This window comes from Necator americanus, chromosome V (assembly GCF_031761385.1).
Source record: "Necator americanus strain Aroian chromosome V, whole genome shotgun sequence".
Classification (NCBI taxonomy): Eukaryota; Metazoa; Nematoda; class Chromadorea; order Rhabditida; family Ancylostomatidae; genus Necator; species Necator americanus.
In genome coordinates this window covers 33,730,381-33,800,207 of record NC_087375.1, presented here as the reverse complement: position 1 = coordinate 33,800,207, position 69,827 = coordinate 33,730,381, and the positions used below count along the sequence as shown (strand labels likewise).

The 69,827-nt window shown below is 37.5% G+C and overlaps 7 protein-coding genes across 12 annotated transcripts in view; 4 read left to right on the top strand and 3 right to left on the bottom strand.

Annotated features, from left to right (window-relative positions):
• Positions 1-7,022, top strand: part of RB195_016049 (uncharacterized protein) — a gene marked incomplete at both ends in the record, with an annotated part of 9,673 nt that extends 2,651 nt beyond the window's left edge. The window contains 7 exons of the mRNA XM_064207030.1: positions 2,020-2,248; positions 3,201-3,370; positions 3,432-3,554; positions 3,606-3,671; positions 5,761-5,841; positions 6,720-6,845; positions 6,912-7,022. Coding sequence (XP_064062911.1) covers positions 2,020-2,248; positions 3,201-3,370; positions 3,432-3,554; positions 3,606-3,671; positions 5,761-5,841; positions 6,720-6,845; positions 6,912-7,022 — 906 coding nt within the window. The remainder of the gene's footprint in view (positions 1-2,019; positions 2,249-3,200; positions 3,371-3,431; positions 3,555-3,605; positions 3,672-5,760; positions 5,842-6,719; positions 6,846-6,911) is intronic.
• A 25,590-nt stretch (positions 7,023-32,612) lies between these two features.
• On the top strand, positions 32,613-36,433 carry RB195_016048 (uncharacterized protein; the record flags this gene model as incomplete). Its single annotated transcript, XM_013442999.2, has 5 exons — positions 32,613-32,719; positions 32,861-32,938; positions 33,517-33,640; positions 35,427-35,525; positions 36,272-36,433. 5 exons carry the CDS (start codon positions 32,613-32,615, stop codon positions 36,431-36,433), a joined length of 570 nt encoding a protein of 189 aa, XP_013298453.1.
• Positions 36,434-41,671: 5,238 nt separating this feature from the next.
• RB195_016047 (uncharacterized protein) lies at positions 41,672-49,340 on the bottom strand (the record flags this gene model as incomplete). Of its 4 annotated transcripts, none has more annotated exons than XM_064207028.1 (10): positions 41,672-41,682; positions 42,287-42,340; positions 42,401-42,454; positions 42,516-42,584; positions 42,657-42,707; positions 42,771-42,803; positions 42,863-42,901; positions 43,761-43,855; positions 45,104-45,172; positions 49,111-49,340. In XM_064207028.1, 10 exons carry the CDS (start codon positions 49,338-49,340, stop codon positions 41,672-41,674), a joined length of 705 nt encoding a protein of 234 aa, XP_064062907.1. The 4 variants fall into 4 exon arrangements, with proteins under 4 accessions (XP_064062907.1, XP_064062908.1, XP_064062909.1 ...); XM_064207027.1 differs by having other exon boundaries at positions 42,516-42,569; XM_064207029.1 differs by lacking the exon at positions 42,771-42,803.
• A 1,766-nt stretch (positions 49,341-51,106) lies between these two features.
• On the top strand, positions 51,107-51,726 carry RB195_016046 (uncharacterized protein; the record flags this gene model as incomplete). The annotated part of the gene is made up of 2 exons (XM_064207025.1): positions 51,107-51,331; positions 51,646-51,726. The coding sequence occupies 2 exons, from the start codon at positions 51,107-51,109 to the stop codon at positions 51,724-51,726; spliced, it is 306 nt and encodes a 101-aa protein (XP_064062906.1).
• Positions 51,727-55,201: 3,475 nt separating this feature from the next.
• RB195_016045 (uncharacterized protein) lies at positions 55,202-56,927 on the bottom strand (the record flags this gene model as incomplete). Its single annotated transcript, XM_064207024.1, has 12 exons — positions 55,202-55,212; positions 55,321-55,386; positions 55,450-55,485; positions 55,551-55,598; positions 55,662-55,697; positions 55,767-55,814; positions 55,878-55,913; positions 55,984-56,058; positions 56,125-56,172; positions 56,242-56,268; positions 56,328-56,363; positions 56,852-56,927. 12 exons carry the CDS (start codon positions 56,925-56,927, stop codon positions 55,202-55,204), a joined length of 543 nt encoding a protein of 180 aa, XP_064062905.1.
• Positions 56,928-61,544: 4,617 nt separating this feature from the next.
• On the top strand, positions 61,545-61,883 carry RB195_016044 (uncharacterized protein; the record flags this gene model as incomplete). Its single annotated transcript, XM_064207023.1, has 1 exon — positions 61,545-61,883. The coding sequence occupies one exon, from the start codon at positions 61,545-61,547 to the stop codon at positions 61,881-61,883; it is 339 nt and encodes a 112-aa protein (XP_064062904.1).
• A 2,784-nt stretch (positions 61,884-64,667) lies between these two features.
• RB195_016043 (uncharacterized protein) lies at positions 64,668-69,376 on the bottom strand (the record flags this gene model as incomplete). 3 transcript variants are annotated; one of them, XM_064207020.1, is made up of 9 exons in its annotated part: positions 64,668-64,678; positions 64,745-64,798; positions 64,858-64,893; positions 64,957-65,004; positions 65,068-65,103; positions 65,169-65,216; positions 65,370-65,405; positions 69,172-69,269; positions 69,333-69,376. In XM_064207020.1, 9 exons carry the CDS (start codon positions 69,374-69,376, stop codon positions 64,668-64,670), a joined length of 411 nt encoding a protein of 136 aa, XP_064062901.1. The 3 variants fall into 3 exon arrangements, with proteins under 3 accessions (XP_064062901.1, XP_064062902.1, XP_064062903.1); XM_064207022.1 differs by lacking the exon at positions 69,333-69,376 and having other exon boundaries at positions 69,172-69,247; XM_064207021.1 differs by lacking the exons at positions 65,370-65,405; positions 69,333-69,376 and having other exon boundaries at positions 69,172-69,247.
• Between the last annotated feature and the right edge of the window lie 451 nt (positions 69,377-69,827).

Here is a 69,827-nt window from a genome sequence, read left to right as displayed (position 1 = left end):
CCGAGGGCCTTTTCCAATTAGGATCTAGAAGCATCAGCAGGAGAACTTGGACAAGACGATCAGACTGCCTCCTCATAACGTGACCAAAGGAGCGAAGACGGTTTTCCGTGATTAATTCGGAAGGCTGGGCGAGATGTTGACGTTTTCCACCTGTCATCCGCCGGTACGCCATGTCTACTTCCAAGTAAAGTTCTTTGTTATGACATACCAGCCAAAAATAGCCTAGCAGTCGTCTAAACAGCTTTCTCAGCGCAGTCAAGCTTTTCCATCACCGCCGCCGGCGCTGCCCAAGTCTCCGATCCGTGCATCATGATAAGCGAATTGCGGATAGGTAGACTTGCTGCTTGACTTCGTTGGCGATAGGGGTCGACCACATGCACACGGTCAATGGCTTGAACGCAGAATTGACTTAAGCACATCTCTACTAAATATCTCTCTCGTAGCTGCCATCGTTCTTCAGGATTCGATCCGAATAACAGAACTCATCTGCGAGCTCAATAGGTTGTACGTCCACCCTGATTCCCGTTGAGAGCTTCCTTGGACTTGTCAGTGCGGAGTCGCACTCCGTGAGTTGCAGCTAATTTCGACGCGAGGTTAACTAGATGTTGTAACCTCGCGCCGTTTGAACAGAATATTACTACATCATCGGCGTACTTGAGATCCACCAAGGGACATGCAGGCGGCGCTAAAACTACATCGGCGGGACACTGTTCAACTGTTTTTTGCATCTCGTCATCGACGGCAAAGTTGAACGAGAGGGTAGCTACCTCCTTTTGTCTCATTCCATCTTCCAGTTTGAATGGTGTAGTTCATACAGCTGGTGTTCGAACCCCAGCAGTTGTTTTTCTTGTTCTACCTATAAGGCGTACAAATTTTCCTAGAACTGCATCGGCGCGAAGCTCATTGTTAAGACGGTCTCAGTGAGGAGAATCGGAAGCGGCTTCGAAGTTCAGAAAAGCTAACCGTAGTGGCTTCGACCTCTATAGTCAGTTTTTCTGAACCCCTACCCCTACTACACTTCAGTCACTCTCATCCTCTTGAACCTGAGGCAGGGCGTGCACGAGTTCAAGAACTGACAGTGCTTACCGGTCCAGCAAAGGGTTAAAATGTTCCTTCTAGATGGGCAGGATTGCCTTCCCGACAGCGACTCCGTTGTTTAGGAAAGGCGAACACCTCTTTGCCTTGCCGCTATACTCCTTTAGCAGAGTATAGACTTTTCTCGGGTTCTTGTCCTCCCACGCCTTTTCAAACTCCTTCGCTCTCAATGTCCATTCGTTATCACGATCACGTTTCGGCCAACGACGCAACCTCCTTCTTAGACGGTTTTCCTGGCGCTTGAGAAGGATGTTGCGTCACCAGTAGTGCGGGGTACACATACAATGACTGTACGTGGATCTTTTCTCCACAGATGCAGAGGCAAACTTCTTTATCGGCGTTAAAACTGATAGAGTTTTCCCTACAGCTTCTGAAGGCATTTAGTAAACGAGACAGCATCATCCACCCTCTTCTTGGCCATTACTGATCGACACTCATTGGCGGAAGCAATATTGATCGACACTTGTTGGCGGAACTTCCTTCTGCATTCAGACCTGCTAAGCCGAGCTTTGGTTAATGTTGAAATCCACGACTTCTTTTCTGGAACTGTATCATCACGCCGAGAAAAATTCTATGGCGGACGCAATCGAATCTCAGACAGCTCCACATTTTCCGATATTTGACAAAGAGGTGTTCTTTGTCAGAACGCAAGAACGTCGAGCTGAAGCTCAAGAATCGACATCTTTGGCTCTAGTGACTCTTCTGACGTCAAAGGGGTTGTCCCCTTGTCCCCTCTGCCACGTAAGCCGATGCCGTTGCCGTCGATGATTACTCTTAAAAGTTGATGCAGCGCTTTGATGGTTTTCTTTGGTTTTTTATGGTTAATTCCAGATAGCTACTGTTCAGAAAGTTTAAAAAAAAGCTGTTTATACCGTTAACGTTTTATGTATCTCTGTACATTCCTCTTTGCATAGATTTTTTCAGTATATTTTCGAAGCCTACCAACAAAACGAATTTTCCCTTCAAAAGAACACCAGCACAGCGATGTCTCCGCAGGAGAGTTCAACAATCATAAAGGGGAAGGCGATGAAGCGATTTCCGCCATCAACTGCTCCACAATATGATTCAGTGCTTCACGCTTCTACACCTTCACAGACAAAGGATAGCGTGTTTAAGTTCTATGAGGATCAAAACAATATTATGATGTCCGAAAGTGAGTATTTTTTGGCCACCGTTGCCGAACTTAACGAATTTTATTAATGCTACCGTGAAATGGATCTATTTTAATTAGTGGTTGTTGAAAATGCTATTTGTATATGCTAACATCTTAAGATAGCGTATTTTCATATGCGGTGCCCTTCTATGTATTTCACAGTCCTCGGTATCCAAACACTACCATTTCGCTGCGAAAAATTCCTAGGAATCCGTGCTGCTAAATTGTGCTACTTATTTTCTACATATGATAGTATTAAATTAATAAATTAATTATTAAATTATTAAATTAATTAATTAATATAAATTATTAAATAAAAAAATTAAAAAATAAATTAAAATTTAAAATTAAAAAGATTAAATTAATAAATTTAAAAAATAATAAAAATTATTAAATTAATTAATTAATATAATTGCACCCTAGCGCAGTGGTAAGAAATTCCGCAGTTCCGTCACGTCTGCACAGTCGACGTTTCTCCGCACCCCCCTCAAAAAAAAATCAATCAATCAAAAAAAGAATTGATCAACGTGAAGTACGTTGCGTTTTATAGGATATCAAATCCTGGTAAACTAGCACTTACAATCTCTGTGGCATGAAATTCATATCGTTAACTAGTATTCCAGTAACACATTACTTCATTTGGCGGTTACTGACTTACCACTGAGGTTGCTCAACGCAGATGGTCAAGAAACTACAGACCAATGTTTGGTAAAAAAAAAAATTTCTTGTGGAAAGTCGTGAATTTAAAGTTTTTAAGCGTATCTAACATAAGAGAACAAAGTAAAAATTTTGAAGAAAGTAGAACAGAAACAAAACAATACCATACAAAATAAAACAGATCAAGTAAAAACTGCAGAACTCGTCTTCTTGAACTCCAACTAAAACCCAGGAATTTTGACTACATTCAAGTCTTGAACTGTGATCGCGTAATTGATTTTCTTTCTTTTTGCAGCAGATCACATCTCAACATCTCGTGAGAAAACATTAAGCACATCTTTACCTGGCTACGAGAATTCCTCCTTCCGTAAATATTCTTCATCTCCTTATACAACCAGTACAAGAAGTTCCAATCATCGAACAACAACAACAACAATGTTAGAAAGAACGGGTCTACTAAGTACAGTAAGGATTTTTAGCAAAAATTTGGAGTGTAAAAGTATAAGAACAAAATTCTATTCTTTAGGGAATTCCAGCCGTCAGTGAAAAAGTGGGGACCACTGGAAAACTTGATACTGGCAGGAAAACCATTACATCCGTAGATCACACTCAAAAAACCACGGATAAGCAGCGAACCACCGGAAAAGAGGTAAAAAATTCAGATGGATATTATCGAATCGTTAGAATATATAATTTTTAGACTAAAACTAATGAAGAAAATCCAGTAATTTCGTATGGAGATATTATTACAAACCCGATGGTTACGGTAGGTGCAGTTTCAATCACTCCAACTCAAAGGACTAGGCTGCATGACCCAATCGATGGTGGATAACCATCCGTGCCCTACTTGGCTCACCTCCTAAATGCTCCTATGAACCAATATTATTGTTATTTTTACTATTTGTAACTATTATTATTATTATTATTATTAAAAGGACAAAGGATAAAGTCACTGGCGTGTCAATCCGCTTGGGATGCGCCAACGCATTTTACTGGAATTCGTAATCGTTGAGGTTTTGGAACGCGTATTGGCTTATACAACGACTTGCGGGGGCCAACCTCTGATCAAGTCAGTGTTTTTATCTTCCCAGACAGGTCTCGTGCCAATTGATCGACTCCGGAAGGATGAAGGGCATGGTTTGCACCGAGGCGGTTTCGAACCCTCGACCGTGTGGCTACAACGGACCTCCAGCCGACTGCGCCACACCCGCCCCATTATTATTATTATTATTTTATTTTTATTTTTATTTATTTTTTATTATTAGCCCTATTTTGACGCGATTGGATATTTTACACTTCTATCAGACGAATAAAGCAGTTTCGGTGAGCAGTAGTCAAATTCATCAATGAGGTCTTCCGTCGAGCCATGGCCTAAGGGGATTTAACGAGGACCAAATGCAGCAAAAAAGAGTTTGTCCCCTAACTGCCGAAGATTGACGGAATAAACGCTTCAAAAATATCAGCGGGGTTTAAATATGCATAAAAATAAAATAAACGAATACAAAGAATATAAAAATATAAAATATGTTAAATCCATATAAATTCCAGAAATTTTAAGAGAAGTCTGTTACGTTAATGAACTACGAACAACGCGGACTTTACTAAAACAATCCACTAAGCGTTATCCTGCCACCTTAGCAATTGCGGTTTACATCCCTTTACATCCCTAAAATAGGTGAAACTTACAGACCTGGCGCTGCAAAAGGAAGAGAAATTCCACGGAAAAGATTTGCATTTGAATCAGAAATATTTTTGAAAGAAAGTTGTTTTAATGTTTTAATTCAAACAATAAAAATAGCCACAGAATGAGTAACAAATGAAGAATAACACCTACCAGTGGGTCATGCCTCGGACAAGAGCGAAAATCCAATGGTGATCCCACAGATCAAGCCAGGACCGCGATATTGATGGATTAAGGGGTCATGGACCAAATCAGAGGTTGGCGAAATCGGATTGACAGATCCGCAATGACGTCTGAAACCTTGAAAGCGTACTGGGCGACAGGATCTCCATGGCGGAATACGATGAAATGATACCGATCCACTAATTCACTAATCCAGAGAAGACCAATAAATGAGTATTAATTTGGCCTCCTCTTATACATCTGATAGGTATGGAACCAAAAGCGTAGCGCAAAAAAATACAGTAACCAAAATTTGTTAGGCTAACAAGAAGAGCGTAGAAGACACAGATCCGGAATTAAGATAAAATAGGGTTGGACTTCGGAAGGGTCACGATATTATCACCATGCCACAAAATAGCGGGAATAATTTGCCGCGTGCTTGCATGCGCACGCGTGTGTGTGTGCGCGTGACGCGAATTGCAGAAAGCTGTGGGACGGGTCCCACGGCGTCGATTTGGTGTACCGGCGTCAGAAGGCGCTAAAATGTGGTGAGACGTATCTAGGACGTACCTAGGACATCGGATTGATGCTCCGGAGTCAGAAAACGGAAAAAAAAAGTGATGAGATGGGTCCAACGGCGTCAAATTGATGAGTCGGTGGGCGCGAGACAGAGATAAAATTGAGGCAAGACGGGTCCCATGACGTGGATTTTGAGCGACAGAGAGCACTGGGAGGATTCTATGGAACGTGACTGGTCACTAGTAAGGTTGTTAAACATCCTTTGATATGGCTGATTCAAATATAATAAAATAAATAATTTATAAATTATATATATAATAAATATAAAGGCTCAAAGTTCTGGATAAAAAAATAAATTGGTGGGTTTGTAGCACCGCTACTCACTGTAAGCTACTCTAGCAATCCTTCATGGAAGCACTTGCTATTGTCTGACGATTAGTACTGTGAAAATAAAGCATTGAGTCAATAATAATGTGGATTTAAACATTTTCAGATGAAATTTTCGAAGAAAGAACTCACTCGAAAACTTACAGTAACAAATATTGCAAATCGTACAATAATGTGGGCTCTAAAGGTAACCGATTATTTTTGTATTTTTTGTCGTTTACTAACAAAAGTATTGTTATTTCTGCTTTAACAATTACAATACAAAACACATCCACAAAGATCCGAAATTACTTATTTTATATATTTTCTATTTATTTGTTTTATTTTATTAGTTATTATTTTTATTTGCCATTAATTAATTAATTTATTTTATTTTATATATTATTTATATTTTCGACATAATAACGAACAGATTCTAAGAAATCTGTACCTCTTTTTCGCGTTTGATTTTACAATTTTGATTGAACTCTCCGTGGAAAGCGGAAAATTATGCTCTTTCCAGAAACGCTTTTGAAACACGGGCACTTTTAAAAAATAGAGGGGAAATTAACAAATTCGGAACAACTAGAAGGTGATAAAGGTACAATTTTGGATGCTAGGACTTATTCATGTGCACAGCTTTCGGTCACTAGTTTAAGGATTGTCATAAAGGATTTCATATTATTTATAAGTGATTGTTAAGATAAGATACGGAAGTAGTTATTTAAAGAAACCGTAAAAAGTGGTCACCGATATTCCCTGAAGCGCTTCCTGCAAAGAAAACGCTTAGTCAACTGCCACAATCGGATCTGCCACTCTCATTTCTCGGTCAATTTTTTCTCTCACAACCCATCCGGGATTTTCGGGCGGAACACAACAAGGAGTTGCTTGAGTTCAGATGGGAGAAGGTAATCGATAGTGATGTGGATTACCTAATAAATCACTAATAATTATGAATAAAATTGTTAATAAAATAAAAAAGTGTTCGTGTTCTGGTGCACGATTTTCTGGCTCAACCTATGGGACCCGAACGGAATCGAAAGGTTAACTATGTATAAACTTGTCCACAACGCTTTTTCTTTTCAGGCAACCACTATGCATAACTTTAATGCTCTACCAGCACACGGTATTCTACATCCAGGAATACAACAAGGAATTATAGTTTGTTTAATAGACCGGACACCATCCAAAGAATCTGATCGTTCTTGCAAAGTACGGGACTTAAGAGCCCCATCAGTTTCACTGCACCTTACGTCCTATGGAAGTATCCAACTTCAGATCGCTATCGACTACGTGTTTGTGGAACCGACTACAGTATCCTTCAATAAGACGTTGTTTAACTCGTCCGCAAAAAAACGACATGTTCTTCAAGCGATTTTTTCAACGTAGTTAGAATTAATGTATAGAAGTCGTATTCTTAAAGATACGCATATTTTCAATGAATTAGTGTGTCTACTAAATTATATATGCTCAGATGTGCACTTATTCCACTTTTTTGTGCTTATTATGAAATTACAGTCAAATAAATTCTAATTTCCGTGCTAATTCTATTTGTTTCATGTATGAATAACCAAATCCTCGAAAAAAAAATCCATTTCAGTCTTGAATTAAGTGACTTTGATATGAATAGACCACTTTCTATCTAAGAAAGAGCAACACGACAGTAAATGGCAAGCGGGGGAACGGGAAGCGCTGCGGTCGACGCGTCGCGGTCACCCGGCTGAACGCATTTGGCGTCGACTACGTAATACTGCCGTTGGACTGAAACTGAAAGCTGTCAGTGATTTCAAACGTAGAGATAATCCCTTTTTTTAGTGGTTAGAGGGAATCAAACAGGAAAGTATGCCATCATTTGTTTTATTTACTTGGTAATAAATGCAGTGTTTACCTTAGAAGTTAGGGAATGTCATAATTGTTTGCTCCGATGAATCAGACGGATTACCCAGGCGTTCTGAAAAACACTTGAGAGAAGAATGCCATTTAATTTTTAGAAATATTGATCGAAAAAAAGAGGAGTAGTTTCTGTTTGCTTCCAGTTTTCCTGGTGATTGGAGGTGGATAATGTCAGCCCAGGATAATTGCTAATTTTACTGGAATCTCAGTGATGTTTACATGACACGCTTCCTTATGTTCGCATAGCGGACGACGAAGAAAAGGAGGCAGCACAATTTGAATAATAACTATGGATATTAGTTTAGCATTAGTGTCAGTAGGTTTGTTACGCAGTAGAAGTGAAAACCAGTGGATTTCTATTAGTGTTTCTATAATTTTTTTAGACGGGACCTTCATTTCCCTGACGCCTGACGCCTTTTTCACCAACTTCAGTGCCCCCAAATAGAGGCCGATTGGAACAATCCTGTGATTCTTTCGTCACCTGTCACATTTCCTTGGGGTATTTTTCGAAATGAATGGTATTTTTTTCTCGGGATTTTCAGGAATGACTCGAATTGCAGTATTGAATGAAATACAAAGAAATATGAACGCTGTGGAACCAAAATAATTGGTGATTTCCTTGGGAACTGGTTTTTCTCACCGTCTCCCTTCCGTCCACCACTGCGATGATTGAAGTCAATCAGAACTCAAAGAAGTGGTTGAATAGAGACAACTCCGGGAGTTCATGGTGCAACCTTAGGCTCACTAAAATTTTATCTAAAAAAAATTATTAAGCAAACAAACACTCCTCTTCGATCCTTCATTGCTGAGCCTAACCTTTAAGGGATGCAAATGAGTTTAAGAGAAAAAATTTCATCATTATTCACTGTCGTAGAATAACGCTTCATAATGATATTTGTATCGCTGCAAATATTTTTGTGGAGATATTCGGAGGAGAGAAATATGGAGAACATGACAGATTTTCTCGTATATCCTGAAATTTTTGTATAGAGCCATAAAGAAACCTTCGAAAAGAAATCGAATACGTTTATTTGAGACTTCACCGCTAAATACCCTTATCGTTCAGATTCTCACTATTTTTTTTTTCCAGAAGATGCTTCAAGAGACGAGTCTATAACTGTATGGACACTATGAATATAATATAAAACAAAATAAAAATTATAAAACAATTAATAATAATAATAATAATAAAGTCACCTTGATCACCTTGACTCCCGTTGATCTTCGAACTGGTCGAGCGGGCGCCTGTAATTCTTCCATTTGTCCGGATCGTGTGCCAGACTAGCCCAATGGTTCCTCCTTTCGAATAATAAAATAATAAAAATATTTTAGAAGATAATAAAAAAAATAAATAAAATGATAATATAAAATAAAATAAATAAAATTAAAACTAAAATATAATTGATAATATTTTGACTTGTAGAATTGTGATTTTTTGATAAGAAAATCTGAAAAATGTTTCTCACTCTTCTGTGATTTTATAATCGTAACGTTTTGTTTTGATTCCCGGCACTGACTTGTTTCTTCTCCCCACATCCCGCTCGTTTTTTTTGCCGCTTCGTTGATCTCGAATGAGACTAACAGCGAGAAAAGCTCTGTCCAGCTATGCGTGAGATAAAACCAGAAAGCCAATTATCCAGCCGTCAGAATCGATGGACCGTTGGTTAACCGGAAGAGCACCCTGAGTTGATCTATGGCAAGTATAATTCAGGAGAATAGTAGTGTCATTCTTTTCTCACATTCAACAATCAATGCTCGTGGAAGAAAAATCCGTCAAATCTCGTTGTTCCGAGCAGTAAAACTTCTTTTTCTTCTTCTTTTCTTTCTTTCTTTTATCTTTTTCTCTCTTTATCGGGAAAAAAAGCAAGAAAAGCTCTCAGTAAAAACAAACAGAGAAACAGAGAAAAAGAGCAGAGTGATTGCTTAGAAACACCAAACAAAACAACAGAAAAAACAACAACAAAAACAAGTGTTAAGTAGCGTAGATTTTTTTTCCCAAAATAAAGTCATCATCCTAACTCTCCTTCCACCTTTGAGAGCCCCTTTTCCATTCTTGTGATTTCCATTCACACCGATCGATAGAGCATTCCCTAAGCAACAGAAATTTAAAAAATGTCGATGAAATGACAGAGCACACCTAGAATCATATTTTTCTTTAAATTAAACGGAATTTTATCTACAGGGGATTAGAATTCTGCCAGCAAGATGCCAGAAGATCCTGGATAACTTCCTTTCTTCGCAACCAGAGTGACTTGAGTAAATATACACAAAATGTTAGACACTTCTTTTTCTCTTTAAAATTTCAAAATTACTTTAAGTCATGAGAGTACTTCTGGCAGCAAAAACGGTGTCTTAGTTATCACTGAAGAACATTTTCTCGGAAAGGAAAAAATGCAGCTTGAATAAATAAGAAAAAAAAACTCTAAAATGACTACTTATGAAATAATTAGTCAATTATAAAGTTAATTAGTTATGAGTATGTAATTATGCATCATTCCAATATTTGAGTAATTCATCTACCTATTTTGTGACTAATAATATCTTCTACTTTCGATTTTTGGCCATCTAGCCCACAAAAAAAATTGGAAATGAAATGAATGGATATTTACATATTTTTATCTGTGTCTTTTTGTTTTTTTTTCCATTCAGGATCACATTTACAACCTTTTTTCGTTCCACAAATTCAGTTATTTTCTTTTACAACAGAATGAGAAGCCAAGAGCTGCATTAGAAACAAATTGAATATACATCTATAAGATCTAATAATATGTACCTCACGAGGACTGCAGCAACAAATATTTATAAAAATTTTTTAACGTAGAAATTCCAAATTTATAATGGTATTTCCTAAGTTATTTACAAACTCTTTTTTTTAAATATGAACATGCGCTAAGTAAAGCAAAAATCCTTTTCTCTTTCCATTTTTTTTTTCTTTTTTTCCTCAAAAATGAGGGCATGCTGTAACAAATGCAAAGATACGGTTCTCTTATATTTCACAGGAGCTGTGACCAGGAATTTATTTGCAGAAAAAAAAATAGAAAATGAAATGAATGATTATTTACATATTTTTATTCGTATTTTTTGTTTTTTTTTAATTTTTACATTCTTTAAATTTAGTGAGCACAAAAATTTCGTACCTAAGCAACGTTAGCTTTTTTCCTCAATTTTCGTTTCATCGTAAACTCTAGCAGGCCAGAGATTTGCATTTCTATTTATTTTGGATTTTTTTCAAATGAATAATGGAGTTTTTTAAACAAGCCTCCTCGTTATGAAACTCTTCGAATGCTCAGTTAGGTAAAGTCTTTCTGAGAAAAAAATATGGGAATCCAGGAATATTATAGGAATTCTCTCTTAGATTCCAATTAAGTGCAATAATCTCTCCTTTATCTTCATAGGAAAAGAAACACCAACCGCCCGTTCCTTTAATCCATCGTTGATCGTCGTATAATCTTAACATATTGGAAACTTCTAATTTTTTTTCAAAGTAATGCAAAGAAATAGACTGCTCAATTTTAATAGTTTACCCTTAAATAGGTTTTAATAGCGTTTGGAGTTAGAGATTATTTTTACTCCTTTTTTTATTATTTTATTTTTTTTGTTTTATTTTTTTATTTATTTTTATTTTTTTAAGGAAGAAAGCCAACATCTTCTCACGGAAATAAAGGTGTGAAGCTCCATTGGCGCGAAAGAAGAGTGTTTGCTAATTATAAAACGCTGTATTAATTTAATAATAATAATAATAATAATAATAATAATAATAATAATAATAATAATAATAATAGTGATAATAATAATAATAATAATAATAATAATAATAATATAATGTACAATGAAATAATTTATTTTGAAAAATTTAATGTATGTATGCAATGATATACTGGTGTAGTAATATAATACATAATAATCTAATAATATATAATATAATATATATAATATTTATGTGTACGTAATAATAGTGCGTTTATTGTGCTACTGCTCATTAGCTCGTTATAATATCCCTGTGAATATTTCTATTTTCAATTTATTTCCCCATTCTGCAAAAAAAATGACCTTGTGAATAAATTGCCTCGGGCACGATCAATCATCATTACCTACGTCTTCCCCTTATTAGAACGACTCCAATTAAACACCACGGCTATTCCTACATGACGGGGCGCGCACGAAAAAAAAAACCTAATTTCATTTCAATTACTGAATTAGCAATTCCCTCATTATTTATGAAGGAGGTAGCACTAATATAGTGAATGACCCGCGGGGGGCGATCGACCTACCTACCACCTAACGACTTCCGGGGCGGGAATGGAGGCAACGGGCGGCGGCAGCGACTGCGGCGCCGGGTGTCCACGACGGCGACGGCTCAGACGGCATCACCACACACACACACACACAGCCAATTCGTTGTTTTCGTCGTCCTCCTCGTCGTCGTTTCTCACCGCGGTCCCCCCCCCGCTCCACCCACCCACATGCGCATTTATATGTCCATGTTTATTCGCTTCGAGCTCTTTGCATAATGTCGGCTGATTTGAGCATCGTCGTACGTTTCCGCTGCTTTTCCGACATCCCCCCCGCCACGTCTCCGTCCCCGTCGTCTCCGTTGCTTCTCAATCGATCCATTTCAATTATTATCTTACTTATATGAGAATAATAGTGATTTGACCAATAATTTAATTTTTTTTTCAAATTTTAAACCCTTCTGATGTCGTGTTTGCTGCATTTTTAATCCATGGGATTACACAGTAGGCATTCGTTTCTCCGCAGGGCACAAAAGAAAATTCCAGAAACTAAGCTTATAAATCCTTTCTCATATGTGTGGAATCGCAACCGGGACCTTCCTTTGTCACAAAACCTGGAAATTTACTTAAGTCTTCCAATTTTATATAATATAAATATAATAGTCTAGGCAGAGGCAAAAAGATCCACCTTCTTTTAAATCTAAGCTTTAAAATCCTTTCTTATATGTGTGGAATCGAACGCAGGATCTTCCCTTGACAAACCTTTGAAATTTACTTAAGTTTAATCTACTTATTTTCGTTTACGTCTAGGTAAAGATAGAACGATCCACTTTTTTCAGCTTTTCCTTTAACCTTTAGTATTTTAGTGAACATCAAACTTTTAAAAATAAAATTATAAGGATATTGAATGAGATTTTAGCTCAGAAACATTCGAGCGGCGAGAAATAACATAAAATATTTAATCGATACTAATGCTGTAGCTAATTCACATCCGCTGAGCTCACTGGGAATCCATGAAAACAGCCGGTTGAAGTTTAAATTTCCATTTTATGTATTCAAACCTTGAAAGGAAACGAATTTAAAATAAAAAATTATTACTATTTAATTATGATAAAGATACAAATGATATAATAAATATATAATATAAATATAATATAATGGTATAAATAATATATATAATAATACAATGAATAAACAATAATAATTTAAAATTATTCTATCTTTTTAGTAAGTTTTATTATTATAAGGAAGGCGTAACACGTTTTGTATAAATACATATTATTTGTTATTTAGGAACTTTAGAACTTTTCGGAAATCACGAAAATATTAAATAAATAGTATATAAACAATAAATGACAAGTAATAAATAATCAATGAAAGTCAAGCGAGTCAAAAATGAGTGCTCAAAACATCCTCTCAAAAACTTAAATTAAAATTTTTGAAAGGTCAAAACCACAACGAAAATATGCGCGACATAGTTTATATGTTTTATGGAAGTGTTCGTTTAGAGTAAAGAAAATAAATTTTGAATTAAATATAAAATATAAATTAATAATAGTAAACAAATGTTAGTAAATATTCTATTTTAAAAAAAGACTTCATTTTAATACCTGTAAACAAAACAGCTGTAACACTGAAACACTGTAACAAGTAAAAGAACAAAGTCCCGTATCAATCCGCTTGGGACCTTCGAACGTGTTTGGCGGCGATTCAGAATCGTTTGAAGATTACGAATGTGTTTCTAGCCTATACAATGACTTTCAGGGCTAACCGATGTATCAAGTCATTATTTTTAACATTTTTTATCCTCCCAGGGGACTCTGGTACTAATTTATATCAGGACCTCGGAAGGATTAAAGGTTTGGTTGGATCTAGAGCAATTTCGAACCATCAATCACCATCAGCTCAGCCTCCTACCAACTGCTCTACATCCACCCGGGAAAGGAAAATAATCCGAAAAAAATAACTAAAATTAGATAATATAAACGTAGTACAATTAAATAATTAAACAAAATTAATTTAACAACATTAACATTGTTAAAATGCAGAAAAAAAAACTCCTCCATTTCTTTATTCACTTTTCGAGAACTACCGTGAATCTGGTTGAATTGTTTTCAGATTTACATCCGTTCGAGTTCTTTTACTTCGCGAAGGCTACATATTTCCGCTCCAGCCTCATTTTTAAAGTATTTACCTCACATTTATTTACAGAAATATTTCAATTAAAGAGCAGGAAAGTAAATCCGGGAACAAAATAAGTGAAAATATCAAAAAAGAGGGTTTTTATTCCTATAAACATAAGATTACGGCGTGTTCCATAAATATTCCCCAGTCTTCGAGCAAAACTTCCATTTCATAAAGAAAAACAACGAAAAAAACTTATTCCCTTCATCCATTATTTTTATGACGGTGGCGGATGTAGGAACAAACACATTAAAAAAGAGCAGAAATCGGAGTTTTTGGGCAGATTTTTGAGATTTGGAATCGTTTCGTTTTTTTTTCTTGAAATTTATGCGCACAACCAATTAAAATCTAACCGGTTTGTTTTCCAATGCAAATTTTTTTTTGCAACACGGAAGCATCCACTTCAGTTTTCTGCTCCGTTGTCGTAGCACACTTAAGAACGAAACAAAAACTCTCATAACAATTCATAAGTAATCGCATCAAAGGGTGCTCATGGATTAAGAGATCCCGAGAAAAAAATTCTCACTACGTAAAAAGTTCACTTGGTTCGAAAGAGACGAAATTTTTTATTTATTTCCTCGTATTTATCATTTCTTATTTATTTGTTCTTTCTTTATTTACATATTTCTTCGGGAAAAAATCCTTAGTTATCCTTTAAAATTCTTAAAACACATTTTTAATGCGTCTATCCTGCACGAATCAACTACCATTTTTAGAAAAATTCGCTCTCTTTGAAATTGATTGGATCTTTTTAATGAAAATTCATCATTACTTTCGTCATATCTGCGTAGTTAGGGCCTTATATTGGATTATTTTTAGGGATTGTGGCAGTTGTCCATTTCTTTTGAGTCCACACTTTTCACTTTTTTTTATTTTAATGGGATTGAGATAAAGTAGATTTGAAAAATGCACAAATTTTAAAAATTTTCTTGTGAACGACGAATTCTTTTTCTTTGCGAAATTGATGGAAGCAGAGGGCAATGAGGTTATTTTATTTCTGGAAATTTCACATGATTGTGAAACAAGTCGTCCAAAAACGTCAAATCTCCATATTTTTCCTTGAAGTTTCCGGGATGCGAAACTTTCCACAATAGAAAGAAAGATTCCATAAAAACAGTGTTCCAGGATTAAATGGTGAGGAAGAGAAGTATTTCGATTGTTTCGCGACAACGAGATCCAAAACACGGCAGATTTTTGATGCACGAGATCGGGACTACCGCAGTGAAAACCATCATTTTTCAATGATAAATTCTTTTTCTTTGTGAAATTGATGGAAGCAGAGGGCAATGAGGTTTTTTATTTCTGGAAATTTCACATGATTGTGAAAAGAGTCGTCCAAAAACGTCAAATCTCCATATTTTTCCTTGAAGTTTCCGGGATGCGAAACTTTCCACAATAGAAAGAAAGATTCCATGAAAACAGTGTCTATGAATTAAATGGTGAGGAAGAGAAGTATTTCGATTGTTTCGCGACAACAACAGCCAAAACACGGAAATGCGGCAGATTTTTGATGCACGAAATCGGGACTACCGCAGTAAAAACGCAGTCATTTTTCAAAACTTTCAATTAATTAGGATTACAATTATCTGAAGAGCGAACACAAAGTGCAATTTCTATCCCAAAAATCCCCCAAATCAAAAAATATGGAAACATACGGGTCTATCTCGGGTTTGATCTGAAGTAGAATTTTTTAGAGCTTTTTCTTTTTGAGATCATATTCTTTTTTTTTGTGATTTTATGCACTCGCAATAATTACAACTAAATGAAATGTTTATGCTTCTCTGTGAAAATTATTGTATTATTGAAGAACAATGTAAATTACTGAAAAATTACCGAAAAAACAGAAGTTAGAATAAATATAGTAGAGTAATAGTTAAAAATGTTCTAAAAAAACAATTCCACAAAATTTTCAGTATTGTTATTCCCTCATTGAAAGTGTTTAAAGTAAATTACATCAGTTTCGTATTTCGTATATTTTTGTATTTTTTCGGATGGACGAAACTTGTTTTTTTCGATCGTAAAATTTTTTCATAGAATTTTCTACCATCCCTTAAATTCTTTGGATATATTCCTTACCCTTCGAAAGTTTCGAAAGAAAGAGGAAATCGACAATGACTTTTTGATGTTTGCTTTCGCATCCAGAAAGTGTTGTTTTCTTCAGAAAAATGTGTTGCGTAGAACTTGATCTCTTAAGATGAAAAACGCTTAAGAAGTGGTTCGCAAAGAAATTAGTGGGTAATTTTGGTCCTGATCCGGAAATTTTATGTCAAAACGAATTAAGGAATAGTTTTTATTTTTCGCAGAGCAGAACAGAATATTCAAGGATCGGACATCAATGAACATTCGTACGTAACGATGATCAAATATCTTAATCTTAAAAAAAATCTTTTAAAGAAATCTTAATTTAAGCCGCTGTGCCTTTCTATACGTTTAACCTGGTTTCTATACGTTCAGTACCGTAATTTTGATCCTTAGAACATCACTGAAAAAAATTCAAGAATTCGAAGAAAACTAAATTATTTAAAGTTTTTAACTAAGTTAGAACAAAACCTAGAACCAGTAGATGTTTTATTTGCTAGTGTAGACCCCTTCATACAATTATTTCCCCAGGAAAATCACATTAATTTAGCGGGATGCGTTAACAAACGTCACGGACGGTTGGGGAATTTCTGTGCATGATGGAAAATTTGAAGCCATGCCGAATCACTAGAAAATTGCTTTCAATCGTGTTGATTGGAAAATTCCATCTGTGTTCTTTTTTTTCGTCGTCGTCGGACACCCTACATATACAAATTTTTCCTGGTGGTGGAGGCTGGCAGGCGGGAAGCGATCAAAACGAGCGGATATATATTTACGGATTCGAAAACAACATAAAACATTCGTGAAGCCAATATATACGTATATGGTAGATGTATGCAGGTATTAATGAATTTTATTCATTTCTATGAATCCATTATGAGTATATTTATGAATATATTTGTATAGAATTCTCGGATAAACACAAACAACAAATCCAAACTCGATCATCCATTCATTTCATATTTACTCATACTTCGGCTATTCATCAAACATCTAAACGGATTTGTTTTCAACTTGTTTTCCAATGCGTATTATGTACGTAAATAGTCGAGAACGATGCGTAGGGAATAATATATAAAATAGTAATAATATAATATAATACATGGTAATAATAATAATATATAATATAGTATATAGTGAAAAATTCTGCAGGAAACGATTGTTCTGATATTATATTATATTATTATTATTCTCATTTCTCAAATTTTTTTAATTCTTATTTTTCTGTGTTATTTATTATTATTATTATTATTATTATTATTATTATTATTATTATTATTATTATTATTATTTACACTCTATATTTTACTTCTTCTGGAATGCTTATATCAGATTCTGGAAAGACTATATACACATATGTATGTACAGTACTATTATATATTTATTACTTATTATGTATAGTATTATTATATATAATAATTAATTTTCTGTGCTATTTATTATTATTATTATTATTATTATTATCATTATTTACACTCTATATTTTATTTTTTATTTTCTTCTAGAATGTTTATATCGGGTTCTAGAAAGACGAAAAAATATGTATACTATTATGTATGTATGTATGTATGTATTATTATGTATTGCTTATTATTATGTCATTATTTACGCATTTTGTTTTATTTATTTTTTTAGAATGCTTATACCCGATTCTAAAAAGGCTAGAGTTATATGTACGTATATACATATATAAAATGCTATTGCTTAAAGTACTTACTTAAGGTAAAGTATTATTATTGCTTATTATATACGGTATTATTATATATATTTGACTTAATTTACGTCATTAACTACACGTTATATTTTATTTATTTTCTAAAAATACTTGTGTTTGTATCTGTGTTTGGTTTTAGAAAGACTATATTAACATATCTGTAGTAGTATTATATATAATTTATATATATATATATATATATATAGTATTATTACATATATTACTTAATTTTATGTTATTATTTGCAAATTATATTTTATTTAATTTTTTTCTAGAATGCTTATGTCTCTGAAAAGACTCTGAAAAGACTACATTACAGCGAACAAAATGCTGCTTTTTATTTCTTTTTCCTTACATCATAAATTGCCCCAAAAATACAGTTGTTATTTTCGATTTTTCATTCAATTTCACGCATTTCTTTCTCTCTCGGCACCGATTATGTCTCGTGATGTTTTCTGAGAATTGATGCACGAGCATTAACTATTTCGGGGGCAGTCCCGTGCGGAATTGACCTAATTGTCCTCAAAAATTAGCCGCCATAACCCACCTACACACCTGATCTATGTATGTGTTCCCAAGAACTCGTTACGTTTCGGTCACATAACGACTGAGTTTCCTGAAGTTCATTCTCATCGGAATATGACTTATGTATGCTTAAAGACACGTTTTCCAGACTTTTCCAGACTTTTCCAGACGTTATTTGTGTGTTTGAGTTGTATAGTATCTTCAGAGGAGGATCTTTGTACACGAACACAAATAATCTGAAGCTCATTAGTGTGCTATAGACATTCTTCTCGTCGTTAGTGTTGAAAACAACACCGTGAGTTCTTCCACAATGGATAAGAAAATTACTAACAAAGATTTTTTTATGGGAATTAACAACAACCTCAGCTCGTTTTCGCTCCACTAATCTCTTCTCTTTTTTTGAAGGAAAAAAAGAGAAGAATAAGAATAAGTAATTAATATTTTATGTATTATTTGCAAATATTTTGATTTATTTGCACATCCATCAAAGAATGTTTATGGATGATTTGCTTTCTACGCTTTTCTCGTTTTGAAAAGACAACAAATTCCGGGAAAAAATAGGAAATTCGCAAGAAAATTAAACATTTACGGGACTATAAAAAGCGTCGAGGAAAAAATAACGACTAGACAAGTTGAAATTTAATTTTCAAGGTTTTTTCGAGGATATTCTGCATGCGATCTGCTTAATTCATGTAGAAATCATGGAATTAGAAATTCTTCCGCAATGAAAAGCAAGGTTGAGGGGAAAGTGAGCGGGATTCGAGTTTCGAATTCGATTCGAGTTTTTTTTTAACGGATTTTTTATTCCTGTGTTCGAAATTAAATTTTAGGCTGCGTTTCGAAATTAAGGACACGTGTCATGTGTTTAATCGGGTGCCTGGATACGAATTGTAAACGTCCTAGAAAACGGATTTATAAAGGCATCACCAGGGTTTTTTTTGGTCCGGCATGCTGAAATGCTAAATTCTCCTTTTTGAGTAGTTACTGGAATGATTTTTAGGGGGAACCCAGCTGGCTAATTTGATTGTTAATTTTAATCAATTTATTAATTAAAAAAAGGATAAAGTCACTGGCGTATCAATCCACTCGGGATGCGCCAACGCGTTTTACTGGAATTCATAATCGTTGAGGTTTTGGAACGCGTATTGGCCTTTACAATGACTTGCGGGGGTCAGCCGATGATCAAGTCAGTGTTTTTATCCTTCCAGACAAGTCTGGTACCAATTTATCGACCCCGGAGGGATGAAAGGCTTGGCTTGCGCTAGGGCGGTTTCGAACCCTCGACCGTGTGGCTACAACGGACCTCTAACCGACTGCGCCACACCCGCCCCATTTATTAATTATTTAGTTATTAATTTTTGTTATTATTTATGTTATTATTATTTAGTTATTAATTTTTTTTTTATTTCAAAAGATTGATAGTTTTTTATTTCAATTCTTTAGTTAATAAAAATAACCATTTTGCACTTCCTAAAGACGATGTTTTCTAGCCTTATTTTTCCTGAAATTATCCATCTCCAACTCTTCATCTTTTTCTCACATTTTACTTGGCGCCAACAAATCGTTCATTTCCACTTCCACTTCCTTAGCAAATCTCTGCTGATCATAGCAGATGATTGTGTCCTGTCTGGAAAATTAGATTTCCGAAATTTTCAGCACGCGACCATATTCCTCTGCCTTCGGATTCTCAGCTGATATTCGTTTGAATATGTCTCTTGAGATTTTTCAGTGGGTATAAGTACAACCCGTTAGAAACATTTTTTTACCTGAAAAACTTTGAATAATAAAAAAAAATAGTTCCTTCCTGTCTTTGTTAAAGTTCAGAGAAAGCTTTAAGGTCAGCATTTTTTTTTCTCTTTCCAGTATTACTCAAAATCCTCCAAATCTCCCTGAATTGGGGGGATTCAGATTTGTAGAGACCAGTTCTCACGCATTTATTCTGAATAAGGACCAGTTCTCACTCTGCTTACTCTGCAGATTCGAAATAATATGGATGTCCTCATGTACATAACAGAGAAGTCGAGTCGTGAATAATCCAAAATTGTAAGAAGAAATGTAAGATTTGTAGCTTCCTTTAAGATTTCTAGATTGTGAAAAAAATTGCCTATCTCTTCTTGTCAGCCGAAAAAAATGATTTTTTAAATATAAAATTAAGATTTACCGGGGTTTTTTTTTGTTTTCTTGAAAACCACCTCTAAGAATTTCATGTTTCTCCACAACGGCGCCACGTTCTCCAAAAATTTCAAAATTTCATTTGGCATTCCCCTCCCCAGCATAAAAAGGGTCCTAAAACGAATTTGTAGAACTCATGTCCGCTTTTGTCACGTAGTTTTTTTTTGCGATTTCACTCAGTCGTCGTCTACTTCACGCCGCCAATTGCACTGCTCCACATTTTCCCCAGGGATGTTTGATGAAGCTACTATTACCGGGAACGCTGTTGCTGCTTTTTTTTCGGGTCCTAGAATTTCTGACGAAAATTCTCAGGTTTCCATATTTTTCTCATTTATGTTTCATCGAAGGTGTGAAACTTTCTTTCCGCTTTCTTTTCTCTTTCTTTTTTTTGACATGTAACTATTATCCATACGCTTTTCTAGAAGTAATTTCCCATGCTGCATCAAAGCGCATTGTTTTTATAGTGTTAATTAGTTGCGTCTTGGATTTATGGATGTTCCACTGCACCCAGCAACCTTCGCCTGGCACTATCCAGCCATACTCTCTCGTTTTCTCACCGAATACCACCATTTTGTTACTACTTTTACTGTTTGCTGTTAAAATTTACGATGTTTTCGGGGTTTTGAGCTCTCAAAATAATAAACAAAAATAGAATAATTAAATAAAAACAAACAAATCAAAGCTCACAACGAAAAATTCCAGTTTAGATAAATTTTACATTTTTAAGGTGTTTTCAATCGATACTTGATTTTTCCCTTTATATGCAAATAGTAAACCATTTTTCCTAAACCGAGAACTAATTTACTGCTGAATTAAACTTAAATTCATTTTATATTAAATTCATTTAGAATAATTAAATTCTTCGGAATGTCGTTAGTGATGTTTTTATCCTGTAATAGTAGCACAGCTGGATCTACAAAGAAAATGAGAAATCCATTTAAATTCACCAGAAAACCAGAAGCCTAAAATTTTCGAGGAAAATTTTACTGCACTTCGTTTTTTCAAGTTTTTAGTACTATGTTTATTATCAATTACCTATTATTACTAAATTTTTTTCATGCATTGATTCGGAATTTGAATTCACTAACCTGAACTTCCAGCGCTAGAAATAGCGGAGATTTCCGGGAATAAAAATTAATTTCTAAATAAATAAATAAATAAATCTAGACCACTATAAAAATGTTCTGCAAACGTGCACGCAAACGTTCGAAGTGGAGGAGCTGTAAATAAGCTTATAATTAATTGCGGAGATTCTGAGAGTTTTCATGCGGTTTTCTCGGAAAAGAAAAAAAAAACACTCCTTCCTTGGTTTCTTTTCGAATCATCAAGAGAAGGAAACAAAGGCGCTAACAAATCGCCTACAGTATTTTTCCGCCTAACCTTTTCGTGTCCATAAATTTAATCTGTTTTGAAACATTTTAAAACTTCAAAATTGCATAAAGTACTGAAAATCAACCCACACACGCGCAAAAAATTCGAATCCAGTCAACTGAAAGGAAAATTTCAAAATTGACCTGAATTCAAAGTGTATTGTTGACGGATTTCCCTTACCTAAAACTCTGCTTTTACCAATTTTTACTTATTTAATTCATAACTTCCTTGTGGGACCCATGAGGCACTGGATTTCTCATTACCGCTTACTCTTTGATGCCTAGGCGAATAAAGTTTTTTTCTCTCTCTGTCTCTCCAAAGGAAATCCCCGGATAAACACCAAAAATCCACTAATTTTCGTACACAACCGCTTAATGAAACGCGTTGAAGTCGATGAATGGTGTTTTCTTTTTTTTCTGGGCTGGCTGGAGGTTTGTCTGAGAGGACGGACGGAGACACGTCCATGTCGTCTCATTTCTTCGGGACAGCTTCAAGCGAAGCAGTCGTAGGTTGTCCGAGAGCTTCGGCGACGTTGTCATGTCAAAGTAGTTCCACCTAATTGCGGGTATATATGTACGTATATATGTATGTATGTGGTGTGTATATGTGTGTATCTGCGTGTGTGTATGTCTGTATATGTCCGTGTGTGTGTGTGTGAGGGAGGAAGAGAGGGTTGGGAGCAAGAAGGAGGGACGAGCGACTATGGACGACGGACGACGCGCCACGCAGATCTATTGATCCCACACGTTATGAATTCTTCACTGACTAGTATTCAAAGTTGTTGCCCCCCTCCAGTGTCGACCCATTCCTCACTCACTCACTCTCACTCTCCAACTCTCTCCCTCTTTTCCTCCTGAAATCCTGAAATGAATTCTCTCATTTTCCCCGGCGATAGAAAACCAAAAACAAACGAAAAATTCTAAGAATTTGACAGAAAAATAAGCACAGCTCCGCAGCGAACCCATTCTTACGGTAATTTCTACAAATAACTACTACAAATTACTGTAGCAGCTGTGTACGGTAATGATTCCAGGTAATGTTAACGCTAAAAATAAATAAATAAAATATAATAAATGCTATAATATAAATATGAATAAATATAATAATATAATATAATAAATAATAAATATAATGTAAATATATATAAATGCTGCAATTTTTTAAAGGACAACAACAAATATTCGCTATGTGCTGTGCACTTTCAACACGCCACTATTATCAATTTCTCTACAATGTGACGCCGAAGGGGGGCCGCGTAAATAAGTGGTTTGCCCTTGCTTGAAATATTTTTTTCAAAAAAAAAATATCAATTACACCGCGTTCCCGCTATTTTTTCTTTCAATTTAATTACTCCCAGGTCAAGGTTTCGTGAATTTTTCACACGCTTTAAATCCGCTCCAATAATTCGTGGAGCAGATTTTTAAAGGTTTAATGGAAATAGAAGTTGTTTAGAAGTTGTTTCTGTATCTTCCAGAGAAAAAAATAGATTTTTCCTCCTGGTAATCATATGATCAGGCTACTGAACTATTTTTTTGTAACTGAAATTTATTTTCTACCCCATCCGTCTCCGGACGTATCCATATAAATGGATCTGTACACAACGAACTCTGCTTACGCGCGAATCTCCAGTTCCATGAATGAATCCAATATTCAGTGTTTTCCATGATTACCACCACCACCCGTGGAAAATCTATCCACTATCGTGTCCAGCTATGGATACCGCTCTAGACTAGAGCCGATTACTCTCAACGATCTGTGTTTTTCACGAAGAAGAATAATATTTTCATGGATTATCATCCACAACACCGTGTTTTTTTTTCAAAACATACAAATTATTGAAAAATTTTCTCCAACTTTTCATGTAGTACGAAAATTATGCATCCGATGAGAAGACCAAATCATTCCAGAAAAACGAGGGCGGAAATCTTCCGAATATTTTACAGTGTTTGAAGGATTTTTCTTCACTCTCATTGAACATTGAATGTGATTTTTCGTCCTCTTATTCCACCTAATAAACCCCGACCTTTTTTTCAGAAAAGCTGCGATAAAACGATTTCGCTCACTTTTCTCCTTTTCCCTCTCATTACCGTTCTTTTTTCTTCCAAGCCACATTATTGAATCCGTCATTTTTCTTCTTCTCTTGACGCTGTGTCGTTGATATGATGAGGAAGGAGTTCATCTCCTGATGAATGATGTTTCCCCATATAATCTCATATGCTTCCATCAGGATGAATAAAGTTGATGTATCATGTCACGTTTGGGAATATCCATCAAAATCCGAAGTTTTTTCAGTTTTTTTTTCCATTAGCACACATTTTCTTCTATCACATGTTGTGCATATTTTTTACTTTTGTGAAATCTTTGAAAAAAAAAGACTTTCTTGAGTCTTCTCGCGTGATATTTTTATTTTTATTCGCATTATTATGAAACTGCTATTTATTCACATAAATCAGGAGGAGAGAAGACCAAATTATTCCAGAAAAAAGAGGGCGGAGATCCTCAGAGAATATTTTACAGTGTTTGAAGGATTTTTCACATTCAGTCTCATTGAACTGAATGTGATTTTTCTCCAACCCACTTTTTCCGGTCTGAGCTCAAAAGGGAATGAAAATGCAAAACTTGAAAGTGAACTCGTTGCTATCGCTAAACCGCTAATCAACCACGCAGAGAAATTTTCTTCTGACACACGTTCAGGATCTGATTCCTCGTTTTTTCTTGGGTTTTCTCCCTATTACAACGCCTATATTTTATCATATTGTATTATTTACACGTTATTTATTTCCATATTTTACATTAGACTAAATATTAGAGTTGTATTTTAATATTAGACAAATATATATTTTATCACATTGTATTAATTATGCGTTATATTGTATTATTTACGTTTTATGCTAGACTAGATATTAGAGTCGTATTTTTATACTAGATAAATCAATATTTTAGTTTTAGTTTTAGTTTTTTTCCAGTATAATTATCTTATAATTATTTTTAAGCGTAATGCTCAGTACATTTTTTTTTGTTCTTCGCGAATCCTTTAACTACGATTAGCTGTGAATTTGCTGCTTCGAATTTCCGCTTCTATTCATCCGAGGCCAGTGGCAAATAATCCCTTAAAATGAGCGCTAATGGAGTGAATCGCCGGGAAGTGTGGCTGTATTGTTCTATACTGCTCCACATACTTTCTCATCCTTATGAGTACATTTTTTTTATCATATTCTCAATTTTACAGAAAAGAAATAGCTCACGTTTCTCAGCAAAAACTGCGGAAATTCGCTTCAAGTCGACACGTATACGAAGTGCGAATAATCTCATTTTCCAAATGAAAAATAACCTCGTTTTACATCTAACTATGTATTCCCCTCAGAATTGTTACGGAACGCAGAATTTAAAGGAAGCAAGGCAACAACAACATTTTTTTTTAATATAAAATAAAAAAATATCTATAACATATCATATCTACGATAATAAATTTCTTTGTATTTTATTTGTGTACTTTTCCCCAGAAGAAAATCTATAAAAAAAATATCCATAATAATAAATTGCGGAGCCTCATCGTAAGAAAATCCCGAAAACACAAAATTAATGGAAAAAATCAAAACGAAATACTGTGACTAGTTTAAAAAAACACAAAAAATCTAAGAGTTTTTAGGACTTTTTTATCAAAACGATTCTCTAACCGGTGCCTATTTTTAGATTTCAGAAAGGTGTTAATATATGAGATTAAAGATCTCTATTTTCATCATCGCTAAAAAAAACTTCGGAGATATTGATGAAATAACGTGTTAATCAATAAATTATGCCATGGGTAAGAAAATATATCCTGGGATTTTAATGATGACTTAATGGAACTATGTAGTTGTTTACAGGAAGTGTTGGTTTAGCAAGACTATTGATACTTAAAATATACTTATACATAAAATTTGTGCGGCTTAAATCCGAAAAATTGAGCTTAAAATTAAATAAAAATAATAGTAATAAAAAAATCTAAAAATGGTTATAAAGACTAAAGAATTAAGGTGAAAATAAAAATAACATTAATTAAATCTAAAAAAAGGTTATACTCAAATTTGTGCAGTTCGAATCTTTAAAAAAAAATGTGAAATCACTCTCAGAACCTACAGCTTATGTTTCCGCATTGGTTAAGAAAAACGACAGAGCTCACTTGCTAGGAGGAACGTTCATTGAGCTCAAATTTTAAACCGGTGAGTTTTGTCTTCTTCCTGCAGGGGAAATTTTAATCCTTGAAAAATCCCAGGCTCCTTTAGTTGGTTGCTCCTCATCAATGAGGAGTCATTAATTTGCGTCTCCTACAGCGAAAACAGTCCCACAGATGTGAGCACTTATGTTTGCGTGGGCGACCGCAGCGCATCGGCCGCAGTTCACGCACAGTTTGTCTCACTTCCTGGTTCTGAAGCAATATTCTACGCTGAACGTCATCCACACAGCTCCACCTACCCATATGGTTTGGATTTTGGTCCGATGATGAATTTGGCCTAGATGAACCACTGTGTCTCGCGTTTTCTTCATTTTTGGGATTAGATCTCGTTAGATTGGGAGTTCCAGTTCCCAGAATTGGATTCTAAATTTCGATGAAAACTTGTGTTATTCATGGTTTTGAAGATTTTCTTCTATTTTGTAACTTTCCCTTCAAATATCCTCCAGATAACACTTTGAGTATGTGACTAATGCGAATTAGGTCTCTTAGCAGAATTAATTTTTATGGGAAATTTTTTGAAAGTGGTAGATTTCTTTAACAAAAACCATTCTAAGCCAACTAAAATTCTTAAGAAGAAATTGCTGCACAGATCCCAGAAATCTTCCAAAAAAAAATTCTGCTCAGATCAATGAATTTATTCAAAAAAAATGTCGCTCAAATTTTCAGGAGTCGGGCAAAAATACGCTGTCTCGTAGACCCTGCGTCACCTTTAAGGGATCTTTTTCAGGATTCAACACTTTTTAGGCGGGTGAACGGCAAATTGCCTAATGCGTGCACTGAACGTCTTGTGTGGACGTGTGCTTCCGGAGAAGCGGAGGAAAAGTGCAAGCGACGTTTTCTTTTAATTTTCTCTCTCCTCTGCAACGGCTCGACAGCTCGCTCGTTGCTCGCTGAGCATTATGCGGTGAAAAATCCACCGAATTCCTCATCTACATAAATATATATATGTATAATCAGGTGGAATGTTGTTCTTCTTTTTCCGTTACTCATTTTTTTCTCCTTCTCTCTCTCTCTCTGAAAACGAGGGAGACGGTGTTTTTCGCCTCGAAATCCGGCCCCGGAAATCTGACCCGATGTCGCCTAGTAACGATACTCTTCTTCTCACTCATCGCTTTTACGCTCGTATTTAGCTATTCCATGCCGAATGCAAATAGCTGCGATCGACGCGTCGCGACGGTTCCATTAAGCAAACGGATCCTTACATCCACAAGAACACATCTAATCTTTTTTACTTGAAATCACCGTTTAAGGAAATCCTCTAGGAACCTGTCCATATCTAATGCAGCGTTTATAGTCAGCTTATTTTCCACGTATTGATCGATACGACGACGATAATCTCGTTATGAAATAGTGCTGCGACACAAATAATCATAGTAATTCTTAATATTTTTACGAATATTGATATTAATTTTTACGAATATTTTTACGTTCTCAACGCTACTGCCTCGAAGAAAATCTTCTTAAATCTTTCCGAATCTAGATTTTATCAAATATTTGTGAAAAATTAGAGGGTGTTCATCCGTCCGAGACGAGCAGCACATTTCTCCGCAAAAGTCTGTGATTGCACAATGTCCCCAGGGCAATGAACGCTTCTTTACGTCTCGCGCTTCTACGAGTACAAAGACTAATGTCGTGAGGACATCAAATAGTGTCCATTACGATGGCGCAAGGTGATTGCGGGGGTTCCTTACGTTGGGTAGGAAGTTGAGGGAGATAATCCTGAGAACTTAGGAGAAAAAAAAAGAAAATAAGGGAAAAAACAAGCTATGAAAAAAATTAGTTCTCCCGAAATAAAATATCGATATCTTGAAATTACCCAAACTTTCTCTCCCTTGAAAATTTTATGGTTTTATACCCTCTAGGAATAGAAGCGGAGCAAAAAATCAATCGATATTCAGGGTCTTCTCGCCTCATTGATGTAACCAGTCGAGAATATCGAATGATTACGAATCCAACCCATTAATAACGCGCGATTTCAGGTCCTGAGAGCTTCAAATATTTTTTATTGCATTTTTAATACATTTTCTATCTTCTCATTCCTGATTTCAATCCAACATCTATCCCATTATTCCCTCTTTTACCTCTTCTTTCCCTAAGTTTCTTTCTTTTATAGCATCTTTATTGCTCTTTTCATGGCTCATTTCTCTCCATGTGGACTCTTTCATTTGAATTTTATTACCTTACTCATTCCAGCGGAAATTCAGCGGAAATTCATTTTCTATTTCACCTTAGTAAAACGGAAATTACTTATAGGATATCTGTAATCACTGTACTAATTGTTATCGGCGCCTCATTTCTCATCCTCATTCACCACTCCTTTCTCCTTTTTTTTCATATTCTACGCCGTAATTTTCGGGTCATTGAAGAAGATAGGGTCCGAATTTCTTCGGTCTTGAAGACTCGTGCTCAGGCTGAAGAAACACATTAAAATTAACTATTAATAATAACAATAATCAATTAAATAATTAATAATTAAAACTAGAGCGGAATTATTTAATTATGTGGAAGGTTTAGACAGAGAAAGATAGAGAAAATCGCCTGAAAAGGATTAAAAAGAGAAAATCGACTGTAAATGATTAAAACTGTCAACTTTAATACAAATAATATAATATAGTAAACAAATAAATAGTTAAAATATCAACCTTCAAAACCGCAACACATTTTTTATAGACGTTGGAGCGGTTGAACCTTCCTGTACGCTTCCTAAGTGACTCGAAAGCGTAGGCGTTTCCGCGCTAGTGGACACGGCGCTGGCACGGATGAAATATTCCTAATACTAAGCTGAGACTTATTCTTAGTGCTCAACTCACTACGATTTAAACGGTGAAAAAAGAGGATGCGATGAATGAGGGTCTTATATTTCCCTATAGAATTAAAAAAATGAAAAATACTGCCATGTGTTAGAAAAATTCGTAAAGTTGTTGTTGTCAAACTGCACCGAAGTGCCCTTAGAACAAAGGAATCTACCGCAGTCCTATGAATAGATTTTTCTTCCCGCATATTTTGCATGGATACTGTAACCAAATGTCAAGTATTCATAACCGAGCATTGTCACTTCGTGGGTTTTTCTTGACCGACGATAATTGAGCATCAAGTTGAGGGAGGTAATCCTGAGAAATTAGTAGAAAAAAGAAAGAAAAAAAAGGGGAAAAAACAAGCTATGAAAAAAATTAGTTCTACCGAAGTAAACTAGCGTTATCTTGAAATTTCCCAAACTTAACTTTCTCTCCCAACAATTTTATGGTTTTATACAAAAATTTTATATACAAAAATTGTAATCGACAAAATTTCCACTTAATTTCTATTAAATGACTCTTTACTCCACAAGTGTAAGTATTAAGTAACCAATTACTCTTTATGTTATTGGCTTCGCTTTGGGATTTCCGTCATGAAATCAGTACTGAAGAAAGTGTTTACTGAGTTCATTTTGTTACAACATTTGACATTTTCTTAAAAATCCTAACCTTAGATCGAGGTCTCCTGGAAATTCTCTTGACAGAGCACTAGCAAAAATCACTCCTATCATAGGCAGATACAGATCCTGGAGCGGAAAATTGATTTCTTGGAAAAAAAACCAAGAAACTCATACAAAGGGATCGGAACGTTAAGGGGCCGATGTAGTAATAAGAAGTACGGTGTTCCAGCCGAGAATTTTAAAAACAGATACCAAAAATAGAGATTATCAAACATTTAAAAAAATTTAAAAAAGATGGTCACTCTGGTTAGACACTGCAGAAAAAAATCTAGAGTTTTCTGTTTTTTCAAGAAAAATCACACCCAACTTCTTCTTGTCACAGGTCCATTCACAGCTCACGGTTGTCATCAGTAGAGTATTTTTTTGTAAAAAATCAAATAATAAATAACCATACCATTCAAATATATTTATATTACAAGTAGATGACAAATAGATGTAACTTTGACGAAAAAAAAATTCCCAACATAACTTAATGTTTGTTCTTTTTCCTTCTTTTCCTTTTTTTTTTCTTCCTTTTCCTTTGCCATCTTTGGAAAGTTTGAAGCAACGGAAGCAAAGAAACGTTTTTCAACCGCTTAATAAAAAAATAACTCAGTTTCCTCGACGAAGACTCCCTGAGTGACATGGCAAAGAAACCTGTAGGTTTTATTTCGTTCTGAAAAAACTCTTAAAGACAACATTCTGCGTTTCCACTCACTTCTTTTTGAAAGTGATTCTATGTGGATGGATATTTGTGCCTTAAACTGCATGTCTTCTAGCGTTAGACTCACTCTCAACTTCCTTAATTTTCCTTCCAGAGTTTAGATTTGGACATTAATGTCCAATAGAACTCGATCGGAAATGGAAACCCCCTAGAAACATGAATTAATAACGCGAGATTTTCTCTCGGCGGTTGGAATAATCCTCATCAACTTCAAGGAAATGTCGTGTGAAATTCATTGACGTCGTTGGGAATACGATTTTCACTTTGCAGTCACTTTGTGCTGAACGAAAGAGAGGCAGCGTTGTTGTTGATTTCTGGTCTTATTCTTGGATTAGTGAGTCAATCACTGACGCGCTCGAATTCATCCCAAACATCAATTGTTTACTAGCATGTAGCGTGGGAGGGACATAAACGTCAGATTCCTAGAAGGGGAAACAATTTTCTGGAAAACTCCAAAAGAAATTCCTCATACACATATTTTCTCAGCTCATAAGAGCGTCATAGGAAATATCTCAAATTTATTTTTCATCTTTACTGTCTGAGAAAAAAAATTCTTCTTTAGGAGGATCATTTTCATTGAGAGAATTCCCTATCATTTTTTTTTGTGTTTTTCCTATTTTTTCCTTCAATTTTCCTGACTTTGACCTTTATGGACCATAGAATTTATTTAACTTTGTATCTACTAAATTATTTGTAAATAATCTAGTATTTACATTTGAACAATTTAGTTATCAATAATTAATGCGTACACCTAACAGTTTAGTGCAATTTATATGTCAACTGGAGAAAATAAATCAAAATTTAAAGATAATGGTCCCGGCAACGTAAAGGAAATATGGTTCAAAAGAAAACATATTTAGAAAAAAATAAAGTGATTTAACAAAGTCAAATAATTAACTTATGTAGAGTTTTGAGGCTCAGATTAACGCTAGTTGCTTTTTTTTACATTTTCCCTGGAGTCCTTCTTCCTGAATGAACACTTTGTAGAACAAATTTGTGTTATTAGCGAAAAAATATCCGGATGCTGTAAATGCGAATGCAATTTGTTTTCATTATTTTCGAGAAAAAAATTCAGCATGATTATCCTTGCTTCAACTTCTCTGACTTAAAGGCATCACCCCACGAATCTGAGATGATACGGGTGGTTTCAGGTGGAGTATTCGTGCACGGGATCGTAGGTTATGAAGAGAAGGGTGATCCCGCCCATTTCTTCCTAATTGCCGTAAAAAACGGCACGGACGATGCGGCGCGTGCACAAGGCTGGCGCGCTCCAATCGAACTCGTTGTTGAAAATAGCGCGACGGATCGCTCGAAGCCGTTTTTTACGGCAATTAGGAAGAAATGGATGGAATCACCTCCCTCTCCATAATCTACGATCCCGTACACGAATACTCCTCTTGAAAATCGTACCACCTCAGATTCGTGAGGTGATGCCTTTAAAGTATTGGAGTAAATTCAACGTAGTAGTCAAGTAGTGGTAATTCAACAATCCTTGGAAAGAAATCCCTGGAAGTAATTAATTTTAATTTCACAATAAGGGAAAAATAAGAGAAATTGAAGAAGTGAATAACAGGGTGAAAAACACGATGTTTACCTTCGTTTTTTATAATTTATCCCTTTTTCTGTTTATTTTGGAATGATGATCGTTTAAATCGTATAATTTACGTCGTATGTACGTCACAATCCTCATTACCGCTCAGAGGCACTGCAAAAGCAGTTAATGTCTCAAGGAGCAGCTGGTAAAAAATAGAATTCGTATTCTGTAGTCTGCAACGAAAGCACACATTCATTCAGAGACGCCTCAATCGTACCCTCAATCTTTTCTCGGACGTAAAAACATATATCCGAGCGACTCTGCTAGCCTCACCTCAAAACGATGTTAACGGTTTTTTTCTCACGTGGAAAGCCGAGCAAGTGCGAAATCTGCTGGCTTTCCAATTTCTTTTTTCTGCACTTTCTGGCAAGAACTTTTCATTATTTTAAAAATTCTGAAAATGACGGACGATATTGGATAATAGATGGATATAGGACAGAATTTAAAATACAATAGTAATATAATATATAACACAGGATTTAAAAGGCAGAATATCAGTGACTAAAATCACAAAATCACAAAATCACTCTTTATTTTCCATTCTTGAGCTGCTTCGAAAAATAAAGCAACTAAAAATACTCTCTTCTTCATTCGTTTCTCGTCAGATCAGCTTGGATGTGAAGCGTAAATTGGCCAAGAAGCGAAATCATCTATTTGTTACCATGGTTCCGCGTATCTGTAGCCTTCTATTTAAGAGCTTCTAATCCCGGACGGCCGTTGAATGTGTTTGATCCGGAATTCGTGTCCGTCTTTTTTTTTCTCGTGTTTATTCAATTGCGAATGATGAATATTTACTTATTTCCAGCTCTTATTGCAGAAAAATGGCCGTCTTCAAAAAACTTAAAAAGAGCAAAGACAAAGGTGTTCCACTACCAGAACCAGAACCGGTTAAACAACTTGATAAACGAGTGGGATTGGATACGTATAGGTTTGTATGCGTTCTAAGTATTTTTAGACGTTTACCTAAGAGGCATCCAATAATTAAAGAGAAAAAATATTCAAAAAAATATAAAAATAAACAACATGACACGATGAGATGCCCAGAAGACATGAGACCTTATTTTTCCAGGGATTTTTTCACATTGAAAAACTATTGGAAAGCTATTGATCGGAAAAGACAGGACTCTGCTCAGTTATTCTTCAGCAGGTATCTCATATAGTTATCTCTCTGAATATTATTTTCCTTTATCATTAATATCTCCTGGAAACCTAGACGAATCCTTTAATTCGTTCGAATATCCCTTTTCCATAATGTCACTCTTACTTTTCTCAAATAAGTGTGGGAAACACTCCGTTTGAACATTCACGCGCTTGGATTCTTCAACGTCTTTCAAAAGACACAAAAAATTCAAAACAATTTACTGGCTATAAGCTCTTCGATGCATTCCTTACTGATAGTCTAAAAATTCCCCCTCTTTAGTGCTTAGTGCGCCGGCACCGTTCCAGAAAATCCAACGAGAATGGGCGCTTGTCAGAAGGTCCCGTGTCCAGCTGCCCTAGATCTCTCAGGCGGCCCTTAGCGCTACCTCTGTACTTAAAGGCATCTCCCCATGAATGAACTTTCTTTCCTCAGTAGTTCAGTATACCGAGTTTCTCCCACTTGTCTCGTTCAATCACCTGAAATCCTACCGATTTTCTCCTCACTTCACCTCTTTCTGGCTCACCAAAGATTTCTCTGCTAAACTAGATCAAAGGATGTTGACCCGTATTAAATTTCCACTTAAGGTATCTCAATCAGAACTCAGAGAACACCAAACTTTATCCAAAATTGAAGAATATCGATGGAGCCACTGTGGATATGACATGTAGTGATTCTGGATTTGAGGCTATGGCGGCTTCTTATCTCAAGGTATGTGAAAGACCATGTTAACTCTTTTTCTGGAATTTAAGTCTGATGACAGAAATTATTTAGGCACGTCATACATATAACAGAAAATTAAATTGTGTACATTTCTATGAGATAAAAATAATTAGAGGGGCTCCTATTTTCGCTCGATCTCCTAGGTTTTTTCCTTCGAGAAAAAATTCTAGGAGAATTCGAGGAGAAAAGTGATATGAAAGCTTTTTTATGCTATTTTCTTCGCCGGCTCGTTTCTACAACGTAAAAACTGGATTTGTTTTTGACTTAGCACTTTCATTAGTGGCTTTTCTCCCTGTTCATTTGAAAAGCTTCATTGCAGACAGACAGAAAGACGCAATGTTGAGTATTTCCAAGAAAAAAAACACATGTCGAAAAGATCTGAATTACGGTAGCTCTGCGTAAACGCTCGCTAATAGCATCGACGAAATTCTTAAGCACGTATAGCTGCACTTTCTATATCATTTGGTTTTCGCTGACCTACCTAAAGTACTTTTCTTATTTCGTTATCCACACAAATCCACCGTATATTTATTTCGTCCACGCAAAAACATCGGAGACGTACGTGCAAACGTACTAGTACCACCTATCATCTTTGAAGGAACTCCTCACTATTAAGGGCATCACACCACGAATCTGAGGCGGTACGGATTTCAGGTGGAGTATTCGCATACGGGATAGTAGATTATGGAGAGGGGGATGATTCCGTCCATTTCTTCCTAATTGCCGTAAACGGCTTCAGGCGTTCTGGCGCACTGTTTTCTACAAGGTGTTCGACTGGAGCGCGCCAGCCTTGTGCGGCGCCGCATCTTCCGGCAATTACGAAGAAATGGACGGAATCACCCACCTCTCCATAATCAACTATTCCGTATACGAAAACTCCACCTGAAATCCGTACCACCTCAGATTCTCGAGGTGATGCCTTTAACTGCTACTAACTTCTGTCTTAAAATCCATCGCCGACGAAATAATCCGTCACAAACCGTCGGAATTCTTAAGAGTGAGCAAAATCAAATTGTGAAAATACTATTCGAAAGAAAATGAGCTGCTGATTTGAAATATACTTCAAGAATTTTGTTTCGACAAATGTTCGACCTCAAAACAAGCAACTCTTCCCCAACCTCCGCTAATTACTTTCACATATCCGGAATCTTACCACTGACATACATATATTTCCGTGGAAAAAAGAGTTGTTATTTGGATTTGCGCTAATTTCTCAAAATTGGACCGAAATCTCTATCATATTCGTAATCAGAATATTATTTAGAACATTTCGATGCTCCACTTTATACGTGGGTTCGAAGTTTCCATTGTTTTCGTCTTCGTCTTTCAAACAGTTCAAAAATAAAAGATTTTGTAAAAGTATGTGGAAATTATTGAAGTTAAGAGTAGAAGTAAAGTACTGTTAAAGTCACGAGTAATAGTAGAAGATTTTATCCAGATTTACCAAAAAGTTTAAAGTTTAATCTCTGATTTTCAATTTTTTTATAATTTTTATTGTAATTTTTAGTGCTTCAAGAGAAGTATTTATTATCGTAAACGTCCCTTGGCCGGTGTGTGAATGCAATTGTGCCTCTAGGGGTTTTAATCGGATTATATTGTGATTTTTTTTTAATCGAATAGGATTTCGTATCCCGTTCTTAAATGTTCAACAACAATTCCACCAGTTTTTTTTTAATTCGACATCCTTTCAGTTTCAGTTTACGTATTTACGTCATCTGCGTGTACTTTGTACAGAAACACACTCATATTTGTATTCATCTGCTCCATTTCTCAGGTGTTTGATGACGTCATAAGCATAATCGAGGAGAAACCGGGCGATGTTCAAGCGGCTTGTGACAAATTGACTTCGGTCGGAAAAATGCACAAAACAAAGGTATGAATGGGTCTTGTCCTGGAAATCCCTATTGTATAATCGTAGTTTTTGATTAATTTCCTTGAGCTGTAGCCAAGATTTGTGCCGATTTTTTTTTATATTTATGATTTATTACTTTTATTTATTATCTAAAAGCCAGCAAATGTTGGTTTTTAGTTCTTTCGTCAGAATTCGCCTTTGTTGTAGTCACGAAAAAAATCGGAGTTACTAGTGATCTCATCCTCTAAAGCGCCTCATCCCACTGTACAGAAAATATTCAAACGAAGGGGAAATTCAAAGAGCTCGGCTAGTGCTTGCCTCATTTGCTTAATCTGGTAACTATCACGCACCAAAACTATGATTCCTAAGGGTTTTTATAAGGAACCTGGCGCGCCCTCACGTAGATCAAAACCCGCACAGATCTTGATATGTGGCTAGGTCTTTTTTTTCTTTTTCCTTTCTTTTCCTTCCTTTTCTTCTCGAGCAAAACCAGTCAAAAGCTACGTATTCAACATATCAAGATTCAAGCACAGTCGAACATGGGGACTCTTAAAGCCTTTTGAATTCATTAAATAAAATTTTACCGTACCCATGCATGTATTCAAAGATGAATCAAAAATTCTGAAAAAGGCATAATTGGACTTTTTGTTTAGTATTTTTACTTCTCATCTCTTGTTTCTCACTCAACCTCAATAATTTAATGAACATTCAAGTTTTCCCCCTAAAAATACAGCTGCCCGAGTAACTTCTGAAGCAACACTTTTCAGGGTGTCCAAGTTCAACCCAAATCGTTTCAAGCTATGGAGGAACCGTTTATGCACATGGTCAAAGAAATGCTGCAAGATCGATTCAACGAGAAAGCTGAAGGGCTTTTTCGGAAATTTTTCGATTTCTGCCTGAAATATATACTGGAAGGTTTCAATAGCTAGTGAACGGCGAGAAAACTGTTCCTACTCTCTCGAATAGATGTCATAGTTCCGGTTGTAAACCTGGATAAGCGGTTACTCCAGGTAGCTCCGCCGAAGCGCACGTCTTTCCTGCATCGATGCGACGTTGATGACGTTCCTCTATAGAACGGTAGTGTCGTCGCCAAAACAAAGATATTTATGGTCCTACAACGAAAATACATGAGTGACAAAATCATTTCATAAGTGCCTCTCGTCTTTTGATTTTTTTTCGAATAGGTTCTTAACGGACGACAATGGATCGTAACTTGTTTCCTTGTGAACTTTTCCCACGAATTTTTTTTTGTATTCTACTGTATTGTTTTTGTATTGATTATGCCATGGTATATTTACTTACGAATTTATTTACGAATTAGCACAAAAATGACGTACGCAAAAATCATCGATGGGTAGAAAAATAACTTAATCTCTCCTAAACGCATGCATTTTTCTGCAATTCTTGCTGTCACCGCTACTTTTTCTTACAGAACTCCTCAATCTCCTTTTTGTCGTTTTAGAAACCTCCATATGACACCCTTCTTCTCCTAATTTCTATCTTTTTTTACTTCTCTTCCCTGGAGAAAAAATATGTTCACCTTCACTAAAGCCACTAGCCGCTAGCCACCAAGACGATAGACCAAACGTTACTGCAATGAAGTTATTGACTTACTTGACAAAAAATCTCATTTTTTCCAGTGCCCTTTATTTTTATTTTTTATTGTTGGATTTTTTATCACCAGAAATAGAATAAGATGGGCATGATACCTCTTATTAGTTACTACGTATCTCTAAGTAGCTCCTGGAAGTGTTCCTTTATTCCTCAACTTTTCATTCAAACGTGATTACTGGGCTGCTTTAGAAGACAATACTTACAGTCTTACAGTTTTTTTTTAGCAAGAACAAAAAAAAAGAGATGGAAACTAAGAAGATTCAAAAGGAAATGATAAATTTCTCCCATATAAGCACATTTCTTACAGATTTTTTCTTAGTCTTACTCGGAACTGAAAGAATCTGAAGTGAAGGCGGTTACCTGTTCCATAGATGACAAGGAGAACTCCCTTTTTTATTACTATTTACTTTACTTTATTTTTTTACTAATATTTTTTGAAGATCAATACTCACCGATTACACAGGACTACTAGTATTTACTGCAGCCCGAAACTCCTTCAAATCAGTAAAAAGAGGACAAAAAAAAAGAATTGTGTAGCACACAACTAGATGCAACAAGAATAGAAATTTTCCTTGAAGCATGATAAATCCTGACTCCAGCCACAAAACTTTTGTAGACAAAACCTTTCGTAGCTGGCTAGTAATCCAGATGGGACCGATATGTATATTTTTTTTTACAATGGGCCAATAAATTAACAGGGTGTTTTTCATCATTAGTGTTTTAATTCTTCGCTAACCCTGTGCTTTCAAATCGGAGGCATAGACAACGAAATGCTTACCAATATGCTACCGACCTCCAACATTGACGAAATGCTCGATCGATAAAACTTTTTTTTTATCATTTTCTTTTATTTTTGAGATCATACGTAAGGAATTTGTATGTTTCATAATTCACAATTCATTTGTTATTGGATTTTGATAGAAGAGTCAGGAGAACCTCCTATGAATGATGACGTCATTTATTGAGGATATCAATAGTATTCATTTTTTTTTTCTCCCCATATGTCGATTGTATTTTTATGTCGTCGATTTGAGTTCTATGTATCACTTTGTCCTTACAACTGTTTCTCTGTATCCAAATAATTCTCGATATTCAGCTTTTTGTAGACTTTTCAATCCAGAAATCTATCCCTTCCGAACTTTCGTTTTGGAAAATTTGATACATAGTCCTCTTATTTGCTCAACGATATTTTGACGCTCCGGTGTCAATCAGGTTATACTGTGTGTTGTAACGTATTGTATACTATGATATACTGTAAATATTTTCACTATAATGTATACAGTTCACTCAATTCTCAGAGATAATCATTAAATAGTCACTTTCTTTCGATTCTTTTGTATTCCCTTTCCACATGGGAACAAATGAAATACATAGGGTAAAGTTTAGGAACTTTCTGAACCTTACCTATTCAGAAGTGCATCAATAAGAGAAGCCTGCACACCGTTCTGAAATTTGACCAGAAATCCTCACTGGTTAGAGAAAGAAATTCCAAAAATTTGGGAATGAACTGACGGTAACCTACTAGGTATAGTCAGGTCAAAACGACATGATAGCACGGACAGTTGCGTAAGCGGCTGCTCTCGAAGCGGCGCGGAGACGCGTAGCGGTTGGAATCGAGGTGGGACCACGGCGAACTACAGATATGGGTGGCGGTAGCGAGGATCCTTACACGATCCCAACCGCTACGCACCACGTCCAAGCTTCGAGCGCAGCCGCTTACGCAACTGTCCGTGCTTCATATCGTTTGTCCTAACCATACTCCTCTACAGTTACTTCTACTCTCTAGGCCACAGTGCACCAAGATGTTCTACGAGTGTACCGCTAACGCCTTTTGATAAGCAGCGACACTATTCTTTGATACTTACGGTATTTCCACCCTATTTTACAGAAGAAGAGAAATAACAGGTCCTGCACCAAATTATCGATCCCGAAGGGAGGAAGGTCCTGACTGTCCTGCGGCGGTTGCGAACCGTCGTTGTTGAAAAGCTCAAAAGTAGTATTTAACCTTTTGGCGACAATGCTGCTCAACGTTGACCCGCACGCTTTCCGGCTGTTAATTTTCATGATCTTCCGATTTTTTGAACGTTTTTTGTACTTACTTGGTTTGCTAGCTTTGAATAGTATCAGTCACAACATGGGCCTGGAAAAAGTCTCTACCCTCAGAAAGAAGCAACAAATTCGTGTGTAATTTTGCAGATCACACTTTTTGTGCATTCTTCAGAAACATTCAGTGCAAAAAAGGCTTTTTTATCTACTGAAAACAATCAGATAACGTTTCTGATGTGTCAATAAATTTAGGATCCTTTAATTTGCACTGCTTATCCGTTTTTTTCGACAAATTTTGAGAACATTTCCTTGTTCAAGTACATAGCTCGTAAACGTCGAGTGGTTTGTGATAGCTACGTTATTGAGAATGCAAACGAATGTATTGAGAAAATTCCCGGTCATCATGAGTTTCTGCGTCGCTTGACCATTCGTCTGTTCACTTTCAGTATCTGACACCGACAGTGACACTCATTACTTTTCGAATCAGACCCGTCATTCGCAGGTGGCACTAACGCATCGCTAAATATATAATCATTTTCTGTAGTTCCCATTAGATCTGCATCAGATTTGCCTATTTTCCTTTTAGAACTATTCTATAAATGAAAAAATGAACTATAAATGAAAACAAAAAAGTTCTACAACAATGCGATTATCAACAACTAGAAGATAAATCATGTAGGAATGTAAAAATTTGTACACAGGAAGTGTAACAAAGGAAGTACAACGGGACTCAACGTTGGGCCGCGGTTGCACGGCGTCCTAAAACGTGCCTGCCTCACGTACCAGACACGCAAAAACGTGCACTGTCGTCAATGGGTTAAGAAGAGCAAAGTCAAAGATCTTGATAACAATAATTTGAATAATAATAGACAAGAGGCAAACCAATTTAGGAAATTTTCCTTACTTTGTAGAAGCAGATTTCGAACACGAGAGATCTGAGTATAACCTCATTAACAGCTTAAAGGCAGCATACTACGAAACTGAGGTGGTGCGGATTTCAGGTGGAGTATTTGTACATGGGATAGTAGATTATGGAGAGGGGTGTGATTCGGTCCATTTCTTCCTAATTGCCGTAAAAAAGGGATTGGAAGATGCGGTGCGTGCGCAAGGTTGGCACGCTCCAATCGAACTCGTTGTAGAAAATAGCGCGCCGAATCGCTCGAAGCCGTATCTTATGGGGCCATTTTCTACGACAATTAGGAAGAGATGGACGGAATCATCCCCTCTCCATAATCTACAGTCCCGTGTACGAATACTTCACTTGAAATCGGCACCACTTCAGATTCGTGTTGTGATGCCTTTAAGGATGGTAGGGTTCATACGCCTTTAATACACTAATACTGTATATCCTACTAATCTCAACCAGGTCCTTCTAATTCCTGTAACTCGCTGGTACGTTCCTCATTCGGAACGAAGTCGTATCAGTAAAGTTCCATCATACATTGTATGACTCTCTACTTTGTGACTACTCACGTAGCTTCGTTCCATATCAATTGAACACGGTTTCTGGTCATCAATCTCCCACCGAATAGATTGATGTGACAGTAAAGTTTTCACTCGAGTCCAGTTTTCTGATGCAGATCATATCATTTTCTAAAGTTTTTCTATTAGTTTCCAAGGTAAAGTTCTTGTGTGTTTTCTTTGGATGATTACTGCCAAGTTCAATTAACTTCTATTTTGAAGGTTAGGTTAGGCTGTTACACTTTTCGGGAACAATAGAACTTTTTTTACCGTGCTCAAGATTTACTTTATTTTCAACTTCTTTGAAATAGATCTTTGAGTGTTGAAATCTTAAACCGCTATTTTATTGAATGAGGATATTGGTAAAGTCAACAGTACTACTGTTAACTTTAGATAAAGATGTTAATACTTCCCCGACAATTACAGTATCACAGCAAACTGTATTTTGTCCGCGTTGCAGAGAAAATCGCATGAAATAGAAGGATAATACAGACAGATCGTCGATTAGCCGAACAAAATAATCCTAATTATCAACCTATCGCTTTGTAACTACTGGGTCGAGATATGGAGATGATAGTTAAAAAGCTTTAACTGATTCCAAAAATGATAATCGATTGTGCTTGTACGAGTGAGCGTTACACATGTGAAGCATCGCGCGGTTAATCTCCGCTTGACGCAGCCCTCCTCTATCGCGCCCTAATCGAAGGCGCGTTGCAGTCATCTGGCTGGACATATCCGCCGCCAACTATGTATGTCCCTATATGGTTTTTGTGAAAAACAGCTCGTAATCCAAACATTTACTCTTCTCCGTGTAGTTAGTTCATTCAGAATCACCCCAGTACCCAATAAGTTCCTTATGATTAATCCAGAACTACAGCAACCAGAAAAATCTGTGATAAAAGAAAACAATAGAAGTTAGGATAGAGCGATAGAAGTTTTTATTGGATAAAGTGACTTTCAGAAGATTTGTTGACATAAGTGGACATACGTAGCTCAAACTTCTACAATGATGATCAGAAGCAGTCAGTTCCTGTTGACTTCTTACGTTAACCCCATCCTAAAAATTGTAAATATTACCGTAGTTTCAACACCGTAAACTCACATAGAACTTATTCTTAGAGAGAAAAACGCCTACCTCCTGGTCTTCTCTCTCCTTGTCCACCCCAGTTGCCTCCGCCTTAAAGGCAGGATACCACGAATTTGGCGTGCTTCAGGAATCCGAGGGATAATCTAGTGTTGGGCTTGTAGATTCTAGGATCAATGGTGGTTCCTTCTCCCCTGATCGTCGTAACAAACAGCGTGGAAGACAATGTTTTTTCAAGACGACTTCAGTTGCAACGCCACAACCAAGTGCAATCGGTTGATGATTAGTGATGTCTTCTCACCACCATATCCGAGTAAAACTAATGAAAAGGCTGCTAAGAGGATCGGAACGCAAGGATATAGAAGCTTGCTTACGTGCGTGCCAAATTGGTACTCACACCTACGGTTTCTTACGACGATCAGAGATGAGCGGAATCACCCTGATCCTGCAATCTACAACCCCATGTCTTCGCGCGGATTTCCTTACCACGTTAGATACGTGTCATGCTGCCTTTAAAAACGGTTTTTTTCTTTGAATACTGCAGTCCCAGACCAGTGTGTTCAAGCGAAGAACTAACCTGGTCTTCCTCCTCCACCTGTCATTCCTCCTTGTCCACCCCATCCACCCATGCCTTAAAAAATTGGAGTTAAGATGTTACAGTCTCAATGATTTGTTCCAGCGGGGGATTAACCTGGTCTTCCTCCTGCACCTGACATTCCTCCTTGTCCACCCCATCCACCCATGCCTTAAAAAAGTCTTTTTCAAGATATCACAGTACCAATAATTTCTTCAAGCGGAGAAGTAACCTGGCCTTCCTCCTTGCCCACCCCATCCTCCTTGTCCTCCTTGTCCTCCTTGTCCTGGGAAAGACCCGCCTACAAATTAAAAACCTTTTTGTCTTCTTCAGGTCTTGCATTTATATTAATTCGTTCAAGCGCGCAACTAACCTGGCCTTTGTGCACCTCCCCATCCTCCTTGACCACCCGGTATCTGGGGCCCTTAACAGAACACCCATGCATTTGTTATTACTTCTTTCTTTAATGGTAACAATGATTAAAAACCTGGTCCTCCTTGGCCGCCCCAGCTGCCTCCACCTTTAAATTACCTTTTTTTAATATTGCAACTTCACCAATTCTCCAAAAATAAAGCTTACCTGGAAAACCACCTCCTCCTGGTCTGCTACCAAGGCCACCTTAAAAATCAGAAGTTTTGCCAATCTGACTTAAATCTGCGTAACCTTGCATAAAAGATTTTCTTATATATTCCTCTGTGCTTTAATAAATACAGGAAGGAATCTTTCAGTTGCAAATGTGTAGCACAAGCAATTTTAAAGCAAAACATGGAAATATCTACATATGCGCATGAGAGCTACAGCGTAAGCAACTCCAAATGTCAGATAAAGATTGTATAAAGAGTACAGCATCATCATGTACGAAACAAGGTGTGTGCTTTGGAATCAGGGATGTGTGCACCTGCATTATCGTCAGCGAAGCTCAAAATTAATTTGCAAGCGCTGCAGTTGTCGTTACACGGACAAAAGAAAGTCGATGAATGCAAAATTCAGAAATTTCTGTGACTTCGTTGTCGCTCCATTGCCCCAGTACATGAATTAAAGGCATCACACCACGAATCTGAGGTGGTACGGATTTCAGGTGAAGTATTCGTATACGGGATCGTAGATTATGGAAAGAGGGGTGATTCCGTCCATTTCTTCCTAATTGCCGTAAAAAAACACCCCTGAAGATACGGCTTCGAGCAGTCAGTGCTTATTTTCTACAACGAGTTCGATTGGAGCGCGCCATCCTTGTGCACGCTTCCGTACCATTTTTTACTGCAATTAGAAATAAATGGACGGAATCACCCCCCTCTCCATAATCTACTATCCCGTTTAACATACTCCACCTGAAATCCGTACCACCTCAGATTCGTGAGATGATGCCTTTAATTCAACAAATAGTGAATATTGGAAAACCTCTTTGAGGAACAAATCTAACTCTTTCCCTCAGATTTGTAACGTCGCAAGACCAATAAAATTACTTAAATCCTTGTACCTTGACTGCCTCCAGGCCACTGAGGAGCTGAATCGATGAAGTTGATAAGGATAAAAATCAGAAGCAGCAAGTACATCTCCTTCTTCTCGATTCTACTGAACAAATGAGAAGAATAATAAGAAGAAAAATCAGAAAAAGTGGTTGTTATGACAAATACAGATCATGATTTATTTGTATTACTGTCGGTACGAGGGCATAGTGGAAATAGTTGAGAAGTGCATTGTTTTGACATCCACAATTACCAACTCACCAAGAGATCGTTGAACGAATAAGAGAAATAAGTGAAATTTCGAAAGTTAGGACAAATGATTGACCATGACCACACATGACCGGAAAAAAGTGGTCTTGCATCAAACTTAAAGAAGAATCTTATTCTCTCCTTTTGGATTTCCTTCTCAGTGGAGTCGTAGAAAAAGAACTATCTTCGGATATTTTCAAAAGATCCACAGATTTACCGACTTTTTATTTAATTAATTTAACCGCAATTTTCATCTGGTAAATTAATATAAATACAACAGGCCAAATAGAGTATTATTACAACAGAACATTGTACTGTCGTCCTATGCAAAACGCTAGGGCCCGTGCATTACTATCACTTGCGATCCCAACTGTCTAATTGCTACCTGCTCACGATGGCCTGGCTTGTATTTGATGCAATCAAGTATTTGAGTATACGCTCTGAGCACGTGTACTGCACACACTTACTTACAGTTGTAGGGTTGAAGTTACTTAGATATTACAAGGAGATGCTGTAGTCCAGCACACCGCCAAAGCCCAACCCAAATAGATCAAATAGCTAGAGGGCCCTTTGGCAACAACTCTCCGCTTTGCTACGTTGTACCAAAGGCAGTTCAAGTGACTTTCCATATTTTTCACGAATGAAAGAAGTCAAGGATATAGACGATTGTGGAGAAAACCATTCAGTTATACACGAGCGCTAAGGCGATACCGAACTCAACGGTGAGCCTCACAACCTATAGAACAACTGCGACAAAGGAATGGATTCTCTCCGAGTTCCTGCTATCGGTCGAGAATGTTGGGCAGAGCTATTTTCAAGGATGACTCGGAGAACATGCTGACGACCGCGTCAGACGACAATAGGAGACTGCCGATTAAGTAAAAGAAACTATTCATTCATTCCCAATATTTCTGATTTCCTGTATCCATTGCGGTAATAAATACATTAGAGGAACTGTTAGACCCCTATGAGTTCGAGTCAAAGAACACCTGGACGGGGAGAAAAATTCCGCGACTTCACATTAGGAGGTGGACACTAGGTGGTCATAGGGCACGCCATAACGAAGTTAATTTTGAAGATAAAATCACGACACTGGCGCACGAACCTAGTATTGCCACGCGAAAGGCTCTGGAAGCGCTTTGGATCTATTCCAAGAGCCTGAATATGCACACCGCTAAAGCCGAACCCAAATAGGTCAAGTACCTAAACAGAGAAGGAAATCTTTGGTAACAACTCTCCGCCTTGTTACACTGAATCGTGGGACAATCTAGACTTTAGGGTTTCTGGGTCAGGTGGTGACGAAAAGCTGTTCGAGTCTCGCGTCCTATGGAACAGTGACGAATAGACGGAATCTCTGCGAGCTCTTGCTATACATCGGGAAGGGCAGAACTATGTTCAAGGATGACTCGGAGAATATGCTGGCGACCGCGTCAGACGACGATATGAGACTGACGATTAAGTAGAAGAAACTAAGAGAAATTATTCATTTAAATATGCAACTTTAAGCGATGGATAGATATCGCTTGAAACTTCGAGTTTCCTAGGTGACTTTCCCGGCAATAAGTGCAATAACTAGCTTCAAGAATGTATCCGCCACGTCCGAGACATAGTCGTAACCAAAAATGTTCCACCGAACGACGGCTTGAAAAGCACTGCTTCATACTTCCTCATCTTTTCTTGCTCTCACCAAAGTGAACAATTTCAGTGGAGAAGAACCCAAACATAGGAGAAAACCAAATCGAGGAAAGTGAAAAGATGACACAAACATTCTGTAAACTATCAGAGAACTGTCCACTATTTTTCACCAATGAAGGAATTCAAGGACATGGACGATTGTAGAAGAAACAATTCAGTTATACACGAGCGCTAAGGTGATAGCGAACTTATATGTACGTCGTTCCACACAACGTCACGAACTTCTGATCATAGTTCCTGAACACAGCATGTCTTAGACCTCTACATACATCAAGTTCGACCAATGAACACTGTAAATGTCAGCGCCTACGTACGTGATGAATGGCATCTGAGAATCCCACGGATTCTGGCAGCTTCCGAACAAACGCTGACTGCAAATCATTTAGAAGCAATGACAAACACAGAGATAATTTCTCTCAAGGTAGGATAAAGTGCGCAAAGCTAAGCAATCAGAACGAGTTCCTAGCACTTTTCCTCATCCACGTTGAGCTTTACTATATGTCCGTTTAAATGACCTAATAAGTATACCATGATGCGGTACTCTTAAAAACAATGAATGAATCCTTTAATGAGATTATTTGATCTGTATTACTCAATCAAATTCAATTGATCGAACTTTGAAGTTCCCACTGATAAACCATGTAAATGGCCAAATCACGAGTTGTCCTTGAAAACGAGTCCGAGTGTTGTTTATTTGTAGTACAGTTACCATTGTGCAAGAAGAACAAAAGAATTAATGTGCACCTTATAATACACTGTTTTAAACTGTCAGTGAAATAAATTGCATAGCAACAAAGATTGTTCACGTCCAAAACTCTTTTGTGGAAAGTTTAAACGCATTACATTCTTGCCTGGGCTTCGAACGCTCTGTATTTCTTTGTGGATTAATTCAAAACATAAATTAAAAGGGCATATAATGCAGTCCATTTCACGTTTATCAGTATCTAGTAGAACTGTACTAGAGACGAAAACATAAGGATAGAATTAGTGCAGAAAGTTATTGTCGAAAGTGGAGCACGTGACACAGCAGTTCTTGGTTACAATGCTCCTGATTACTGAGTATTGCCCATGTTCGACTGTCTTTGAATCTCGGAATGTTGAAACGTAGTTTTTAATTGATTTTCTTGAGCTGTAGCCAAGATTGGTATTTATCGTCTTTAATGAACAAAAGCTGACGTTTCGGCGTTATCGCCTTCGTCAGAGCCTGGGAAATTCAAAGTCATTAGTGATTTATCCTCTTAAGCGCCTCATCACCCTGCAGAAAGCATCCAAACTAGGTAGGCAAACTCACACAGCAACACATTAGCTAGTGCTTACCTCATTAGCTAGACGTGGTACCGCAACACACCACGACCACCACGTACCACAACTATGTATGAGTCACAAGGGTTTTATGTAGGGTCCTCACGGCCCGCCCCGTAGATCAAAACCCGCATAGGTCTTGATATGAGGATAACTCCTGACTACCTCCAACGATTGTTTCACAATTGTTCATTTCTTCCCACAAAGTATAGAAAGTAGGCGCCAGTACTTATGTTTGTCCGAACAACTACAAAGCATCCGCTGGGATTTCTCCTCCTACGGATGTACCCAGGGTTCGCAGTCGTCAACGGAAGCACGGCCGCCACATATCAATGTTGTTCCAGGGAATTTTTGTTATATTTTTATCTATTACTCAGGAGATACCCAACCAAATGCAGTTTTTGATACAAAGACGAATTCTAAAGGTAGTAGATAATAATCGTGTTGTTGAAGACGTCGTCCACAGAAAAACATAAAGAATAAGTAGAAAAAGAATATTTCTCATGTATTCACGGTAGCGCCAGCCTTCAAACAAATTGATTTAATCCCGTAAGATTCGCCTCGTTCTCACTTCCATGAACATAGTCCTTGGCCGTTTTTGAACACGATTATTGACTTTCGAATAGTTTTATTCTTAGGATCGCTGCCCATCGAGCTAGTATGCAAAGATTTCTGCAATTTTAGCGACTTTTCCCTTGTTAAAATTTCAATCTTTTCCAATATCTTTAATGCAGCAGTAACGAAATTATCGTGTGTCAAAAGCGATGCTCTATTATATCTTTTTGTTAAGCGCACATTAAAAGGATAAACCCGCGTAAAGTATAAAATCACTGGCGCATTAATCAACCTGCGATGAAAGGCGTGGTTGGCACCAGCGAGCTTTGAACCATCGATAGATCGTCATCGGTCAGAACGGAACCTCGTACTGATTTTGCCACACGCGGTTTACCACCCTATGCACCAATTTTCGGCATTTGCACGGGGCGGTTTCGAACCATCGACTGTGCGGCTACCCCTAACTGACCTCTAACCCACTGCACTACACTGACCCCATACACATATTATGAAAGAGCTTCCAGAAAAAAAAGCGAGCCATTTCAACATTTTTAACATCTACTGCACTTTTCTATAGTCAAACATTCTCTGTGTTAATATATCCAATATTGTTCTTTGTTGACACACAATCACTCTCATTTGAAACAACTTCACACATATTCAGGGTCAAGCGTATAGTTGAGAAAAATCCCTCCTAAAAACGACCCCCCCTCCGCCGACCCTCCCAAAAACGACCCCCCTCATCTCGTTCTTACCAGTATAGCTGCCTACACAGCAATCAAAAGTTGGGTGAAATAAATAAATAATAAATAATAAAATAAATGAATAATAAAAAATAAATAATAATAAAAATAAATAGTATAAAAGGAATTAAAAGACAAATAAACGCCTAATAAATAAATTAAATAATACATAAATTACAATAATTTAATTAATTGATGAATCTAAATTTTTATTAATAAATTAATAGTATAATAGATTATTTTAAAAATAGTAATGCTAAAAGTAAAACAAAATATATATTGTAATGCAGCGATATTAATAGAACAAATAACTAGAAAGTATATGTTAATGTTAATTGTATGTTTCAGATGCCGCGTGACGTGTGGCAGGTGGAAGAAGATCAACAATAATAATCGAGGTAGAAAAGCATTTAACAACTCGATGGACTGATCTAGACACGGTTAGAATATTGGGTTTGATTTTCTGTAGAATTTCTAAAATAATGTGTGTTCCAGGTAGCACGCATGAAGATGTGGAACAGTGCAGTGAGAAGACAACAGAAGAAGATGTTTATTGAGTTTTACCCATGCAAAAAAATTTAATAAATGATTTTAATCTTCTATTTCGAGCAGCAAAGTCCTCGAGCGGAGAGCTTGCTCGAGTAGCTCTTGGTGTTCCAGAAGTTCGCGTTCCCGGTTCCTTTGCCGTTTCACAGCGCTTCGTTTTACGACCCAAGTCTGAGCAGAAATAATGATAATAGCAGAAAACATTTTGAAACGAATTCCAAAAAAATCACAGATAGACTGGAAAAAAATGTTTGCAAAAAAAAACTCTTACCAGTAGCGCCATGATCGTGGCCAAAGCAAAAATTCCGAGTACAGCGAAGATAGCGAGTGGTCAGTCGGTGTAGCTGTTGTCGTCGTAGTCTCAGGCTGAGAAGTGAGCCACGCTTTTCTCAACGCTTTCTTCTTTGCCAGCCACTCGGCTGAAGGCTTCGGTCCGGAATTACCTTCTCTAAGACGCTTGTAAGCCTCTTCAGGAGAAAGGCTGACAATATCTTGGTACATCTGTAAATACTGGAATTAGTGTATAAATAGATCCAATAAATGATTATAATTAGGCGAGAAGATTTAAAGAAGTGCCAATATAATAAAGGAGGACTCAAGATAATAAAGGAAGACTAACTAGAAGGCAGTCAGATTGCCAAATGATGCTACCGGTAGGCCGCGACCCATTCCACATTGGCTATCCACCAAAATATCCTCCAGATATATTTGCTCGGATTAGCACGAAGTAGACGTTACTGCAAGAATTAGAAGTCAGTATGTATGTAGACATACAATTTAAAAAGATAAGTGAGCTCTAAATGTGTATTCGGTAACACTATTGTAGTGTTTGGCACTGATGAAGAGATGGTCGAAAGTTCGATCCCCGCCGGAGCCACTATTTTTGCAAAACGAAAAAACAGCTGGAAAAGAAGGAGAACACCTTTCAAACAATTTTTACACTTTTCCAATTATTAACAAACGATTTTACTCATCGACAATGGAACTGAGCGGATTAGAGTTCGATCCCTGCCGGAATCTAGATTTTTGCAAAACCTGAAAAAAATCACTGAGAAGAGCATTTCGTAAGCAGATTCTTCTGGGATTGTTTTCAGAGCACTGTTTTCCGTATAAAAGTGTTATAAAGAGGTTATTTTAGCGATTAGAACGAGGCCTTAATTGGAAATTACCGCTGGACTGGTCGGATTTTGTTACCTTGAAATAAACATGAATAAATCACTAACAAAAAGGCGCAGGAGGATAAAGCTGGCAGTTTTGTGTAGAGGAAGATTTGCGCTACAAAATGGTTGAAAAATCTTTTTCAGGGATCCTCTGGTCTTTTTGAAACCTAGTTGAGAAAAAGTTGAGAAATTTGCCGTTTTTCTCAACTTTTTCTCAACTAGCTTTTTTAGAGATGAGAACCACTTGCAAAAAATCAAAAACAGATTATAGTAGCAAAAAGCTTTCTCTACAACATACTTCAAACCGATTTTGTTTTTATAAACCATGAGCTGAGTTATGGAAGTTTGTTTGAAATCACACAGATTTTGACGCGTTGCCGAAAATCTGAGATTTCGCTCTTTTCCTCGTTGCGAGGATGCTGTGGCACCGTTCAAAAATTCGATTCCATATTTGGATACAGCATCAGGGAAAACCCCTAAATGCAAATTTTGGCCTTTGTAGGTCTTCTGGTTCTCTCAAAAGCTAGTTGAGAAAAACTCAAAAATTTGAGGCAAAATTGGGTTTTTCTCAACTAGGTTTCAAAAAGACTAGGAAGGCTAGAGGCACCAAACTTTGTAGAAATATAGAAGAAATCTCCCTCTACACAAAGCTGCCAGCTTTATTGCACGAGTCACTTTGAGCCTAGATATTGAGAATCTAGTGGGCCTACTTTGTACTAATTTTAACCCTAATTGCGTCTGTAGATGTTTTTTTCCGTTTAGTAGGAGCATCAGAATTGCTCTTTCGACTGAAAGTAAGAAAGCCGTCGCTGTCAGAAGAGAAATCTGCTCTTTAAATTCTTTTACGTTAAGTGCAAAAATAGGACCTCTGGCAGGGATTGATCCCTGACCGTCACAATAAAAACAGCGCGACATCGCGCTGATCCTTCGAACCACGATGAGTTATTGCTGCATCAGCCTTTATTTCAACAGATGATGTAATGGCCAATTAACAGATATCATTATCGAAATATAATAATCGATCGATGGGGAAAGGTCACGCATAATGCACTTTATCTGCACAACACTTACCAACTTGTGTCAGCGTACTTGCCTTTCATTGTAGCTATGCTTCTACATTTACTTATTGCTCTTACACTTCTGTTAGCTTCTGAAGATCTCGTTTGTCATCCTTTCCTAAGCGAATTTTCGACGCTTCGTTTCCGTACCACTGCGGATCTTCAATATATTGAACTGGCTGTAACGGAAGAGTGCCGAAGCAATGTGCAAGCTATGAAGGAAATGAAGATTTCCTCATATGGTCTGTTAGTACTCAACACGAAGTCACCTCTGGTTAGTTTCATTTCTTTTAAATAAAGTAGTAACACACAATTTTATAGTGGTTGGATTTGGTGGATTTGACAACAGGTCGATTTTTCGAAAGGAACTTTTAGGTAGCTAATTGCATTTAAAATGATTGGTTTTCTATTTTATCACCTCCACAATTTTATCACGTTATTTATTATGCATCACATTTATTCAAGATTTCAATTGTTCGTGCTAATTCAAACCGAGAGGCTTGTTTATAGAATATTTCAGAAAGGATGCTACTGCCACTGGTACGTTTTCTGTTACGACTCTTTTCAGAAAGTTTCCTTCTCGTTCAGGTAATGTGGACTCCTTACCGTCTGCTACAACGCTATGATTTTGCACGAGGCACTGAAGCGACTGCGACGTCATCAGCATAAGTTGTAGAAAGCAAGAAATGCTGGTCGTCCATCTCAGATTGGCTCAAAAGCACACTACTTTCATTACCAGATTATGAAGAATAAATTTTTTAAAGTCACTTTGTGGTTTGTGACCGTTTTTTAGTTAACTGCTTATGCTACAATAGCCCTCACCGCTTCTCGAGCCTCTTCAACCGTTTATTCAAATATCAAACAAATTTATTTTGAACGCAGTGCTGATTCGCATTTGCGTTTTTTTCCTTGAGGCAACTTCTTTTAGTCGCAGATATTGGGACCTGAAAACCTTAGAATACGTTTTAGTTGTGAATATCTTCTGATATGCGGTAAACGTGCCTTGCATCCCCTCGTTGCACACGTTGAAAGGGGAGTTTTGTTCTGTTTTTTGGTGAACCCTAAATTACAAAAATAAATTACACAAATTTTATTAAAATGTGTTTTTTAAAAACAACAACACATCGTCTTTTTTTTTTCCCCCCCCCTTTTTTTCCTTTTTTTCCCCCCCCCCCCCTTTTTTTTTCCCCTTTTCCCCCCCCCCCCCCCCCCCCCCCCCCCCCCCCCCCCCCCCCCTCCCCCCCCCCCCAAAAAATTTACAAAACCCCCCCCCCCCCCCCCCTTTTTTTTTTTTTAGCGTCGATTTCAGTGTTTGTACGCAATCCAACATCAATCAATCCAAGGATGGGCATAATTCGTCTAGCCATCATCGTCTTCAGCGCTTATGCTTGGATCACAATTTCGGGGAAGTGTTGGTTTGGAAGCATTAAACGCAAAATTAATCGTCTTCTTACAGCCTCAAACTAGCATTGGATAAATCCATGTTTTTGATAGAGCGACTGACCGCGGCTCTACTTTGATTAGCAAGAGAGTGCGGCGGAGAAAGCGCCCGGAATCGAGGTTCCACCACTGCAAACAGCAGCTAATAACGGTACTAATAATACAATAGCATAGCAAATAATAACGTAACGGATAGCATCCCCACCCTTGCTGCGGTGTACAACGGTCCTATCCCGGTTTTTTCTATACTGTACCGCTTCGAGAGCACCCGCTTACGCAACTACACTATGCTCCATGTTGTCTTGCCATTTTTTATTTAGTTATTTTTTTGAAGAGTGTTTTTGGCCGGGAATCTCCTGGTTTTTTGCTGGCTGGTTTGCTAGGAATTATCACGGAAATGAACATCAGATTTGGAATGGGCAGTTCGGTACGCACTTTCTGATAATTTGAGAGCATAGATTTTCCTGGGTGATCAAACTGATGAAGACAAAAGGTAACGTCAAACTACAAATACCTTATCACTCCTCTAAATAGAGCTAAAATTATGGAATAAATATGAAATATCGACGGCCACTTGGACCCCACTTAAAGGCATCACCCCACGAATCTGAGGTGGTGCAGATTTCAGGTGGAGTATTCGTATACGGGACGGGAGACTATGGAGAGGGGAGTGATTCCGTCCATTTCTTCCTAACCGCCGTAAAAAACGGCCCGGAAGATGCGGCGCCGCACAAGGCTGGCGCGCTCCAGTCGAACTCCTTGTACAAAATATTGCCCCAAAACGCCTGAAGCCGCATCTTCCGGGCCATTTTTTACGGCAATTAGGAAGAAATGGACGGAATCAGCCCCTCTCTGTAGTCTCCCATCCCGTACACGAATACTCCACCTGAAATCCGTACCACCACAGATTTGTGGGGTGATGCCTTCAAGCCTAAGCGCACGCTAAAAATAGAAAATGCTGCGCGACTGGCGGTTTCTAAGACCACTATAATCTTAAATATTGATATATTGTATCAACTCATTTTCACCGACGTGAGAAGATTTAGTATTACGAATACGTTTCATTTCACTTTTTTCATGTCTTTTCGAAGCTGAAATCTTCCAAATATTTGACTTAGATCTCTTCAGAGCAATATTATTATATCAGTTGTTCAGGATAAGAAGTTTACTTCAACTCAGAATTGTTCAAGGTTTACGAACGCCTGCACAATGACTTGCGGGGGCTACCCGATGTATCAAGTCCGCGTTGTTATCCTCCCAGACAAGTTTGTTACCAATATATCGACACCGAGAGAGCAGATGGCTTGTTTGGCACTAGGGAACCGAACTTCCGACTGCTGCAGCCACAGGTGAACATCTAAGGCTGTCCACAGAGTTCAGAGCCGGCGGGCGCGTAGTTTAGCGGCTCTGCGGTTTCGGTGATTATTGAGTGCACTGTTGTGAATAGTCAATAACCAACAGAACCGCAGAGCCGCCAAACCGCGCGACCGCGCGGTTCTGAATTCTGCGAGCAGCCTAACCGACTGCGCTACACTACTCTCAAATATAGATCGTTTTAAAACTAAACTATAAAAAGATCTCTCCTCGCGTAACGAGAAATAATTTCTTGTGTAGTGCAAACGCTTGAATCATGTGTGGATGAATAAAAAAATATCTTCTGGTCTTGATGAACGATTTGTTAGCCGTCTCAAGCCTGACGAACCGACCTGTCCTGTGTTTTATAGCCTCATGAAAACGCATAAACTGAAACCCGAGAATCACTCAACATCAGTGGTCATATTCAAAATCTGAGCAACAATAAATTGTGTAGGAGGACCAACGACTCGAATTTCTGAATGATTCTTTAATAAAATTATGAGTCAGATTTTGCTCAAAATAACATCTCATTAGTCGAACAAGCACAATTTCCTTGAACGATTACGCAATGTGAGAGTTGAGGGAAACTGCTTGACAGAGTTCTTTTGTTGTGACCTCACTCTACACGAATGTGAAGAACAGTGAGTTGCTACTAGTTCTAAGATGTTATATTTATATGGTAGCAACAAAGAAAGCGTATGGCCTTAATGCCTAAATTGCAACATTTTCAGGTGATCTGGAAATTATTTTGAAAAAGCCCAAACGTCAGGTAAGTAGTCAGGCTATTAGATGGTTCCACCTAACAACCTAGGCATCCTCTTAGAGAACATAGACAAAAGTATGTCGAAGTTCAAGAAACGAGAACGTTCAAACCACATTTTGGATTTTTATTATACGTTATAGGGTGCTAAAAATCGAATAAGAAGCCAGCCTTCCAAAACAGAACAGGAGATGAAGGTTGCTTCTTACTTCTCATTCTACCTTATTTCCTCTTAATAACCAAAATGTACGTACGTGTTTTGATTAACTAACTACACGGATAAGAGTAAATATTTGGATTGAAAGTTGTTTTCAATCCAAATATTTACTCTCATCCGTGTAGTTAGTTCATTCAAAGCTGTGATCACCCGCGAATCACCCCAACACCCAATAATTTTTTTTTCGTGATTACTACAAGAATTCAACAACAAGAGGAGCATGTGATTAAAGAGAACAACAGAAGATAGGATAGAATGATGGAAGTTTTTATTGGATAAAGTGATTTTCAGAAGAACTGGTGACATAAATGGGCGTAAATAACTCAGACAGTCGATTCTCAAAAGCAGTCAGTTGCTGTTGACTTCTTCTGTTAAAACCATCCTAGAAATTGTAAATATTACTGCAATTTCAACACCGTACCACCGTATATTCACATACCATCTAAAAGGAAGAAAAATGAAAAAGAAATCCTGGAAGAAAAACGCTTACTTCCTGGTCTTCCTCTTGGTCTTCCTCCTGGTCCACCCCATCCTCCTTGATTTGGTAGCTGAGGTCCTTAAGAGATTACCCATACGTTTGCTACTGCACTTTTCTTTAATCATGATAATGAATACAAACCTGGTACTCCTTGTCCCTCCCAAGGGCCGCCTCCATCTTAAAAGTCTTCTCTCTTCTTCAGATTTTGAATCCACATAAATCTTCTCGAGCGCGCAACAAACCTGGCCTTGGTCCACCCCCCATGCCTCCTTGATTTGGTAGCTGAGGATCTTAACAGAACATTTATAATTTTGCTATCACTTCTTTCTTTAATGTTAATAATAAATAAAAACCTGGTACTCCTTGTCCTCCCCAAGGATCGCCTCTACCTTAAAAGTTTTTTCTCTTCTTCAGGTCGTGCATCTATGTATATTAATTTGTTCAAGCGCGCAACAAACCTGGCCTTGATCCATCTCTCATGTCTCCTTGATTTGGTAACTGAGGACCTTAACAGAACATCCATGCATATGCTGTCACTTCCTTCTTCAATCGTAGTAGTAAATAAAAACCTGGTCCTCTTTGTCCGACCCAAAAGCCGCCTCCACCTTAAAAGTTTTTTCTCTTCTTCAGGTCGTGCATCTATGTATATTAATTTGTTCAAGCGCGCCAACAAACCTGGCCTTGGCCCAGCTCCCATGCCCTCATTTAGTGAAATTAGTCCTCGCTGTCTTCCCCAATAGCCACCTCTACCTTAAATGTCTTTTCTCTTCTTCACGTCTTCAATCCACTTTAAATTTGTTCAAGCGGTCAACTAACCCGGCCTTTGTCCTCTTTTCCAACTTCCTCGATTTGGTAGCTGAGGCCCTTAACAGAACATCCATACCTTTTTCTTTTCCTTTTCCTTTTTCTTTTACCATAAGAATGAATAGAAACCTGTTCCTCCCCAGATGTTGCCTCCACCTTAAAATTGCCTTTTCTTAATATTGCGATTCCATTATTTCTTAGAAAATAGTGCTAACCTGGTCCATATCCTCTTCCTGGTCTATTCCAGCCACCTCAAAAGTTTGGTTATCTTACTCAAACCTTTGTGTAACTTTAGAAGAAATAATTTCTTATGCCTTTATCAGTGCTCCAAAATACAGGAAAGATTATGTGCAACTGCAGAAGTTCAATGTGTGCAAATTCAACGCGAAACACTAACCACTAAGGATGTGCACAAAAACTACAGCGTAAGCAAATCCCAGTGCCGGATAAACTATGTGTTCAAGTTGACAGTACCATCATTGAAGATACACGGTATTTACTGTGTCAGCGGGAAAGTGCGCAGCTGCAGACTCGTCTGCGGCAATCAGAATTGATTACGCCAAGTCTTCGTTGTATGAGGACTTTACTAAAATCTTTGTAGTAATCTCCTTTTCAGACCTAAGAACATGTCTCAATTCAGCAGGTTAATGAAAAAGCGATTTCCGGAACAAATCTAACTCTTACTCCTAGAAGGAGGGTAACGTAGCGGAACGAATAAAATTACTAAAAAAAAAATTACCTCGGCCGAAACAACCCCGTTGAGGAGCCGAATAGATGATGTTGATAAGGACAAGAATCAGAAGCAGTAGGTACATTTTCTGCCAAAAATACCGCATTTTGGAAGAAAAACAAAATGATCGAAAGTGAAATTTACGCCAATTTTCTAGTAGCTCGATTCAACTAAAGAAATAAGAAAAACAACCGGAAAAAAAAAACATGATTTTTTTCCATCAAGTACCGTCATGACTTGTTTATCCTAATTATTGTTTGCACGATAACAAACTAGAAAGAATGAAGAAATGTATTATTATGACATCCACCATGAACAACTCACCAAGATATCGTTGACGAAATAGAGAACTATGTGAAATCTCGGAAGCTAGGACAAATGATGGGACATTACCACACGTGAGCAGATTAAAAATAGTTTCGCATCAAACTTAGAGGGAATCTTAATCTCTCTTCTTGGAATTTCTTTTCAGTAAAATCGGAGAAGAACAATTATCATTAGATATTTCAAAGAGGGTGTAGTGTAGCGGTTAGAGGTTCTGCTTCCTGCACGATCGATCGGAGGTTCGAATCCGCTCAAGTGCTCACCAATCCTTTCATCCCTCCGAGGTCGATAAATTGGTAGCAGACTTGTCTGGGAGGATAAAAACACTGACTTGATACATCGGCTAACCACCGCAAGTCATTGTATGGGCCAGTTACACGTTCGTAAACCTCAAACGATTCTGAATTGAAATGAACGTGGGGGCGCATCCCAAGCGGATTGATTAACGCCAGAAACTTTATCCTTTATCCTTTATCCTTTACTTCAAAGAGGTTCGCAGATTCACAGGATTTATTAAAGTGGTATAACCGCAACTTTCACCTGATAACTTGCAAACACAATAAAACATGGATCAAATACAGTATTATCTCCAAAGAACATTCTACTGTCGTACTGTATACAACGCTAGTGCACATACATTACTATATCATCCTATCCCTACGGTCTATTTGCTACCAGCTCACGATGACCCCGCTTATACTACATGAAATCAGCTACTTGAGGATATGCTATGGGCACGTGCACTGCACACACTAACTTACAGTTGTAAGGTTGAAGTTACTTAGATATTGCAAGGAGGTGCTGTAGTCCAGCACACTGCCAAAGCCCAACCCAGATAGATCAAGTAGCTAGAGGGGCCTTTGGCAACAACTCTCCGCTTTGCTATGTTGTACCAAAGGCAGTTCAAGTGACTTTCCATATTTTTCACCAATGAAAGAATTCAAGAATATAGACAATTGTAGAAAAAATGATTCAGTTATACACGAGCGCTAAGGCGATACCGAACTCAACGGTGACCCTTGCAACCTATGGAACACTGTGACGGATTCTCTTCGAGTTCTTGCTATCGGTCGAGAATGTTGGGCAGAGCTATGTTCAAGGATGACTCGGAGAACATGCTGACGACCGTGTCAGACGACAATAGGAGATTAAGTAAAAGAAACTATTTATTCATTCCCAATATTTCTGATTTCCTGTATCCAGTGCGGTGACGAATACATTGGAGAAACTGCTAGACCCCTATGAGTTCGAGTCAAAGAACACCTGGACGGAGGGAAAAACTTCACGACTTCACATTAGGTAGCGGACATTAGGTGGTCATTGGGTACGGCGTCATAAGGAAGTTATATTTGATGGTAAAATCACGACATTGGCGCCCGAAACTAGTATTCGTGCGCGAAAGGCTCTGGAAGCGTTTTGGATCCATTTCAAGGGCCCAAATATAAATGGCAAAGAGAAAAATCTTTATATTATGCAGGAACTCGCTCACTATTTAAGGTTGTCATTTAGAGTGCGGTAGCCACCTCACTACAGGCTGAGGCAAGAAATCCCCTGACACTCAGAAAAACGATACACTTCCACTTCTACTACAAGACCCAACAGTAGGCTTTCTTTATTGGGCGTATAAGACGTTTGGTCGGATGATAACGTTCGATTTGATATTTCAGGCTATGAAGAAGGCAATTTTACTGGAATGTTAGCCGATAATAAAGGACTATGAAGATTGTAATAACCTCGCGTCCGGCTCAAATTAAGAACACATAATGAGTAATTATTTATTTACATGCGCAATTCTAAACGATCATTAGATGATGTATTGCTCGAAAAATCAAGTTTCTTGAGAGACTTCAGCGGTAATAAGTGCTACAAATCCTTAATTATAACTACCATCAAAAATGCGTCTGACATGTAGACATAGTCGTAACCGGAAATGTTCAACCGAACGACAGCGGGACGATTTCGTAAGGTACGCTCTTTCACAGCTTGACAAGCACTCTTCCACACTTGTGCACTGTTTTTTGCTCTCATCAAACTGAACAATTTCAGTGCCCATTATTTATTCATAACAGTAGATCATTGGTGAACCCAAATGCGGAAAAGAACCAAGCTGCGGCAAATGAAAGGAAAGGTGAATCAAGTTACAATTCCCTAAACTATACAGAATTTTCCATATTCTCCACCAATAAAAGACTTTAAAATCATGGACGTTTGTGGAAGAAAGGACTGTTTTATACATGAACGCACGGTGAAAACGAATTTATATGGCCGTCGCTCCACATCATGTCCCGCCTTTCTGATCATATTTCGCCAAAACAATGCGTCCATGTAAATTCCTTATATCCATTAAGTTCGACCGAATAACACTATAAAAGTCAAACCCTTTGTGAATGGTGAATGGCTGAAATTTGTCACCTGAAAATTTCTCTGATCCTAGCAGCTTCCAGACAAATCCTGACTGCCAATCATTTCGAAGCAATGACAAGTACAGAGATAATTTCTCTCAAGGTAGGGTCACGTGCGCAAAGTTTTTTCATCCCTCTTGAGCGTTATTATATGTCCGCTTAGATAAACTAGTAAGTATACCATGAAACGGTGCTCCTAAAAAAATGAATGAATCACTTAATGAAATCTTCTTTATTATAAGGTCAAAATCAACTTATTCAAGTTTAAAGCTGAACTCTTTTTGCAGAAGTCATAGATGATATACATTCTTGCTGGACTTCAACGCTTTCTATTTCATTGTGGATTACATTAAAACATAAAACATTGTACTTGTTTACACAGAAAATGTCAAAGGGCATATAATGCAGTCCATTCCGCATTTATCAGTATTTTCTGCTGTTTTCTGCTAGAAAAGCTGTACTAGAAAAGAAAGCAAGGATAGAGAGGCACACGTGACACAGCAGTTCTTGGCTACAACGCTCCAGATTACGACCAACGATTGTTTCACAAACGCTCTCTCCTTCTCACAAGGTAGGCTAATACTTGTTTTTGTCCGAGCAACCGCTAAACATCCACTGGGATTTCTCCCTCTACGGATCTAGTCCACGGTGCGCAATCGTCAACGAAAGCACGGCCGCCACATGTCGACGTCGTTCAATGGAATGTTTTGTTAAATTTTTACATATTACTCAAGAGGTTTAACGAAGTTTTTGATACAAAGGTGAATTCTAAAGGTAGTAGGCAATAATCGTGTTGTCGTCCACAGAAAAACATAAAGAGAAAAGGAAAAAAGAATATTTCTCATGTATTTCTGGTAGCGCCAACCTTCAAACAAATTGATTTGATCTCGTAAGATTCGCCTCGTTCTCACTTCCATGAACATATTCCTTGGCCGTTTTCGAACACGATTATTGACTTTTAAATAACCCTATTCTTAGGATCGTTGCCCTTCGAGCTAGCATGCAAATGGTGATTTTTTATTCCTAGCAACTTTCCTCTACTAAAAATTCAATTTTTTCCAATATCTCAAATGCAGCAGTAGCGAATTATCTTGTATAAAAAGCGATGTTCCATTAAGTATTTTCGTCGAGCGCATTCCATATACATATGATAAAACGGCTTCCAAAAATAGAAAATCATTTCAACATTTTAAACATCTGCTGCTGTATGTCTATAACGAAACATTCGCTATGTTAATATATTCCATAATCTTTCTTTTTTGTAGGCAAATACTTCCGTTTGAAACTATTTCACATATTTTTCTCCCCTTCAGTGGTGACTACAGTATTTGTACGCAATCCACCATCAATCAATTCAAGGATGGGCACCGTTTGTCTCACCGGCCATCACCGTTTTCAGCGCCTATATGTGCACCATAATTTCGGGCATGTGTTGGTTTGGAAGCTTTAAACACAAATTAAGTATGTTCCTACTGTCGCAAAATTTGGATAAATACATGTTTAAGGTAGTAATTTCGATAGAATGACTGTCTTCCTTTAATTAGCGAGAGTCCCACGCATTTAATGGAATTTAATGGGATCAGGACGACACGAATCACGGTGCTGTTGGGTAAGCGAAGCAGTGCGGTGGACCGTAGCGGTTAGCATCCTGAGAGGACCTTTGCTAGCGCCATTCTTCACTGCACTTCCCAATAGTTCCACCTCGACTCCGACCCCTCGTTCAAACAGGTAAAAATCGAGAAAGAAGGCATGGGCTCGATCGTAATAAAAGGTCAGGATTGTTTTTAAACGTTCCTCCTGCCACGCTTTCATTCAGTGTTTTAAATGCAAAGTGTATATACAGGTTCATCTTGTATTTTTGTTTTCGGTACTGGAATGCCAAGAATTGATTAAGAAGGTTCGGACTCGAACACCTCAAGACTAAAGTAAAGTAGCTGCCAAAGAGGTTGATCTTTGTTTCTTATTTTGTTCTGTAGATGGTTAGAATAAATATAGAAGCCAAGTCTAATGCTGGATCCATGGATCTCCCTTATTTGAGGGAACACGGCCGGTTAGACGCGAGGTTCGCGTCTGCAGGTGGTGGGGAGGGGGCAAATCGCGAACCAAAAGAGACCTTGTACCTGCTCTGGGACGCAGAAGAATTCAGCGAAGGACTTGTTTCTGCTGTGCCAGGATGGGCTCATAATGCTTTTTTATCCCACACGTCGGTCCAGCCAAAAGCCAGCAATCAAGTGACTGGGAAGTACAACAGAGGCGGTTTGGAGTCGCCTCCGTTGCACCTCAAATCGAACAAGTCAGTATTAGTCAACGAATAAGCTCCACCTGTCCTTTACGGAAGCACGCAACGCTCTCCCAAAACTCATATGACTGCCCACAAGTTTTGAACTTGTATGCAAAACACGGTAATAGAAAAGAGTCTCTGGATTCTGGAGGAAAGCCGGATACGGTAGCGCCGGGAAAGACGGGGTTGCAGGAGTAATGTAGGCTACCGAAACGGAAAAGGACTAAGATGACAATCTGTACTCATAACGTCCGTACGCTTGCACTGGTCTGCTCGAGCATGTTTACGTGACAGCAATACTAGAACAGGACAACATGCAAACAGATCGGCTACATTACTCTGTCTTAAGGACAAGTGAAATGTTCGAAAAGTATAAGTGACAACTGCACAGATGAAAAATCAAAACGAAAAAGAGCAACTGCAATAAACAGGAGTGTCATAGTCTCACAAGGATGTAACCAACTACTTATTCACTCAAATGGTCTATCTTCACTGGTGGTGCGGGTCCAAACCCCAAATTCATTGTTTCCTTTTTCCCGGATTCATCACCCAAGATATTCGTAAGTCTCATGGGTGACCTTGACCTTGTTGAGCCACATCCAGCTGAGTCATCAGCTGATCCTCTCATGTTCTGTCTCGTTGGCAGTTTCCCTTGTCGGACACATTTTTTGAATCCACGCCAACGTCCCCTCCGTCAACCTGACGTCGATTCTCATCAAAATTTCACCGACCCATCTATACTTCTCCATATGTGTCCTATGTATTGTAAAAACGGGAGTTCTTGCCTAAATAGGAGCAACAAGGACTGGCTAAGCTTTGTATGCGCTTGTGAAACTTCAGGAGACATGAAAACGGTTCTCTTGCATGTAGAACACAATTTGCTTATACAATACTCCTCACGGAAGCATGAAAACGGTCAAGTATACCAAGTAAAAGCAATGATTGTTACATTTCTTTCTCATGGCTAACGTTTTGGCGTTGTCGCCTTCGCCAGAGTCGGAAAAGCAGAACATTTGCAACATATCCTCTCAAAAGCCTCAACGAGACCAAGACAAATAGCGGTCTCGAGGACCAAGTGAGAATAGAGGAAATATCTAGATTCCTAACGTCGAAAACGAACGAAAGAGGTTATGATGACGAGAAGAGAGTATGCGATGAGAGGAAGAAAATTCTCACTGAAATACATGTAAGCGACCTGAACATTCTGCGCTCTTCAGCACCTAGACATTCGTGCGATTCTATGTCTGAGGTTTTCTATGAATATTCCTGAGAGCAGCACCTATTACAGTTTTGTACAAAAATACTCATAAACGATTTTAAGAAGGAATGCATTCTTGCACAAGTTGTTGTCCTATTTCGTCCTCGCGTACAGCATATTGCAACAAACTCATTAGTTGCAAAGGGTTTGTGACTCGCCTTAAACAGAAAACTGCTTGAGCGCACTCGCCTACTATAAGGTTGGTTTTGAGATTCTGTTGGAGGTGTTTCCACTTCGACAGTGGATTTTTAGTAGGTTTTATCCTCTTAAAGTGGATCTGCTGCTAGCGCTGCTTTTTCGGTTAGCTATGAGCTATAGTTAGCTCACCTATAAATTCAACGCAAGAAATTGGTTACCCACTGCACTATTTTAAATTTCGCGGGATGTTAGCATTGGTCCAAGTGGCGGAGCCTCATTCTTCTAAAATATTCACAACAACAGTGAAATCCGCTAACGAATTGGATAAGAATTGACCAGAATGACATACAGAGGGAAAAAATAGGACGCTGCATGTGCTGCGCATTCAAAATCGAGTCCAGAAATGACACTAGACCACATCCAGTACAGTACTGTTGAATATTCGCATTTGAGTTTTGTCCTCAAGATTTCGAAGGTTTCTTTGCCCTTTGTGTGACACCGGACAATGTTCAAGTAGAGTAAATAGATCTTGAAGTTATGTCAGTCTGAAGCTTGCTCACGCCTTCAAGGCTGGCTTCTCCTCGCTTCAGGACCAGGAATTCCTAGACATTGAGATAATGAACTTGTGCTTATGACGATGAGTGTATCCTTCTACTTTTATCGGCTACATATCTTTGGCAGAAGCAATGATTCGTCAAGGAAATGTTGCTCGGCCAACAGTCACCTACTGTTGTGTCATATTACCTTCATTACGTGCTCCTAGAGTCAGATCAGATATGGTGGGACCATTAGGGGAAGATGTGGTTGAGAGGTGGAGAGCACTCATCCGCGTTCTCACTCCAAAACATAACAAAAATAAAGATAATAATAAAGATAGATGCACGTCGAATGCCCGATTGAAACCAACGCTAATAACCTACGGCTCTCTAACCTATAGGTCGAAATATAAAGATATTCGTTAAGAAACTTGAACTGATCCCAAAAATGATAAGCGAATGAATGTGTTCATACGGGAAAAGGATATACATGTGCAGCACCGCAGGTTTAGTCTCTACCTGACCCAGGCTCTCTCTGTCGCGACCCCATCGAAGTGCGTTGCAGTCATTTGGTTGGACATATCCGCCGCCAACAATGTGTGTTCCAAAATGGTCCCGATGAAAAACAGCTCATAATCCAAACACTACATGTAGTTTTTTTCAAAGTTGTGATCACCCATGCATCACTCCTATACTTAATAATTTCCTTCTAATTAGTCCAAAACTACAGCAACAAAAAAAACCTGTGATAAAAAAAACAACAGCATCGTAGAACATTTTATTCAGTGAAGTGACTTTTAGAAGGTTTGTTGAGATAAATGGACAAATGTTGCTCAGACATCTACAACGATTCTCAGAAGCAGTCAGTTGCTGTTGATCTCTTCCGTTAAAACCATCCTAGAAATTGTAAATATTACTGCACTTTCAACACATACCACCCATTTTTGAAAAAAACACCCTAACCTCCTGGTCTTCCTCCTGGTCCACCCCATTCTCCCTGATTTGGTAGCTGAGGCCCTTAAAAGAATACTCGAACATCTGCTGTCTTCTCCTTTAATCGTAATAATGAATGCAACCTGGTCCTCCTTGTCCTCCCCAAGGGCCGCCTCCACCTTAAAGTCTTTCTCTTTTTTAGGTCTTTCATCAACATTAATTTGTTCAAGCGCGCAACAAACCTGACCCTGGTCCACCTCCCATGCCTCCTTCATTTGGTAGTTGAGGACCTTAACGCAACATTTATACAGTTACTATCACTTCCTTCTTTATTCATAATGATAAATAAAAACCTGGTCCACCTTCTCCTCCCCAAGGACCGCCTCCACCTTAAAAGTTCTTTCTTTTCTTCAGGTCTTGCATCCACATCAGTTTGTTAAAGCGCGCAACTAACCTGGTCCTGGTCCACCTCCCATGCCTCCTTGATTTGGTAGCTGAGGCCCTTAACAGAACATCCATACATCTGTTATCACTTCCTTTTTTTAATCGTATAAATGAATGGAAACCTAGTCCTCCCCAAGGGTTGCCTCCACCGTAAAATTATCTTTTCTGAATATTGCAACTCCACTAATTCTTTTAAAAAAATAGTACCAACCTGGTCCAAATCCACCTCCTGGTCCGTTCCAGCCACCTTAAAAATTAGAAGTTTTGGTAACCTGCCTCAAATCTTTGTATAACTTTACTTGAAATATATAAAGTCAAATAATTTCTTACGTCTTTTCTTCTTTCTTTAATTATTATGTCTTTGACTGTCTTACAGTCAAAGACATAATAATTAAAGAAAGAAACGTATCTCACAGAAACGTCGTGTACGAGCTGACAGCACCATCGCCAGTAAGCGACACCAGCACCAGTAAACGATACACAGTATTTACTGTGCAAGTAGGAGGTGCAAACTTGTCCGCGGAGATCCAAATTGATTAGGCCAAATGTTTGATGTATGGGATATTCAGAAAACACAAATCGTTGTGATTATCCCATTTTTGGTCCCCCAATACATGTCCTAATTCAGCAAGTTAGTGAAAAAAGTTGCGAAACAAATCTAACTCTTTCTATTTGAAGAAGGGTGTCGCTTATTCGACTCCACTCTTTTACATCTTATCCAAAAGGAGTCCGTCGGGGCGGACACGACAAAGTCTTGCAGAGCTTCTACATTGCGCGCTTTACGTCCTGCCAACTTTTGCCTCTATAACAGCAGCGTTTTTGAAATTCATTCGAGCTCATGCTGGATCAGCGAGCCAAACGGAAAGAAGAGCGGAAGAGAGTCCAATACACAAGAAGCGCAAAAAGCGAGCAGCACCTTCATCCATTGGAGGAGCAGGAGGAAATGCCGCGAGCTGGGCCTTGCCCCTTTTCTACATTGTAGTATGTGTATATTCGCAGAGTAGGATGAGGACTGAGTAGAAACCCAAAGTGTAGTATGCAGTCGAGTACACAGGGGCCACAAGAGAATGGGGAAGCAATCCATATATAACAACCAGAAAACTCAAAATTAGGATTAGAGAACATATAAATGGCATTTCAAATAAAAATCATTCGAACAAATTATTTTATGACCATTATTATAAACATAATTGCGATCTCGCTAAATTTAATATACATTTATAACTTAGAAGAAATTAAAGAAGAAGTCACAGATTTATTTACATCTAATCCTCATTTTGATTACATCTACAAGTATCTTAAATCCAAAAATAAGTCTTTTATTCAGAACTTCATTTACTAATCCACGTATGACCCTTTTCTTTCAGAATATCCTATTTACAAAAACCACTTCTACTTTCCACTTTATGTTTTTACCAATCTAAAAACCCTAAAGACATTTTACGACATAAACACATATTTAATAATAATCATATCTTAGTTACGATTCCATATTACTCTGCTAAACTTGATAACCATAATTTATCCAAAATCCTTAGTAATAAATTCATCATTGACATTATTCGAAATAACAGTAACAAACAACGCCCTCCTAATTAGAATAATATTCGAATATCCTAAACCTATCCACTAAGATATACAATTACAATAGGTTTCTCAAAAATATTCAAGATTTAAATATAACTACCATCCCTTGTGCTTGTAGTGAGTTTAAAAACTTTATTGACACACACCATAAACATGTTATAACAGGAGATGTTAATATATTTGTAAATCATAAGATTTACAACATACTAAACAAAGGTTCAAAATTCAGACCACCTATGAATTTAACTAATACACAGATATATCATCTATGGGATAATGTCATAAAAACTGTAACATCTAAAATTAAAATGAGGTATAAATTAAGTGACTGCCATACTTATACCTTTTCTAACTTTTATAAGAATTTTCTATATACTACATACCGCTCCATTCTTTACAACAGTACTAGTAACACTGGATTTTCCGCATACTACACAGAACTAAATTGTATGCAAAAATACTTTATTATTTGCCCTTTAGATAAAGCTTGTTCTAATTATGGCATTACCTGCAAAAAAGTACTACCTTATTTCTATCCTTGAAGAAATGGGCTTACTTAACAATTCCTCCAACATTTACCATGAAATCATGATAATCCTTTAGATATACTTGATAAACACGCAAAATATATAAGAAATCTAGGCCTCACCAATATTAGCGATCCTAATCTTCCAATTATAGTTGCTATCCCAAAATTGCATAAAACACCTGTTAAATTTAGATTCATCACAGGTGTCTCGAATAGCAGTGTCAAACCTTTATCATTAGAATTAATGAATATTCTCTGCTTCTTCAAAAGACATTTTCGTAATTACGTTAAAGCCGTCTATAATAATAAAAACTGCTCAAACACTTATTGGTCTATTGATAATATAAATATAATTCATGATATAACATAGATAAAAGGACATGAGCTTAAATTATTCTCTGCAGATTTTATCAACATGTTTACTAACATTTCTCGTGCGGTAGTTATCAGAAATATCATAGAAATTATCAAAATATGCTTCAAAAACGCTCGAGAAAGGTTTGTTATAATTTATAAACGCAAAATATTTTACTCCGATGTATCTATAGATAAACCTAATTATAGAAATTAGAGCATTTATGACCTTATAACTTTACTCGAATTTATTCTAGAGAATAGTTTTCGTAAAGTAGGAAACAGATTATTTAAACAAGTCGTAGGGGTCCGACAAGGTAGCAATACCAGCCTAGCTCTGGCGGACTTTACCCTCTCATATTACGAGTACATTTGCACCTCTAATATTCATAATCCCAAATTTAATTTTCATCTGTTTAGATATATGGATGATCTACTAATCATACATAATGCCGAAGAAAAAATCCTCACAAATATTCTAGACGGAACTTACCACAATATTTTGACGTTGGAAAATCTAATAGTACAAATTACCAATGTTATTTTTTAGATCTACATATTTAATGTTCTAACGACCATTTGTACATTAAACAATACTACAGACAAGACAGATTTATTCAATTTTACTGTCTCTAGATTCTGTCATGGCAACGCTTTTATTTCTAATACTCTTAAAACCGCTATCATAAATGCTGAGACTCACCGAATATCTAGGAACTGTAGTTTTTATTCATATTTTATAGACATACTACAGATCATGCTCAAGCTTCTGAGTACTTTAAAATATGACAAGAACGTTATTTAGGCTATTTTTAAATGCTTTATTAATAACAAACATATCATTTATAAGCACCCTGAACAATATGGAATACGTAGTTTTAAGACATTTACTAATACGCTTGTATCTAGTCTGTTTTTATGATCTCCTTGACCTAACACTTACTCATATAATGATCTTTTTTTGGAGCCCTAGCTGGATATAAATAGCAGGCTCTATATCTATTCCACATTCTGTTCCCTATTCCTTACTGAAGAGCTTCGGGAGTGAATTGCACTTATTATTCCTAATTAATCTTTACCTGCTATTCTGTATTTTACTCCTTCCGTCTAAGGGTAGAAGCGAAACGGAAGTATTTACTATATTCTAAGCTACTTCACTAATATTCAGCTATATACTAATCTATTTTCTATTATTGTATTATTCTACTGTATTAGACTACTAATATATATATGTGTGTTGCAAAGGGGTTAAAAGAGCTCGACAGGGTGCGTGCCGAGGCGACTGTCTGAGGATCTTTACAAGTGTAATGAGCCGACATGAGGCCAGAGTAAGGGTAAAGTATAGGAAAGTGTGCTGGTATCCTTAGAGCCTCCCAGTAGGAGTCTATGCGAGGCACAGCGAAACCACTGATGTCGAGCACAAGCCCAATGGTTACCATTACATCGAGTGGGTATATTCTAGCCTGGTGTCCAACTTTGTTGTGTCCCAGGGGTGTTAGCGTCCCGGTGCCAGTTTCTCACATAAAAATACTAATAAAATTACCTGGGCCGCCTCCACCCCATTGAGGAGCTGAATCAATGAAGTCGATAAGTACAAGAATCAGAAGAAGCAAGTACATCTTCTGCCAAAAATACCGCATTCTGCAAGATACACGAAATGATCGAAGGTGAAATTTACGCCATTTTTATGGCGCGAGGACAAACCGGAAAGAGTGAAGAGATGCTATGACATACACGATAACCAACATACCAGGATATCGTAGATGAATAAGAGAAAATACAGAGATTTCGATACTTAGAAAAAATGATTCCCCATAGCGACACATAACTGGATAAAAAATGGTCTTGGGTCAAAAATAAAGAAGATTCTTAATCTCTCCTCTTCGATCTCGTACTCAGTGGAGTCGTAGATAGAGAACTATCTTCGGATATTTTCAAGAGATCCACAGATTTGTCGGATAGTTTATCCAAATGATTTAACTGCAATTTTCACCTGCTAACATACAATACAATACCATAATAATACAACAGGCCAAAAAGAGTATTATTACAGAGTACAACAGAACATTTTACTGTCGTTCTAGTGCAACGCTAAGGCTCATACATTACTATCACTTGCGATCCCAACGATCCAATTGCAACGTGCCATGATGGCCCCGCTTCCACTAGATCCAATCAGATATTTGAGTATACGCTCTG